Below are 72,089 nucleotides of genomic sequence, written 5' to 3'. Positions count from 1 at the left end.
CTTTATATATGATGTCCAGGTTTTAAAGTTATTTTCTGCAAGAATGGTCATAATACCCAGAATGGTCCATAATATCCAGAGATAGAAGCCTGTATATTGTTCTTATGAGATGGTAATGCTCAGTTTTATCACCCACCTTACTCATCACAGTTGTCCTGAGTGACCCCAGTTTCAAAAATCAAATCCACCTCCACAGGATGAAGACTCATCTAGAATACTGAGAATAATTTGGTATGTGCCCTGAAGACAATTTTAAGGGCATTGAGCAATGGAAGCATAATTGCACTAAGTCTGTAATATCTTAAGGTGATAGACTAATATTCCATAATATCTGTTTTTCTTTTCTCTCTTAGTAAAACAAACAAACAAAAAAACCCAATCCTGACTTTTAGCTATTATGAATAATAGCTACATTTCCCAGTCTCCATTGCACATAGGTATGGCCATGTAACTAAGTTTTGGTCAATGGGATAAAAATAAAAGTGCCAAGTTCAACTTATATGAAGTATCATTAATGTGAGGTACTATGGGCTGAATGTTTGTGTCTCCCTCAAATTCATGTGTTGAATAATCCCTAAGAGTGATGGTATTAGGGGATGGAACATTTAGGGAGTGCTTAAATCATGAGGGTGGCATGAGATGGGTGCCCTTATAAAAGAGGCTCCAGAGAGATTCCTTGCCCCTTCCATCATTTGAGGACAACAGCTAGAAAGCACTGGCTATGAATCTGGAAGAGAGCCCTCACCTTTGCTGGCACACTGATCTTGGACTTTCAGCCTCCAAAACTGTGAGAAATAAATGTATAAGCTACACATTCTGTGGTATTTTGTTATAGCAGCCCCAAAAGACTAAGATAGGTGGTGAGCCCTTTTGGGCTCTTTCTTTCCCCTGCTGGCTGGAATGTAGCTGGGATAGCTCAGTTCATGCGGCCATACTTCTTGAGGTTGAAGGAGCCTGGATCCATGACACCATGGAGCCCCTAAATCTGCCCTACAGAACTTTTATGTGAAAGAAGAAATAAACTTACATATTGTTTAACCACTATTATTTTGGATTTCTGAAAAACTCAGCAAAGCAAATCCTAATTATATTATGGTCATTAAATTACGGAGAAAAAAAGTCCTATTACCTTGTAGTCGAACCATCTGTACTGGAAGAATGGTATTACTGAGTGGCCCTGCCAGCAATCATTCCACCTACTCTTTAGATAAAGAGCGTGTGTAAGTTAGGGGCGCCTGTGTGGCTCAGTCAGTTAAGCGTCCAATTCTTGGTGTCAGCTCAAGTCATCATCTCAGGGTCATGAGATCGAGCCCCGAGAAGGGCTCTGCACTCGGTGCAGTTTCTGCTTGTCCTCCCTCACTCCTCCCCTCATCTCTTGCTCTCTCTCTCAAATAAATAAAATCTTAAAAAAAAAAAACCCTAGGGGCGCCTGGGTGGCTCAGTCGTTGAGCGTCTGCCTTCGGCTCAGGTCATGATCCCAGGGTCTTGGGATCGAGCCCCGCATCGGGCTCCCTGCTCTGCGGGAAGCCTGCTTCGCTTCTCCCTCTCCCACTCCTCCTGCTTGTGTTCCCTCTCTCACTGTGTCTCTCTCTGCCAAATAAATAAATAAAATCTTTAAAAAAACAAAACAAAACAAAAAAACAAAAAACCCTAATCCTAATACATCCCAGGGCTGAAGTATAGTTCCTGCTGAATGTGTCCATAAAATCTACCCCCAGCCATCATTCCACCCATGCAAATCTATGCTCTATTCCAAATAAACTTCCTCCAATTGAATGTTTCCATTCTCTTCTCCCTCAGTCCTGCCCTGAGTGATTCATTCATTTATGCATTCATTCAGTCATTCACTTATTCATTCAGCAGATACACCCAGACACCTACCTTGATGTCTATCTTACTCTGAATTCATCTAGCAAAAATGTTGCAGAAGGTGAGTGTTGCCTGAGACCAGCCGTCAGCCTCACAATGACCCTGTTGACCATAATTCCACCTCACATTATTGTCATGTCAATGCCTAAATTCAACAAAAAGTCAAAACTAAGAGCTGATTTCTAGAAAAGAGCTGGAAAGGACCTAAGAGGTCATCTAGTTCCAGCTTCTTCTATTTTATTTTAAAGATTTTATTTATTTATTTGACAGAGAGAGACACAGTGAGAGAGGGAACACAAGCAGGGGGAGTAGGAGAGGGAGAAGCAGGGTCCCGCCGAGCAGGGAGCCCGATGCGGGGCTCGATCCCAGGACTCTGGGATCATGACCTAAGCTGAAGGCAGACGCTTAACGACTGAGCCACCCAGGTGCCCCTCCAGCTTCTTTTATTAATATGAGTGAACTGAGGCCTTGACACACTTGAGACTTGCCCAAGGTTACAGAGACAGTGCCAAAGCTGCAACCAGGACTCAGACTTCCCCACCCCGCCCAGCCCTCTGTTCTTTCCTCCCTTCTTACTTCCTTCATTCACACTTAATCCAAATACAAAGATTACATATCTATTACTTTGATTAGAAAATATGAACATTTTACTTTAAAAACCATCCCAGTTATACTCAATGTCAAAGAAAGAAATTACCTTTGGTGATTTGTCTTTGAATTTATTCTCAGTTTACCCTGAAGAGTGAACATGCCAGCAACCCAGACCAGGACCTTTGCTCTGACTGGAGCCCTTAGGACTGAAAAAAATTAAGTCAGGTGAAAGTCACATGCTTATTTACAAGGTAGGTTTTCAGTGCAAGTTTCCAGCCAAATGCCTTCTGCCTAAGGCTAATTCTCAGAAATTCCTCTACAGTTCCACCACTCTGTGTATGACTGTTGTCTTACACTTTGTGCTAGTGAAGCTGACTTCTGGTCCACGCACGTGCACACACACACACACACACACACAGTGTTTGTTCCCCTGATTTAAGGTGATACAACCGTCATCCATAATAAGTGGGCAGTTTCCAGAAGAAAGCTTGTGCTTCCGGACCTGTGATTCTGCCCTCCTACTGTGGGAACGGCTGCCAAGTCCACAGTTTCAATCTGTATTCTCCAGAAGACCAATGAAAACATTTAAAACAACAACAACAACAAAACTTCTTTTGTTTTTTATTTCATTTACTTGTCATTTCTATTCCTACATAATGGTTCCGGGACTATACCCTTCGTGTGCTTTCTATTGATTGATTGATTTCTTTCTTTTTTTAAAAAAATATTTTATTTATTTATTTGAGAGAGAGAGAATGAGAGATAGCACGAGAGGGAAGAGGGTCAGAGGGAGATGCGGGACTCGATCCCGGGACTCCAGGATCATGACCTGAGCTGAAGGCAGTCGCTTAACCAACTGAGCCACCCAGGCACCCTGATTGATTGATGTCTATTGATTTTGTTTTTAAAGCAGGATATTTTTTGTGCCCTGGCCTTGTCTTCAGAAATAGAACCTGCCTGCCTATAATTCAAACATCCTCAGTAACCTCAAGTGTCTTCTTGGAACATTAACTCTTGGTACTTTTTTGGGTCTCATCTAACTCAGGGGTAGAGACCTGGAGCAACCTTTGGGTATTTATTTTTAAGTCATCTCTACATCTAACATGGGGCTCAAGCTCACAACCCTGAGGTCAAGAGTTGCATGCTCTACCGACAGAACCAGCCAGGCGCCCCAACCTTTGCGTGCTTAAACATGGATTCCAACCCACTGCCTGGTGCTGAAGGTTGGAGAATAGGGAGAGTATACTGTATTTCTACTCTCTGACCCAGCAGGCTCCAACGTTAGTCATTGCACCAAGAAATGAAAAAGCGGGTAGAAAAAACAGTTGGCAAGAGTCCTGAAGGCCTGGGTTCAAGGAAGTGCTTAAACTTGTGAGCATTAAATTTGGAATTAAAAAATCAGTATGATGGTTCATTGAATCAAAATAGCAGCATAAATACAAAAAAAAAAAAAAACACTACCGTTTTCTGGCTGGGCAAACCAGCAGGCTGTATGGAGCCTAAGAATGTTGCAAAGAAGATGCAAACATTCAAAGGAAATCTCTAAAGACAGACAAAGTAAATATAAAATGTTTTTTGGCTTAGAGGATAAGACTGTCCTTAGAGGGAAAGTCGGGACCTTAATTATTTATCTTAGGACATTTGTGAGCCAGCTAGAGCTGCCAAGTTACAAGACTAAAACGGGCTTTTCACCATAAGCAAGATAAATACAAAGAAGATTAAGAGCAGGCAGAACCGAACCTCAGAGCCACTCTTGCCTCAAGCAGTCTCAAAGTCTTCCACATTCCAACAGAGAAACGCCAGAATTGCACTGCAATGATTCCGAACCTGCAGGTGAAAATCCAGGGCTACCCATGGGAGTTAGGATGGAAGAAAATAAAAATATGACACCTTACCAGATGTAGTGTGTGCACTGATCAGCAGGGAGTGCTCCTATTTACTTTTTCCGTGCTCCGGGGGGGTGAGGGGATGGTATCAGACCAGGATTTGCTTTGGGTAGCCTTAGTTTTGAATTTTTCAACTTTCTTGCCTGGGCTCACAAGTTATTTTTTATCTGTATTCAACTCCATGATCCACATGGCTATTGATACTATAACCATTTTCTTGAGCATCTGGGATCCAAAAGGTATGGGCGGCATAAGTGGAAGCTATAGACTCCATCGTTTGGCTCCTCTGCCCCTCCATGAATAGTCCCTGGGAGGAAGGGACTGATCCTACCGCAAGGACTGAACAGGGCATGAGACGGTCATTGCAAGAAGGGAAACAGAGGCTTGAGCAAAGTGGAATGAATGTGAGAAACAATACCTGGATTGCCTGGTCAAAGCATACTGAAGGACAGTCCTAGGGCCAAAGAGCTAAAAGGGGCCAATGGGATCATCTGATTCCAAATCCCGCCTGATTCGGAATTCCTCCGATTGAGAATTGTGACCAATGATCAGCCAACCTCTGCTTGCAATATTCAGAGATATTTTTGGTAAGCGAAGAATTGCAGCACTCAGATCCCTTTCCAAGAAAGGACTTAGCAGCCCAGCTTCAAGGAATGTGGTTAACTGATAACCTCCAGCTGTTAGTGCCTTCAGGGTCCGCCTCAGCTTTTCAATCTTCTCTGGGAGTCCCCAGCCAAAGGCTGAGCAAAGTGGTGGCATAAAGACCTGACCATTTCTGCCCAACATGGCACTCCTCTTAGTGGATAACGTTTGCTTTGGAGCTCTTCATTGGCCTTGCTGAGACTTAGTCAGAACTACAGTCTGAAGGCTCTCCTGCCCAATCTTGCTTTCTCTCCTGTCCAAGTGTTACACCTCAATAAGCCTTAATACATGAAGCACAGGGGATTTTTTTAGAGCATGAGCTATTCCTTTATATACATATATTTTTTTTTAATTAAGTAAACTGTACCCCCAATGTGGGGCTTAAACTCATGACCCTGAAACTAAGAGTTTCATGCTCTACTGACTGAGTCAGCCAGGTGCCCTGAGCATAAGCTATTCTTTATGATACTGTAATGGTGGAAACATGACACTACACGTTTGTCAAAACCCATAGAATCTTACAGCACAAAAAGTGAACCTTAATGTATATGCATTAAAGAATCACTTAGGAGGTGAGGGGATTCCAGGATTGAATGCAGACTAACAAAACAATCTAACTGTATGACAAATATACGAAACACCTGTACTTGAAGGGGTTGGGGGGGAGGTGCTGACCTAAGTAACTCTGGAGACAAGCGGAGTCTGTAAGACTAATGGCCAATAAACTACACATAAGCACTGTATTCTGGCTGATAAAGTTGTTTCCCACAGGAGCACACGATCACAATGCTAAGAACACTATACATGTATATTGCAATTGAACAATGAAGTAAATGGATGGCAGATGGTGGGAGCCAGCTTTCTTGGCTGAAGTGAGAAGTTATAGGTAAGCAAAGGGAGGTCTAGAAAGAGCCATGTGATAATAAATCAGAGTTGGAGACATCAATATGAACCCATGTTTTGTTCCATATAGATTCAGATGGTTACATATAGAAATATTTATAAATGTGTGTATATACCCAGGTTAGTATACACACATATATCTTGCACTATCAGCTGAGAGGGCATAAAATCAACAGCCCCTCAGTAGCAACAAGCATATATAGCACCCAGAGCTTGGTTTTCAATTCCTTTCCCCAATAAAAGGAACCAGGACTACTTGGAGAAATGGGTGATTCTAGGACTAGAGCAAGAAATATACAAGGTGATCCTGGAGCTTCATATAGTGCCAGAAAGTAAAAAAGTGCTCAAGAAAGAAACACAACACCAAAACCCACATTGATAGAAGTGTAACATAGGGACACAGCAGCCAAGTGAAAGAGTTCCCAATGGCCAAAGTTGGAACAAGTTGAGAAATGAAATTAACAAATTAGTGTTGGATTATAACCTGAAGTATGAAATAATTACACATAAGTTTCTACAATATAAGTAAATGATTTAACAAATAAATAAATGAAGAGACAAATGTTCCATGAACAAAAATTCCAAATAACTTGTGTAGATACTCCAGTCTCAATGAGGCAATGCTTAACTCTTCATTCCTTAAGCATGGGTGGCGCATAGTGGCTTCCTTCCAAAGAGTACCATATAGAAAGAGGAACAAAGAGTCACTTTACAGTGGAGAAATCCGACAAACACTGCTTCAGCCATGTGATCAAGGTAAACACCAGTAGTGATAAGTCATGTTGACAGTATGTATCCTTTTTTTTTTAAAGATTTTATTTATTTATTTATTTGCCAGAGAGAGAGAGTGAGCACACAAGCAGGGGGAGCAGCAGGCAGAGGGAGAAGCAGGCTTCCCGCTGAGCAAGGAGCTGATGCAGGACTCGATCCCAGGACCCTGGGATTATGACCTGAGCTGAAGGCAGACGCTTAACCGACTGAGCCACCCAGGCATCCCAGACAGTATGTATCCTTGATATGATGCAAGGAAACAGTACTTTACTTCTGTGGTCTTCCTTCTAAGAACCCATAACCACAGTATAATTGTGAGAACAACATAAAACAAATTCCAATTGAGACATTTTACAAAATATGGGATCAACGGTCCTCAAAACTTTCCGGGTTGTCAAAAACAAGGAAATCTGAGAGACTGTCAAAGTAAAAGTAACCAGAGGAGTTATAACTACTAAATGCAATAAGGCACCCAGGATGGGATCTGGAACAGAAAGAGGACATTAGGTAAAAACTAAAGAAATTAAATAAAGTATGGACTTTAGTTAATAATAATGTATCAATACTGGTTCATTAATTCTGATATATGTACCACACAAATATTAAATGTTAATTACAGGGGATTCTGTATGTGGGTTATATTGGAACACTCTATACTATCTTCATAATTTTTCTGTAAATCTAAAACTGTTGTAAAATGAAAAGGTTCTTTTTAAACGCTCCCTTATATTGTTAAAACTAACTTTCTTATATTTAGCTAACATCTGCCTGCCAAGAGTCTTTACCACCTTGAGTGTTGTTTGATGATCCTCTGCCTGGATCCCTCCTACCCTAGATCTTCATGTGGCTGCCTTTATTGTCATTCAGGACTCAACTCAAACATCACCACCTCAGTGAGGGTGCTTCCAACTACTCAGTCTGAAGAGGCATCTCCTAATCCCCAACCCTATTGTCTTATCTTGTCTTGGTTTCTTCTGAAATTATTTTTATTTTTATGTATCATCTTATAACCACCCCCACACATGAGGCCCAGAATCTCATTATCCTTGCCCACAGCAATCTTCGCAAGTACCTAGAAAACAGTCTGGAAATACAGAGAACACTCAAAGAGATTTATTAGTTGAATGAACCAATTAAAAAATTGGTCTGCTTTCTTTGACATGATAGTTCTTTGAACATATGGACTTGCATCCCTCCAAGTTTTCTTTACTTCAAGTTGGAAACCTCTAGATTCTTCACATGTTCCTCACTTAACATAGGCCCCTGGTACCGGATGATGATAACAGTAGTAATAAAATTATTTATTTATTTATTTAGTGCTTTATCATATACTGTGCGCTGTGGTAAGTAAGCACTTTTAAAACAGCTTCTCTTGTATCCGCACAAAATTTATGCTCTGTAAGTCAGGCATTGTTGGATAATTTCTGGAATGTCATTATCCCCCTTAAAAATGGCCCCAGATCTGGACTCTACCGATGAAATACATTCTGGACAAAAGAACTGTTGCCTTCTCTGATGTCTTTGTCCATCAACATGACCTATTTGGGGGATAGGTTTGCTTAAGGAGCAGTGAAGCCATGCTTTTACTGCTGTCCTCTGCCAGTGGTCATCACACTGATCTGTGATGAGATAAGGAGCTTGTAGCAGAGTGTAAACCACCCACATCACTAAGGACACTGTTTAGTTCAGCTGGTTTGTTTTTCACAGCAAGACCTTCTCAATGAAGGAAGCTGTGTGTTGGTTTCTAGACTGACACCAGCTCTTCATCTTGTTGTGACTGCCTCTCTGAATAGCACTGATCTCAGCCACAATTCTCAGCATTGTTTTCTTATTCTGTGTCGTAACAGACTCAATATTTAGTTCATTCCTGCTGCCAACCAACTTTGAGCAAATGACTCAGGGTAGAAATCCTACAAAGAATACTCAAAGATTGCCCAGAAGGAGGGCAGTTGGTGAGGAAGGTGTGAGAAGAAGGTGAGAGGGTGGCATAGTGGAGAAGTCCTTAGACTGAGTCCTATGACCTCTAGTTTAGTCCTGGATCTGTCGTTCACCAGCTGTGGGTAGGGAAATTCTCTCCAGGTCTCATTTTCCTCATCTGTGAAAGAAGGTGATGGAGGTAGGTAAATTCTTTCAGTTTTTGTGCTCTAGGTTTTAACTCCTTGAGTCAAGTGACTTCCACATATTAAATGTCCCTAGGCTGAGCCTTTCCACAACTTGCGTGTCCCCATCACATCTGCCACCATTTTGTTTCCCACAAAGTTTTGTCTGGTGACGACACAACTGGCTTCAGAACGGGAATGTCACAGTGATATCCAGCAGCCAGGCCCAAAGATAAGGGAATTAGAGTCTAGGGGCTGAAAGGCATCTTCAGCAATGTGTCTCCCAATGATTGAGCAATGCTTTTGTCAAACATAGAGGTATCAATAAATGCGTGCCATCAGATTTTTTCTGGAGGTTTCTGGTACTGCATATAAAGAGCTTGAAAGTTACTACTCTGTCCTAACAGCAAGTAAAAAGCTGAACAGACTGAAAAATCAACAACTCTTCTTGGATCCGTAGAAGAGGGAAGGACATCAGACAAACCACTCCACCCAAGATTGGAGAGACCGACAGGTGAGTACGGAAAGTCATTGCTTACCAGAACAGAGATTCATAAGCAGAACCACCATGGAAATAATTTGGGTATTGAGAAATTGATTCTAAAGTTTAAATGGAGAGGCAAAAGACCCAGAATGGCCAACACAATTTTGAAGGACGGGAACTAAATTGTAGGAGTGACACTACCCAACTTCAAGACTTACTATAAAGCTACAGTACTCAAGACAGTGTGGTACTGGTGAAAGAATGGACAAATAAATCAATGGAACAGAACAGAGAGCACAGAAATGGACCCACCTACAAATAGACCCATATACATTCAGTCAAAGGAGCAAAGGCAAGACAATGGAGCAAAGATAGTCTTTTCCAACAAAAAGAAATACAAGACATCTGAATTGGCAAAGAAGAAGTCAAACTCTCACTCTTTTCAAATGATGTGATACTTTATGTGGAAAACCCAAAAGACTCCATCCCAAAACTGCTAGAACTCATACAGGAATTCAGTAAAGTGGCAGGATATAAAATCAATGCACAGAAATCAGTGGCATTCCTATACACCAACAACAAGACAGAAGAAAGAGAAATTAAGGAGTCGATCCCATTTACACCTGCACCCAAAACCATAAGATACCCAGGAATAAATCTAACCAAAGAGGCAAAGGATCTGTACTCAGAAAACTATAGAATACGCATGAAAGAAATTGAGGAAGACGCAAAGAAATGGAAAAATGTTCCACGCTCATGCATTGGAAGAACAAATATTGTGAAAATGTCTTTGCTATGTAGAGCAATCTACACATTTAATGCAATCCCTATCAAAATACCATCCACTTTTTCAAAGAAATGGAACAAATCATCCTAAAATTTGTATGGAACCAGAAAAGACCTCGAATAGCCAGAGGAAAGTTGAAAAAGAAAAGCAGAGCTGGTGGCATCACAATTCCAGACTTCAAGCTCTATTACAAAGCTGTAATCATCAAGACAGTGTGGTACTGGCACAAAAACAGATACATAAATCAATGGAACAGAATAGAGAGCCCAGAAATGGACCCTCAACATTATGGTCAACTAATCTTCGACAAAGCAGGAAAGAATGTCCAATGGAAAAGACAGTCTCTTCAACAAATGGTGTTGGGAAAATTGGACAGCCACTTGCAGAAGAATGAAACTGGACCATTTCCTTACACCACACACAAAAATACACTCAAAATGGATGAAAGACCTCAATGTGAGACAGGAATCCATCAAAATCCTTGAGGAGGACACAGGCAGCAACCTCTTCGACCTCAGCCGCAGCAACTTCTTCCTAGAAACATCGTCAAAGGCAAGGGAAGCAAGGGCAAAAATGAACTATCGGGACTTCATCAAGATAAAAGTCTTTTGCACGGCAAAGTCAACAAAACCAAAAGACAACCGACAGAATGGGAGAAGATATTTGCAAATGACATATCAGATAAAGGGGTAGTATCCAAATCTATAAAGAACTTATCAAACTCAACACCCAAAGAACAACTAATCCAATCAAGAAATGGGCAGAAGACATGAACAGACATTTCTGCAAAGAAGACATCCAAATGGCCAACAGACACATGAAAAAGTGCTCAACATCACTAACCATCAGGGAAATACAAATCAAAACCACAATGAGATACGACCTCACACCAGTCATGATGACTAAAATTAACAAGTCAGGAAATGACAGATGTTGGCGAGGAAGCAGAGAAAGGGGAACCCTCCTACAGTGTTGGTGGGAATGCAAGCTGGTGCAGCCACTCTGGAAAACAGTATGGAGGTTCCTCAAATAGTTGAAAATAGAGCTACCCTATGACCCAGCAATTGCTCTACTGGGTGTTTACCCCAAAGATACAAATGTAGTGATCCAGAGGGGCATGTGCACCCCAATGTTTGTAGCAGCAATGCCCACAATAGCCAAACTATGGAAAGAGCCAAGATGTCCATCAACAGATGAATGGATAAAGAAGATGTGGTATATACATAAAATGGAATATTATGCAGCCCTCAAAAAAACGAAATCTTGCCATTTGCAATGACATGGATGGAACTAGAGGGTGTTATGCTAAGCAAAGTAAGTCAATCAGATAAAGATAAGTATCACATAATCTCACTGATATGAGGATTTTGAGAAACAAGACAGAGGATCATAGGGGAAAGGACGGAAAAATGAAACAAGATGAAACCAGAGAGGGAGACAAGCCATTAAGAGACTCTAAATCTTAGGAAACAAACTGAGGGTTGCTGGAGTGGAGGGGGTGGGAAGGATGGGGTGGCTGGGTGATGGACACTGGGGAGGGTATGTACTATGGTGAGCACTGTGAATTGTGTAAGACTGATGAATCACAGACCTATACCCCTGAAACAAATAATACATTATATGTTAATAAAAAATTAAAAAATAAAATACGTTAACCCAATAAAATAGTTAAAATCTAAAAAAAACCAAACACACACACAAAACAAACAAACAAACAAAAAAGATAGTGTTTTCCACATATGGTGCTGGAATAACTGGACCTTATACCCTTCACAGAATTAATTCAAAATGGATCACGGACCTAAATGTGAAATGCAAAACTAGGGGCTCCTGGATGGCTCAGTCGGTTAAGCATCTGACTTCAGCTCAGGTCATAATCCCAGGGTCCTGGGATCGAGCCCCATGTCAGGCTCCCTGCTCAGTGGGGAGTCTGCTTCTCCCTCTGCCCCTCCCCCCTGCTTGTTCTCTCTCTCTTGCTTGCTCACTCTCTCTCTCAAATAAATAAATAAATAAATAAATAAAATCTTAAAATAAAATTGTTCTGAAGGCATTCATCAGTGCCTCTGTCACTCTCTGTAGTAAGCTGAACAATGACCCCAAAGATATCAGGTCCCACTCCCTGGAACCTGTAAATGTGGGCTTATTTAGAAAAATGTTATTTTATTGGCAAATGGAATTAAGGATCTTGAAACAGACAGATTATCTTGGATTATCTGGGTGGACCCTGAATGCAATCACAAGAGTCCTTATCAAAGGGACACACAGGAAGATTTCACACACAGAAGAGGAACAGGCAATGCGACTACCACGGAGGCAGATACTGAAGTGATGCGCCCACAAGCCGTGGAATAGTGGCAGCCACCAGAAGCTGAAGAAGTCGAGGTGCAGATTCTCTCCTATGGCCTTTGGGGGAGCATGGCCCTGTTGAGACCTCGATTTCTGCCCAGTGACACTGATTCTGGACTTCTGGTCTCCAGACCGGTGAAAGAATACATTTCTGCTGTTTGAAGCCACTGAATATGTGGTCATTTGTTGTAGCAGCCACAAGAAACTCATACACCATCTTCCTAAATTTCACCTTCCTTTCATATAGATTTTTCTTTCCGTAATGAATAAAGCCACCCACATGTATCAGTCAGGACCCTCTCCAATTTGAGTGTTTAATCAAGGGACTGTAGACGAAGGTCTGAGTAGAGTTTGAGAGACCTCAAGAGAGTGTCCGTTTCACAGAGCTCAACGGTGGGGGAGACTCTAGCACCACCCCAGGCCTCAAGGGTTAGGGAGATAAAAGCTGTGTGGAGAGAGGCGGCCGTCTGACAGGAGCTGTGGCCTGCAGTCAGGGGACACAGTTGGCCCACCGCAGAGGAGCAGGGAGAATAAGCACCTCATATCACTCTCTTCCGTGGCTCTGATTTCCTGCTAGTGGCCTCTGGTCACAAATGCAAGCAAGCCATCCAGGTCAGCCTCCTGGACACAGAGAAGAGTGGCAAAGAGTGGAGAGTGGATTTATAAGGGCAAATGGAAATATCTGGCACCCATTTAACTTCAATCCCTTCTCAAGACCGTCCACATAACAGATGGGCTTTGTGAGACAAGAGGGCCCCCTGGATCCTAGCTCTGTGGCCTTGGGCAAGTCCCTACTTCCCTAGGCTTCCTTCTCCTCATCTGTAAAATGAAGGAATTAGACTAGAAAGTCTTTAAGATCCCTTTTAGCTCTAATGCTCGGGATTTGAGAAGCAGACTAAATGCCTTCCCAGGCTGAGGCTGACCTGTGTCTAGAGTCCTGACAGCTGTGCACTTACGAAAACATAAGCAGGCCTCTCTTTTCCATGACGTACCTCTGCACCCGTGCAGGGTGTGCAGCGTACGCTGGTTGTGGAGCTACTCCAAGGAAAGGAGCAGGCTGTGCTCCCTCACAACGTGGACATATCACAGGCATGCTCGAAAAGGGAACGGGGGCCTAGAAAACCAGACCGGGCCCTGAACAGCCAACGGTGTGATGTGAGGAGCAAGCCACTCACCCAACGGCCAGGACGCTGGTCAGTGGGCACGTCTGCTCGTTCCTCAAGAAAACTCCGGGGGACCTCAGCAGCTGGGCAGCAGCTGGTGCGGCCCTCGGCCCTCGGGCTGGCCGGGCAACTCCACTGGCAGGCCCAGCAGAGGGGTGGCTGCCAGCAACCACACAGATGGTAATAATTAACCAGAGAGTCAAACTATGGAAAGTTCCAAGGGTCCAGGAGAGCCCCACACTGAACAATGAATATACACCAAGCCTTCCCCTGCTGCCTTGAGACATTTTGTTCTGTATTATGCCTGCCTTTTCAACTTCTCCTGTCTGCTCCTGTCTCTTTGGAACCTCTTTTTCAAAATGGAGGATGAGGCAAAGGAAGAGAATATCTTCAGGAGCCCTCCAGGCCTCCAGAAGATGTGAAATCCCCGCCCCTCCCCCCCACCCCCATATACCTTGGGCGGCCTGGGATAAACAACAGGTTTCCTCCCCGCCCCTAGCCCCACCCGTCATCATTAACTAGGACCCTCCATAACTCCTGACGGGCCCCACATGAGCACTCATTTATAAGTATGTGATTTGGCGGTGGGGGGCCTGACAAGGACCTCTATCCCTAAATCCTTAGAAACCCTTCCCAAACTGCTGATTCCTAAATTCCATTGTCATCTTGTTCTCAGCAAAACAATTTGAATCTCTTTGTACACACAACCCCACTTGGGAAATGTGTGCTTTAAGGGTGCTCAGTGAGTTAAGGGCCCCAAGGTCCTATTGGAGATGAGGAGAGAAGAGGAGTCCGCATGTAAGAAACAGAAGGTGGGTGGAAGCGGGGGGGGGGGGCGGCGGGAAGGACAGAGAGAGAGGGCCCTGGGCACTGAGGGATGGCATCACCCACTTCACACCACTGCCCACAGCGGTCCCGGTGGAGTCGGTGCTATAAATGTTTTCTGAGAATTCAGATAAGCCGCTTCTCTTATCAAGAAAACAAGAGATAAGAAACAGGGCAGAGGACCATAGGGGAAGGGAGGGAAAACCGAATGGGAAGTCATCAGAGAGGGAAACAAACCATGGGAGACTCTTAACTCTAGGAAACAAACTGAGGGCTGCTGGAGGGGAGGTGGGTGGGGGATGGGGTGACTGGGGGATGGGCATAAAGGAGGGCACGTGATATGATGAGCACCGGGTGTTACACGCAACTGAGAAATTATTGAACACTACATCTGAAACCCATGATGTACTTATATGCTGGCTAATTGAATTAAAAAAAACACACACACACAAGGGAAGCTTGCACTGTGGACCTCAGACCCTCAGAAAGGAGCTTGCCTTTCCAGCGATGGGGTAGATTACAACCGTGGAATGTGGTTAGGGGGTGCCTGGGGGGGTCTCCCTCTTCCAAAATGCTTCCCCTGTTCATTGCCACCGCGAAATCTAAGTCTCCCACTAGAGTCAAACCTGCATATCAATTCATTTATTAATCACTTCCCAGTGGCTGGCTAACAGTCAAGCACTGGCCAAAAGGAATTCTGACGGACAAGAACTAGGATTAATTTTAGGTACAGGGTACTGACAGTATTAGGTGCAGAGCAGGGCTCAGTGGGAGGCTGCAGCTGGGACCTTCTCTGTCTTGTCCGAAAGCGACAGAGATCATTGCAGAAGAGGAGGGAGGAATCCCTGGATACCAGGACTCTGGGAGAACCTGGAGACAGGTTAAGATGGCAATCCACTCCACAGGTCTACCCACACCGGGCCCTGCCTGACAATATGCTTGCTTAGATGCAGGTGCACTTGGCCCTCCCGCCCCCCCGTCCCCCATATCAGGCACCCTTTGTATCATCTGCCCCCTGTTCTCCAAAATGCCTGAGCACTCAGACCTCAGACAGTGGGTGTTCGGCTCCCTCGATCCTCTTCTAAACATGGCACATTTCAAACAGACAGAAATGGACTAAGTCAGGGAGGATTAGATCTACTATAACCATACTGTAAGCTTTAAGCACCCACAGGCAAACCGGACAGTCCTGAGTTAGTGCCGACCCTAGCTCTTACCAGCTGTGTGTGTTTGTGCATATTGTTTCCTCCTCTAGACCTCGGGTTCCTCATTTGTAAACTGGGGATAATAAGAGCTGTCACTCGATATGCAGTTTTGAGGATTAAACAAATGAGAAAATGCGTATGAAGCACTTAGCAAAAGGCCTGGCTCCTAGTAAGTGCTCAATAAATGTCAATTATTAATGTATTTCTTGCCTACTTTTACTTCCAGTAAAGTCTGGCAAACTGATGTGCATAACTTTCAGAATCATAGCAAATTTAATCTAGACTTAAGCTAGACTCACAGATTTGTTCTTTGAAAAAGCCACAAAATTCTTTTGTAATTCATGATCTCCTTACTGGTTTTTTTATCTGCTATATTTAGCTCTTAAATTTTATATCTCAGAAGTCATCCTCCCAAAAATACAAGTGGTTCAGCCAATGGCATTTACTCACTGAAAAAACAAGCAAATTTGTTTTTGAGATAGGTTGGAGGTGAGACTAATTTCCATAACTTCAAAGATAAATAGATTATACCTCATTTCATTGAAGGGTCCAATTTGACAAAGCGACCCTAAAGACTAGTTGTTTCAGTTCTACCTCTTTAATCTCTGGGAGAACCTCTCAGCTCTTTCTCATAGGTCCCTAAGCTGTCTCTCAGGGACCCTGGTCCTTTCTCGCTGGGGTCCAGGAATAACCCTCTCCCCCGAGCTCACAGCTGAAATTGCTAGTGTCCATTTTATAGTCTCGAACAGCAGTTACTTATTTCCAGACGGCCGCCGAACTACCTAAGGTTTATCCAACAACCTCTTTTACACATAAAAACATAATTCACTGAGTGTTTACTATGTGCCAGATACAGTTCTAACTGCTTTCTGTGGACTAACTCATTTTATCGTAATAATATCTCTGTGACAAAGATACTGTCATTATCATCCCTCTACTTGGATAATTTGCCTGTGATGATGTAGCTAATACGTGGCAGAACTGGGATTGGAACCCAAGGGGTCTGGCTACAGAGCTGCTCTTTCCCACTAAACTATACCACCTCTGAGAGAAGAGGCGAAGTTTATCGGGGATACTGCTTGAACAAAACTCCTGACTCCACTCTTTCACAGAAGCACCCTTCCTTCCATGGAACATTCTGTCCTGACCCTGTCACTCTGTTCCTTCCAGCCTTTTCTCTGGGGCATCCTTTGCCAAAACTATGAACAAAATACACTCACCACAACATCCCTCTTATCTCTGTCAAATAGGGCTGCAAAAATATTTGAGGCACTGGGGCTCAGACTCAGAGGATGGGGCTCCAAACCCACTATGAGTAGTAACTGGCTGGGTGCCCTTGAGCAAGTCAATTCATGTCTCTACCTTTAGATGCCCTATCCGCAGAGTGGGGAAAATGCCTTTGTGGGGATTACATGAGCTAATCCTTGTAATGTGCTCAGCAGAGTGCCTGGCTCAATCAGTAAGCTGTTATCATTACAGAAGATCAATAACAGCTATTATGATTACTGATCACACAGTCCGTAACTGTGAGCAGAGTTGAGAAGGGCACATTCAGAAAAGACTCAGAGAGCAGCCAGCTTGTAAGGCAGGCTCTCCGGGGCTCTGCCCCTTGCCTGTCCCTGCACGTGAGGACAGGCTGCCTGAGATGGAAGGGCTCATCCCCACACCTGGCTGGCACACAGCTCCACTGGGTGTCCTGGGGCAGGAGGTGACCACGAAGTAGGAGGGAGTAGGGGGGCCAAGTGAGCGCTTAGACAGGGGAGCTAGAAATCCCATTGTGAATCAACTCCATTCCAGAAGCAGTCACTTTCAGCCCAGACACGTTACTCTTTCCAGCTTAGCAGTTCTGAGACTGTTTTCTAAACTCTCTTTCAACTGGGCACCCCAACATATAAGTCAGTAAAGAGCTGCTTTGTTGGGAGTGGGAAGAGGAGGCTCCTGGAGCACTCGCAGGCTCCTGGTTGAACTCCTCCCCCAAAAGGACCCTGTGTCCCTTCTAAACAGCAATGATGTCCTCAGGCCACAGTTTGAGGAGCGTTTTTTAAGAGAAACAAATACATATACTACATGAACCCTGCCCTTAGGGAGCTTGGAGTCCAGTGAGCTGGCAGCTACAGTCCTGCACTGGCTGGCAAGGTAACTCCGACGTCCCTCGTGGAAGGTCAAATCCCAACAGGGCATTCTTGCTGGCTCCTACAGAACCTTCAGGCTTTTCAGTTGCATGAGATCCTTCTACATTTATACCACACACTAAAGGGATGGGGAAGAGCTTGCTCGCCTTGTTCACTTGCTTCAGTAAAATAATCTTTTAAAACTAACTTACCTCTCACAACACCTCAGTGGGATGGGGTTATAACTATCCCATTTTACAGATGAGGAGACTGAGGCCGAGGACATTTAACTCGTCCAGAGCCACCCAGCCAGGCAATGCTGGAACCATTGCTGACTGTTTTCAGAGCAAGACAGCCGGCACTTAAGACCGAGGCTACCTCAGTGCAGGCCCCATCTCTGCCAAGGACCAGTTGTTTCTCCGGCATCAGCGTCCTCATCTGTAAATAAGGATGACGGCAATGACGTCTACCGCCCTTAGAATGGTGGCTGGCACACAGCCAGTGCCCAACAAGAGTTCGTTGCTATCTTGGGATCGCCAACTAATAGGTTATGATGAGTTTGTTCAATTCACCATCTCATTGATCTGGCCCGTGAAGAGAACAGCGCAAGGCAGTATGCGTGTAGCTAAGGAGCTGTGTGTGTGGTACAGGTAAGTAAAAGCCATAGGAGTTCAAATGAAGGACATTTGAAATGCCTCATTTAGGACTGCTTCATAAGTTTTTGAGTACTCCTTGTGCAGAAGCCATGCTGAGTTTTCAGTGTCGGTCCAACGTCAGCCCGTGCGGTGCCAAGGCTAGCCTTCCAACCACTGACTGACGGGAGCGCGTCCCTAACAAAGCCAAGGGCCCCATGCAGCCTCCCGGCTGGACGGGTTACCTCTGCCACGGGCACCTGGGTCTCGAACTGCACCTGGGCTCTGCCCAGAATCGCCCAGCACTGGCGTTCCAGGGCGCTTGGGCCACACCCCCACGCCTGGAGGGGCAACTCCAGAGTGTGCCCAGGGGTGGGAGGGGGAGGGAAGGAGAAAGCCCCGGGAGCCAGCAGGACACATGGTCCTGGCACTTCACTCATTTCTTTGTCAGTCTCCCCAGCGCCGAAGGTATTCACGAGAGCTCCTTGACATTGCGGGGACTCAAAAACAAAAAACAAAAAACCACCCCAGAATTCGGGGAACTCTCAGAATTCTGCCACAACACCTTCCATACCAGAACTCAAACCAAACGTGTGCTTCCAGGAGCCCAGGAGTTAAAGTTCAGTTTGGAAAGAGAGGGAAAAGAAATGTCTGACCTTATGCCTGACAGTCCGCCTACCCACTACACACACCCGTGGGCAAGAGAACGCCCTCAGCCCAAGGCTTAAAGGACAAGTCTTCCTTTTGCGCAATAAATGTCAAACGATCGCAAGAATGTCCAGTCCTCCGTGCCTACCTCTTGGGCTGGGGTCCACAGAGTCGTTTCTCGCCGCCGTTTGCACCACCTGCTACCACGGATCCATCATCCCTCCTTGGGAAGCCGGCGCTTGCCGCGGCTCAGGGAGGGGTTCCGCGGAAGGAAGGGGAGGGCAGGCACTGAGATCACCGACGTGGGAAGGGGATGGTCTCCGAACCAAGCACTTGGTCAGAGGGAAAAGGATGTTTTGTAATTTTTGGCTTGAATTTCCAGAGGCAGAACAGGAAATGTCCACTGGGGCTGGGAGCTCCAGGGAGAAATGGGCTGCAGTCTCCCTTCGGAGGGGAACTTCCCTGGGGCTCTCAACGGTGCCCTGTCTGGAATTTACAGCGCCGTCTGAATTCTGGTGCCCCTTTCCCCCTTACTCTTTTCCTTAGTACATTTTTTTTTTCTTAATGGAACGTCAGCTTCGTTCCTGACATGCTGGAAAATTTTCCTCTGCCTAAACTTGGCTCAGGAACACTCTCTCCTTGTGAGAGAATTTCTCCTGTTACAAAGTTCAGTTTTAAAAAAACAAAACAAAAACAAAAACAAAAAAAGAAGGCTATTTGTTTAGGGAACTTTTGTACTAGGGACATTTTTGATGGACTGTTTTTTTTTTTCATCTGAACCTCTGGGTTTCAAGAAATATACACACCCATATTCCTCTTGACTGTTTTCCCCTCCCTTCGAATGGAAAAACAACAACAATATAACTGGTAAAAGATTATAGTGAAAATGTCCTTAAACTGTGGGTCTAGGTCAGCCTCATCTCTGCTCACATCTCTGCCCACAGTGCAGGGGGTGAGGAGTATGGTAAGAGGGGGAATGCTAGTCTCCAAGACCCTCTCTTAGTTCTAGGTCTTTCTGTGCTGGGGACACAGGAACTGGCTACCTTTCCCAAATGGGGTCCAGTTCCACATAACCACATCCTCAGCCCCTCAGGGATGGGGCTGCAACATTGCTGGTTGTGATTCTTGGAGGCGGTGGGTGGGGGTGCATGGGGTAAAAAGCCATCGTAAGATTTAGCTGTTGGTAATCGCCTGGAGGGTGGCATGTCTGTGCATTGTCAAATGCCACCACAAATTGGGAAACTTTAGGGTACTTGTTGACCCTTGCAATAAAACTCAGTAGTTCTCATGGTGCTAATTGGGGATTAGTTCACAAACAGGAAATGAGGACATCCCCTCTGCTCTGCTTATTAAAAGAAGGTGAGTAATAAACAAATTAATAGTATAAGCAAGATAAGAACAAATTTTTTTGCCAATTCATGAGGTTAGAAAATTTCAAATGTTTTAGAAGTCTCCTTCGTTTACAAAAATTATACTGCATACATAATAGGCTGAGGCTAGCAATTTTTAGATTTTTTATTTAATGTATCGATAACATTTTTTAAAGGATAGTTTACTTTTTACTTTTTATTTTATTTTAATTTTTTTAAATATGTGGGTTTTTTTTAAAAGATTTTATTTATTTATTTAACAGAGAGAGAGCACAAGCAGGGGGAGCGGCAGGCAGAGGGAGAAGCAGGCCCACTGAGCAGGGAGCCCGATGCAGGGCTCGATCCCAGAACCCCGGGACCATGACCTGAGCCAAAGGCAGATGCCCAATGACTGAGCCACCCAGGCGCCCCAATAACATTTTTATCTAGTCAGTAAAGCAAGACTGACTTAGGTGAAAAAAATTTTTTTTTCTAGCTTGAGTTTTGTACCTAAATTTGAAAGTACTTGAAATGCATTCATATTCTGAAATTTAGAGATTCTGTCATTTCAGTTTTGGTTTAGTGTGGAAATAATCCTAATCAACAAAATTTAACCCATCATTAAAGTATTTAACTAGATGCCCATTTTGTTTTTTTTTAACATATCTTAACATAATACTATATGTAATATACTATACTCCCTCACTTGGTTTTTGTCCCCAGACGATCTCAAGAATCACACTCTGAAAAGACGTAGACAAATTGAGTCTATTTTATATCTAAACAACAGACAAACTGTGTTCTAAAAAGATTGATCATGCCCCCAAATGAAGGCAAAAGTCTAATTCCCAGATATGGAATGTGCAGCTTGGTGGGCACAACTTGCCACAGGGATGGGGGGATGTTGCCAAGCAGAATTGGTGGGGTGTTTTTTTTTTTAATAAAATATTTATTTATTTATTTGAGAGAGAAAGAGAGAGAGGATGCGGGGCCCAGGGGCAGAGGGAGGGAGAAACTCAAGCAGATTCCGCATTGAGCCTGGACCCACATGTGGGGCTTGATCTCATGACCCTAGACCGAGATCAGACCCAAGCCTAAACCAAGAGTTGGATATTTAACCAACTGCACTCCCAAAGGCACCCTAGTGGGGTGGTGTTTCTAATTCTTATCCTGAGAGCAAGAGTCAATAGCTTAGTCAGTCATCTTTTTCCACTTGCTAAACTAACTGATTTGATATGAATGTAGACAGAGGCATAACAATTTTATGGGCAGCAAAAGACAGAGCTGAGGGTGAAATGAAAACCCAGTCTTTTTAAGGTTAAAGGGTTTCAAAGCTAGACAAGTTTTCACAGAAGGCCAAAGTTTGGATTGGTTTGTAGGTGAGGGACCATACTGAATTTTACCAGCTACATAGTGTTGGTGGAGTGCCTAGTGTGTGTGCCGCTCTATTTGAGGCCTCCTCAGAAGGAAAATGATTTTAACACAACAATTCCATAAGGTATTGTTGCTCTCATTTTACAGAAGGGATGCTAGGGTTCTGAGCAGTATCTTTTGCAATTTTACTTGGCAGTGTCAAGATTGTTCATGATTTAAAAAAAAAAGATTATTCATGATTTGAGTTTTTTGAAAAGATTGATTTTATTCATGTTGCCTGTCTAGTCCCCCAGCTCCCTACCATGTTCCATGTTAGAATTGCAAATATCATCCATTTCTTCATTCCAATCAATGAACATTTTTAAAAATATATTTTTATTTATTTATTTGAGAGAGCGAGAATGAGAGAGAGCAAGAGAGAGCGAGCACATGAGATGGGGGAGGGTCAGAGGGAGAAGCAGACTCCCTGATGAGCAGGGAGCGCGATGCAGGACTCGATTCTGGAACTCCAGGACCATGACCTGAGCCGGAGGCAGCCGCTCAACCAACTGAACCACCCAGGTGCCCCAGATTTTACTTATTTATTTGACAGAGAGAGAGACAGCAAGAGAGGGAACACAAGCAGAGGGAGTGGGAGAGGGAGAAGCAGCCTTCCCGCTGAGCAGGGAGCCCGATGCGGGGCTTGATCCCAGGACCCTGGGATCAGGCCCTGAGCTGAAGGCAGACGCTTAACAACTGAGTCACCCAGGCGCCCCGCAGTCAATGAACATTTAATGAACATCTGTGTACATAGGACTGGGCCAGGAGATGAAGTCCTTAAACTCTGCCCTGGGGATGTTTGTAATCTAGTAGGGGGAGGAAAGAAACATCTCTGTATCACTGGATGCAACAATTCTACTCCTAGGTATATACCCGAGAGAACTGAAAACGTATGTCCACACAAAGACCTATACACAAATATTTATAGTAGTACTATGCATTATAGCTGCTGATGGAAACAACCCGAATGTTCATTAACCGAAGAGTCGGTAAACAAAATTGATATAGTCATAACAATACAATATTACTCAGTCATAAAAAGAAATAAGTACCCACACATGCTACAACATGGATGAACTTTGAATATGCCATGCTAAGGGGAAGCAAGCGGACATAAAACACCGCCTATTATATGATTTCATTTATGTGAAATATCCAGAATGAGCAAATCTGTAGAGACAGAGAGTAAGTAACTGGTTGCCGAGGGCTGGGGTGGTGGTGAAGCTGGGGTTGATAGTTAAAACCACAGGGGTTCTTTGGGGACTGATGAAAATGTTCTAAAACTGATGGTGGCAATGGGTGCACAACTTTGTGAATATACTAAAAACCACTGACTCGTACATTCTAAACAAGTGAATTTACAGTACGTGAATGATATCTAAATAAAGCTATTGCAAAAACAATACACGTGCCTGAAAAAAAGTAACTACATCTGTTTAGTGTGTAGCCCACTTCAACTTGCGAAGTGCTGTATTCCTTGTTTCCTTGGCTAATTCATTTTGAGGTTTAAGAGACTCAAGGAAAGAATCATTTCTTACAGGAGCAAATTATTCTGCATATTGTGATTCTTTGATGACCTGCTTTCTTAGGGAGACCGATAATCCCCAGGCTCTTTCCATTCTGTCCTCTACCAGAACTCATATTCAGGCAAGGATTTTAAAAGTGTAATTACCCTGAGATTTAGGAACCGATTACTGTATGATTACTGTGTGTGCATTTAATTAATAAGCAAATGTTTGATTGTTTTTAGTTACTGAAATAAATTCACTCTGATTTTTCATCTCTCAAAAACTCCTACTTATTCTGGGTTCCCTGAAAGGTGCAGAAACTGAAAGTCTGGCAGAGGAAGCAAGCAAACCAATGTAGTTGGCAGTTCCAGACGCTGTAATGGGAAATGCAGGTACTATAAGGACCCCATGGGGGCAAAGAGTGTATGGTGTGGGGAATGGCTGGAGTGGCAGGTGTGGTAATAAGGAGGCCTGCGGAATCACTTCTGTAACCGATGGGAGCCACCAAAAAGTCTGAAGCAAGAGAATGTCATATTTTAGAAGAGATCTTCTGGAGGTACTGAGAATGGACACTGGTACTTTCACTCTAGAATTCCTGGCAAATGGGTGAAAGAGGTCTCATTATTTTTGTTGTCCTTTTGTTTTACTTTTAGAATTTTTTTCTTAAGTAGGCTCCAGGCCCAGCATTGAGCCCAAGGCAGGGCTTGAACTCATGACCCTGAGATCAAGACCTGAGTCAGATCAAGAGTCGGATACTTCACTGACTGAGCCACCCAGGTGTCCCTGTTGTTATTTCATTTTGTTTTATTTTTAAAGATTTTATTTATTTATTTGACAGAGAGAGAGAGAGAGAGAGCACAAGCAGGGGGAGTGGCAGGCAAAGGCAGAGGGAGAAGCAGGCTCCCCACAGAGCAGGGGGAGCCTGATGCGGGACTCCATCCCGGAACCCCGGGATCATGACCTGAGCCGAAGGCAGTCCTTAACCAACTGAGCCACCCTGGCACCCTGTTGTTTTATTTTAAAGGCTGGATTACGTAGGGGTAATGTAGTAGTGGTTTTTTGGTCTCTGAAAAATGATTTACACTGACACAGAAGAGAAAAACAATTCAGCAGCTCTTCGTAGCATCCACGATCAGCACAAGAAACTCCGTGTGGGTCAGATGTCATTTTTGCATCTGTCCAGTAGATGGAGGCATTGCTGTTCCAGAAAGAAAACTCTTTCCAAACTCGATATTAGAGCTAAGCCCCAAAGTGGCTGCCCTTTACTGCTTTCCATTGGGCGGCAGACAGGACAAACAGCCCAGAATTATGCCGTAGAAAGAGCAGCCGTATCTTAATCTGGACTTCTTGCCTTAGTACAGTGACCTTGGGCATGCTGCTTTGTCTCTCTGGACCTCAGTTGCCTCATCCAAAAAGTGAGGGTTTCCTAGGTCCAGAATCTCTTGTCCACATTTCCAAACTACCACACTCAGAAAACCAGAAGCGTTTCATAACTCACTTGGCAGCAGGACCTGACCTAAACTGACCCGAGGTTATGTATTTTCCTATTTAGTGTGAATGTTCTTACATTTCACTACAAAGGGGTTTATATATTTGATTACAAGTTGCCCCCCTCCCCCCCGCCCACTGGGAGTTTGCTATAATAAAAGGTATAATATGCAGAATCAGCTCCCTCAAATCTGAAAACAATCAGAATCCTGCAGCACACCTGTCTTTTGGGTAAGAGCTCATAGACCTGTGATGCTGATTGCAGGGTGGGGATGAAAGGAGGTGTCTAAAGCAGTAAAGCACAACATTGCAAAGAGTCCTCCGGGCCTCTCCTCCTTCACGCCCAAATCAATCAGATTTGGGGTCTGGCAAATAAGAGAAAACTCAGGGAGAAAAACAAGGTAAAGAATCCCTATTGATGCATTCATATCACTCACTCATATGACAAAGTTACATTTCAGCACCTCCTACGCGCTCGTTCTGAAAACAGGACACAGATAAATACGTGCCCCCGAGTATGTACAGAGACATGGAGGGTGGGTAAGGATGGCAGTAAGGTGGGGTGGTGGCCAACTGGATCACTGCCATGCCAACATTTCTACCATTACAGATTGATTTCTCTTCCATCTTAAAAAAGTCTTCCTTTAAAATTCAAAGACTTCTGAGTCCCACCTTAAAACAGAGAATTTCTCGAGGCCAGAAAGGGATTTAGGGGTAACACCTCAGCTATCTCGTCAAAACCTTGCGGGGGTGGTTGATGGGCAACTAGAATGGGACAGCTCTGATGGCAGTAGGCCAATAAGCCCCCATGAGACCTGTTGACATGGTGTAAGAAGGGATGCTAGTAAATTTCTCCGACTTGGTTAATTTCTCCTCCAGCCTTTATCAGTCAGTAATACAAGCACTTCAACAAAAGCAGAAGTTCTGTTCCAAATACAAGGTATTCTCCACCGCCTCATGCCTCTCTCTAGGAGTCCTGCCACCATGCACCAGTTGCTCACACCAAAAGACCTGGAGATCATTCTCTCCTTCCCCCGTCTCTAAAACTCAATCCATTTGTAAATCCTGTCATCCCTGGTCTGACCACTTCTCACTAGGAGAACTCAGGTCAAAGTCATTGTTGTCTTGCTGGAACTAAAGCTTCAGCTTTCTAATTGGGTGCCGGCCTTTATTCCTGTGCCCCTAACTTCATTCTTTTTTTATGGCAGCCAGAACCAGCTTCTCCAGCTTAAACCCTCCAATGACTTCCCACGGCCACTAGAGGAGGATCCGAACTCCTTACCACATTGCAAGGCCCTGCCCACCTCTCCAACTTTACCTTCCAGGCTGCATCCACGCTGGCCTTTCTGTCCCTCCAACATGCCAAACATTCTGCTGTTTCAGGGCCTTTGAACGTGCTCCTGCCTCTTCCCCCAGATCTTCATACACAGGCCCAGCCCTAGCATTAGTGGGGCCCAGGGCAAGGGTACAAATAAATGGGGACCCATCCACCACTAAGAACTGTTATATAAGATATGTTCTCTCCGCTTACCATAACAAATGCCTTCATAATGACAAAATTGAAAAATATGTGTAAACGTATGGTTTTCCTGACTGTAAATTAGCAAACTATAAAAGACAACTGAATTTAATTATTATACTCATATTTGAGTGTTCTGTTGGCTGGTTGGTGATATTTAAATGAGTAACAAAATAGAGACATACATTATTCATTCTTGTTATATATTTATTCCACAGAATTCACTCTTTGCTTTCATTTAAGTGAAATCACTAATGTAATTATTTCCAAATAATTTCTGTTCTATTGAGATAAATGATATAAAAGATTTTTAAAATGTTATTGTTCTCAAAGTGTACAAAAATTGAGTGTATTATCATTAAAAACACAGCTAAGTGTTGCCTGGGATCAAGCCCTGTGTAGAGCTCCCTGCTCAAGGAGGAGTCTGCTTCTCCCTTTCCCTCTGCACTCCTCCCCCCGCCCCTGCCCTGCTTATGTTTTCTCTCTTTCCCTCACTTTCTCTCAAATAAATTAATTAAATCTTTTTAATAATGATAAAAAAAACACAGCTGAAGGTATATACTAAAACTTAAAATGGTTTTCTTTTCTTTTTTTATTTCTTGATGTTTTTATTTATTTATTTATTTTTAAGATTTTATTTGTTTCACAGAGAGAGACAGCGAGAGAGGGAATGCAAGCAGGGGAGTGGGAGAGGGAGAAGCAGGCTTCCCACTGAGCAGGGAGCCCGATGCGGGGCTCGATCCCAGGACCCTGGGATCATGACCTGAGCCGAAGGCAGACGCTTAATGACTGATCCACCCAGGCGCCCCTAAAATGGTTTTCACATATGCTTTCAAAAAGCTCCCTTTTTCAAAGATTCAAAATTATTTAAAAGTAAACAAATGCCATATTATAATTAGTGAGTGTGAAATTTTAAAATTAGAATTATTTAAATAGAACTGGAGAAGTTTTTTTTGAAAATTTAGCCAAATTACATTAAATATTCTTATTAAAAATGTGATTCTCATTATTAGTGTTCAATGTCCATGTGGTTGTTAGGGTAAAGAATTGGTATGCTTCAAGCATCTTGCATCTAGATGAACATATATAGGAATTTAAGAGAAATATGAGTTACTTAAAATTGTAAAATGTTCTCCCAAACCACGTGCAAATGTTGCAAATACTGCCGTAAGCCATGAGCATCTCCCAAACACAAAGAGAGAAAAAAAAGAAAGATGCTCAGAAACTCTGGGAAACAATTTTTTTTAAGAGTTTTAAAATTTATTTGAGAGAGAGAGAGACTGCATGAGCGGGAGGGGCAGAGGGAGAGGAAGAAAGAGAATCTCAAGCAGACTATGCTGAGTGCAGAGCCCCGTGTGGGGCTCAATCCCAGGATCCCGAAATCATGAACTGAAGCCAAGAGTCAGTCATTCAACTTACTGTGCCACCCAGGTGCCCCTGGGAAACAATTCTTTATGCAACAATCTATTGCACTGATGCTATCTGAGAAGCAGGGCTTAACAAATTAATTAATTTGTCCTTTCTCTCACCTAAGTATTTCTGCATGCTTACTGTCTCTGTACTAGTTTGCATGTGGGGGCAGAGCTGGAAAACCATGTCCCTAGCGTCCTGCGTTAAATAAGGAGAGTGATCATCATCCTGGTGGCAGGAGGCCCAGAGCAGGGGCCCCCACTGCCTTACTCCAAAGGAGGTACTGTTCATAAGGTCACTTCCTTCTAGATCTCAGCCATAGAAAGGCCTTCCCTGACCACCCTGGCTGACTGCAGTGGTGTCCACTTCCCCACCACAGCCACCCTCTAACCTGTTGTCTTGGATGCTTTTCTTCATAGCTACGAACACTGAGATTACATCCTATCTTATATACTGATTGTTTATTATCTTACTTCCCCCACCTTGGACTTTGTGGTGTCTACCTTATATACTCAGCAATTACAAGAGAGCATAAGGGAAGAAGGGGCCTTGAGGGCTCAACACACCGCCTGGAAACAGAAACCCACACGGAGCAGCCCTGCGCATTTCTTCCCCTAGGGGGCAGTGGCTGCACACGCATGGACGCCTGACCCAGCTGGTCAGACACTGGAAGGTGGTGATGAGTGCCCACATCTTCATCTTCACATAGATTTCAGAAGCCCCACAAGACATTCCGATCGCACGGAGGCTGCAATACCAGTTCTGTAGATGTCAGCTCTGTGTGCTTCCAGAGAGGATGGATTCCCTGCCTGTACCCCATCTTTGTCCAAGTCGAAAGTTAGAATTGAAAGCCAACGCATCTCTGTGCCTTTTTGCTTTTCAGATGCCTTAAGGCCAGGGGTTCTCAATCTCCACGATACTCACATGTTGGACTGGGAATGTTTTGTTGGGGAGGGATGTGCAGGATGTTTAACAGCATCCTGGACGTCTGCACACTGGTCGCCAGCAGTACTCACAACCGTCTCCCCACCCCACCCCCCACGGTTGTGACAACCGAAAATGTCTACGGACCTCACCAAATGTCCCCAGGGAAGAGAGGGGTGAAATCACCCTATCGCCCTGGTTTGAGAACCACTGGGTCATTGTAAAACCCAAACCCCAAACTGCCCTTGGAATAGATATCACGGGGTACCGTTGTGAGTTGTGCTTCGGAGACTGCTGAGCCGGAATTCACAAACGTTCTCAACACAGGATCTCGCGATTTCCGTGGAAACTTTTCTTCCAGTGACATTTAATTTTTTTTATCATCTCCAAATGGCAATCATTTGCAAATTAAGTGGTGTTTATCCTCCTGGCTATGAACTCTCAAGGGAGTGCCGGGGATTTGGGTGGTGGTGGTTGTTGCTGTTTTGTCTGCACGGTTCTTAGTCCCTGAGAGTCGTTTATCTCCCTGTTACTGTTGCTGCTCCTCGCTTGGCCTCCCCTCCACCAGACAGGCTTAATCACTGGCAATCAGCACGTCGCAGGGCAAAGCGCTCGGCAGCCACCCCCGCACGGGGGGAATCAGACGCTCCGCCGAGCTTGTGCTCTGCCGAGCCATTGCTTTTGTTTTGTCAGGCCGACTGCAGTTTTGTCTCTTGGCTCTCCCTGAATGAAGAGAATCTTAAAACATCGTGCGGCTGCAAATGGCTCTGTCTAAGCTGGAAGGAGCAGTAAACAGGAAGTCAATAGCAAAGGAGAAATAAAAGCGATCAATTAGGCGGTTAGAAGGACTTAAATCCCCCCCTCTCCACCTCCTCCCCATCCCGCGCATCTTGGGGCAGGGCCGGGCTGCACTAATCAGGCTTGGGTACACAGGCCCCCAGAGCAGACCGGCAGGGAGGCCTGCAGGGAGCCAGCGAGGGCTGCGGGTGCCAAACCACTGTGAGAGCCCAAGATCGGCCAGGAGAGGCAGCACAATGCGGCCCACATGCGTGCGTGGAAATCGTCACAGCCAAGTTGTAGAACTTACATGACAATTTTCTTTATCCTTTCCTGGCCTCGGATGAAAGGCGGCTCTGTGAGTGGGGAGCACCATTGCCCTGGCATCCCGTCCCACGTCTGGCCGCTCTTGTTGCACTCCAGAGTTGCACGTTCAGAAAGAGGTGCCCCACTGTGTTCTTGAGACACGAGGACACTGAGGCTCTGACTGTGCCTCGGAGTCTGCTTCTGGGGACACTGGCTGCCGTTCTCAGCTGCCACCCAGCCCCTTTGGCTTCCGTGCCGGGTATCCCGACCCAGCGGTGCCCCTGCGGAACCGTATCGCTGCCACACGGGTGTAGACCCTGATCCGCCCTCCCCAGGACTCTTCCCTGAAAGCAGCATCCCAGAGAATTTGGGGGATGATACAGAGACTTCTTTGACGTCAGTCTTAAAGGGAAGGGATGCCTCCCAAAACTAAGAGAAAAAATAGTGATGGAGAGATACCACGGGGTTGGTGTCTTATTTCACAAGGAAGGTCAGATTGTGCAGACAGGGAGTTTAAAGGGGGGGGATATAGGAGGTGGCAAACTAGTTTGAAGTAAAAGGTTAAGAAACATTTTAAAGCCAGTTTCTAAGGCTTCCTGGGGGAAGCAGAGTATGCAACATGTAGACCACTCTGATTAAAAAGTAACTCTCTCTTCAATCGCTACCCACCCCAGGTCCCCTTACTCTGTCACAGGCTGTCCTGCAAATGCAAGCATGGAAGTGGCTGGGGTTGTCTCCCTACCAGCGGTCCCACTGTGGAGAGTGGGGACATTTTGAAGGAGGCCCCCAAGAAGACTCGAGTTCTGCATGAGGTAAAACAACAGGATAATGGCGGAGCTCTGCCCTCAGTGTCCCTGAACTAGAGTCGTAATAAGCGAGTTGTTTTCCAAAGGTGACACCCTTGTGACGAGACGAGAATAGAGATCCCAAACAGGTGTGGGAAGGTGGTTGGTCTCCAGCTTCTGCTTCAGCAAAGGCCCCCTTCCTGGAGACGCCCCTGCCTTCTAGATTCCGGGCTGGTGTACAATACCACTTTCGGGAAGCTCCCACTGCTGCTCTCCCCACTCACTGCCCACGGACAGGCCCCAAGGAGGAGCTCGTGAAACCCCCTGCCCAGCCTCACACTTCTCAGTTTGATCAGCTTCTGCATCAATGTCTATCTTCTCCTTACGCAGACCCAACAGGAATCAAGCAATCACAAATACAAAACTTTGCCATAACTTGGACTTGCGGTAGCAGGACACACATTCTGCTGGGGTGGGGAAAGCCTCTCAGTAAAGCCTCCATCTCCCAGATAAACTAGGTGCCACGACTCGACCCAGCCAGTCATCATGGATGACAGATGAATCAGTGGACAAGAGCCTCTGCCATGTGCCCGGGCTGTGTCGGGTACTGTGGGTCATATTAAAGAGGCCAAAACGGTCCTGACTTCTGTGAGGCTGTATTCTAGTTCAACACACAAGACTAACGTGCAAGGCTGAGACCCTAATAGAAGGCCACATGGTCATTCTGGCCCTCAGTGAGCTCAAGCCTGAACATTTAGGTAGAGCTTGGGACTTCATTAAAGAATATCTCACATTGTTATTTAATTTGTCTTGTATCACCCTGGGACTTATAAACCCCTCCAGTGTAGGAACACAACTGACTTTTCTTAGTGCCTCATCACATACACATGCACATACACACACACAGCTTCTTATTATACTGTTACCAAATGCTCCAGTAAGTATGATTGTGTAGAACAGAATATGATCGCAGCGGGGGTTTGTGTGAGGGAGCAATCTGGGTGGGCAAGAGGAGCTGGAGGAGGGAGACTTCACTGGAGATGCAAGAGGCAGCTGACAGTAAACCTGCTCTGGTTCGTTTTCGTTTTCGTTTTCGTTTTTTTTTTTTTTCCTTTTGAAAGTAGTGATTAAAGATAGCATTTAAAAAATTATAAAAGTGTACGTATTCATTATGGAAAATTTATAAAAATGAAGAAAAATATAAAGAAGAAAATTTAAACCACAGATAATTTGACTCCCAGACATGTGTAAACATACAGAATATGTAATTATAAACTGCAACAAGCGCTAGGAAGGCATGGATGCATAAGAGAATAATTGAAGACCCGATCTAGAGTAGGGAGATCTCTCTGCAGCTGTGACATTTATGCAGGGACTGAGGGTGGGCAGGGGTTGGACAGGTGAAGAGACAGAGAGAGCATAAGAGGCAGGTGTGTGTTAGGGAATATAATTTTTTTTTTTGGGAATATAATTTTTAAAAAGGTAAATCAGGAGCACCTGGGTGGCTCAGTCGGTTAAGCGTCTGCCTTCGGCTTAGATCATGATCTCGGGGTCCTGGGATCGAGCCCCGAGTCGGGATTCCTACAGGGAGCCTGCTTCTCCCTCTCCCTCTGCCCCCTTTCTCCAACTCAGGCACGCAATTCTCTCTCTCAAATAAATAAATAAAATATTTTTAAAAAATAAAATAAAAAAATACATTAAAAGATAAATCACACAAATATAAAATGAACATGTGCCAAAGAGGTTTTTTTTTTTAACTCATTAATTAATGAAGAAACCATTAAGATGTTACAACCGTTTCACAGAAGAATTCCAAGTATATATACATAGACGGGCCAAATTGGGTGGAGGAAAATCAGCTGCCCTTCCCCCGGACGGAATTTACTGGCACATGGGAATAATCATTCACACTGCCCTCAGTTATCTACAGCTTCCAGACTTGTAAACTAGCTCCCAGAAAATGAAAGAGGAAGATAGCCAGGACGAGTAAGCTAATCAGGACACCCCACGAAATTTTTTCTCTCCTTTCAAAGTCTTTCACGGTGTTTCCTGACATGTGCAAATGCCCTGGGGAAGGAAAGAGCTTACTAGAACTAAAAAAGAAGAGGCATGTTGCTGGGATGTAATGGGCAAGGAGGAGAGTGGGTTGAGATGGGGGTCATGGCATACCTTCCAGTTTGTAACCTGCTTTTTTCATTTAACAATATAGGGTGAACGTTTCTCCATATCATCCAATATCCATTTGAAGCATGATTCTTTTTTTCTTTTAGGTTTATCTATTTATTTAAGTAATCTTTACAACCCAGCATAGGGCTTGAACTCATGACCCTGAGATCAAGAGTAGCATGGTCCTCTTGCTGAGTCAGCCAGATGCCCTCGAAGCACGATTCTTAATGGCAGCACCATGTTCCCCTGCAGTGGACTCATGATGTATTTACCAACCATCCCTCCCCCACCTTGGCCAATTAAGTTGTTCTCACTTGATATTCCTGTGTGTGAATCTTTGTTCTCACGTATCTCTGATTACTTCTTAGGACAGATTTTTTTCTTTTTCTTTTTTTTTTTTTTTTTAGCTCATGTGGCTTTAAGATTTATTTATTTATTTTAGAGAAAGAGACAGAGAGAGACTACGGGCAAGTGCAGTGTGGGGCAGAGGGAGAGGGAGAAGAGAAGCAGACTCCCCGCTAAGTGGGGAGCCCACCCTGGGGCTTGATCCCAGGGTCTGAGCTGAAATCAAGAGTTGGATGCTTAACTGACTGAGCCACCCAGGTGCCCCCCCCACCACTTTTTAAAAAGATTTATTTATTTGAGAGAGAGAGAGAATGGGGGAGGGGCAGAGAGGGAATCTCCAGCCGACTCTCCCACGACCCCATCTAAAATCAAGAGTTGGACACCCAACCAACTGAGCCACCCAGGCGCCCCATCCTTAGCATAGATTTCCGTAAGTAGAATCTCTAGATCAAAGATTATTTTAAAGGTGTTGATTAACAAAAACTGCTTTTAAAAAACATAATCTCTATACTTAACATGGGAGATGGAGTTTCATGCTCTACTGACTGAGCCAAGTGCCACAACAAAAACTGCTTTTAAATGAAATGGTTTTTTTAAAAGATTTTATTTATTTATTTTGAGAGAGAGAGAAGGAGTGGAGGGAGGGGCAGAGGGAGAGGGAGAAGCAGACTCCCTGCTGAGTGGGGAGCCCAATACGGGGCTGATCCCAGGACCCTGGGATCATGACCTGAGCCTACGAAGATGCTTAACCTTAACTGACTAAGCCATCCAGGTGCCCCTCAATGAAATGTTTTAGGAAAATAATGGGGGAGGAGAGGTAGAAACTCTGAGATGAGCTAGAAGGCCCAGGTAACAAGGGGGTGTGGGGTGGGAGGAGTCTGAGCTAGGGGAAGAGGAAGGAGGGGGAGACAGGGTCAGAGTGAGAGGGGTTCAGAGTGAGAACTGGTCTGGGGGTGCAGAATGGAAATGGGGGAGGAGTAGGCTTTGGGCTTGCATTTGCCCTAGACACCCTTTGGAAATGGGCATGGTTGGAAGAGAAACTGATTTGAGGGACGTGGACGGTGGGCGATAACCCTAGGAGCATTCGGGAGCACAGGGGCAGGGTTTGGGCTGGGGAGGTAAATTCTGGAGTCCCACAGAGATCTGCTAGTTGGAAGCAGGAGCTGGGGGATGCCCAAGTGAAAGGAGCCCTGGCAGAACCCCCACAATCAGGGGTGGGCTTGGGGACCCAGCAAGTAAGGAAGCAGGAAAGAAGAAGGTAGGGAAGACTGTGCGGGAGGCAGGTAACTAACAACGTTAAATTTTGCCACAAGGTCACAAAGGATGAGGGCTAAGGAGGAAAACCATTGTGTTTGGCCAGAAGAAAGTCATCGTGACCTTGACAAGAGAAGTTTCAATAGAATTGTGGGGGCGGAAGTCAGCGGTTAAGGGAATAGGAGATGGAGGCATTGAGTGCCGGCCGCAATGTGGAAGATTTTGGCAGCAAAAGGGATCCGAAAGTCTGGAAATTAGCTAGAAAGGGGGAGAGTCCAGCATTATTGTGTGTGAGTATGTATCTTGTTCGTAAGCCAACCCAGAAGCTTCCGTCTGCTTTCCCACACCCCCCACCACAGTTTCCTCTGCTTATTTTTCAATCCTAAGTATTTTTTCAACCTCAGAGGATATTATGTGGCTTCATGTGACAAGCACTTAACATAGAGCCGGCACATAGTAAGTACTCAATAAGGGTTAGCTATTATTATTTTATTAAGATCCTTAGGAACAAAATACGCAAACAAAAAGGGAGCCTGTCCAGCCAGGGAGGGACAGAGTGAGTGCAGATGAGGTTAAGGAGGGGCCACTGTCCTTAGCAGCACATCCTTAGAAACATAATAGGCCCTTTTTCTTTTTGGGGCCTTAATTCTAGATCTCTTGTTGGCTTAATTCTAGACACTGCTTCTATACAAGATGTCCTGAAGGAGCCTGCCTTTTGTCAGTCTGCGACTCTTCTCAAGGATTTCTTTCTGCATTCGCATTCATTGCTGTGGGGTCAGTCTGAGCCATAGGTCTGGCCCTGCCCTTTGGAACAGTGGAAAAGAACACAGGAGAACTCCCCAAGGGACAAGATTTGGGAAGAGGACGTGCAGAAGGGAACTAAGCAAACACCAAATGTGTCAGCAAGTCGCAGGGAGTGCAAGTGAGGGACAGATGAGCCCAAGAGCCTGCGCCTTCAGCTGTGGACTGAGCCATATCATAGCCAGTCATCCACAGGGAGGACCTGGGCCAGAGCAGAAGCCCAGAGGATTCTGTTTCCAGGTGAAGGTGTAGGAACAGTGTGGGCTGAGGGACAGAGGGGCCGGTCCCGCTTTTCCTTGTCTCAGACTGACAGAATCAATCCACACTGCCTCAGGGCTGTGGGGAGAAGCTACTTTACCTTGTCTGTAACTTCGCTGGCCTTCCTTCTCAGTCCTCCTCAGCCACTGGTTAGAAGGCAGAAAAAGTAACTAACTGTCCAACTTAGTTTAAAGCTTCCATAATAAACAGTCCCCTTTGAGTAGAGTCCAGTCCTTCAGGGATAAAAATACTCCTCCTCCTCCATCTTACCCTAAGATAGCATCTGAGTCACGGAGGAAGAGCCCAGTGTGGCTTACAAGGAGGGCCTCCGAGGTGCCCCCAGCATCCTGGGAGGTCCCGCGAACTTTCCTGCGCCTTCCTGGTCGCTACTTGCTCCGATGGCCTTCTCAGGTGAAGTGGGGGCTGTTTAATACATGATCTGGCCTCTCTTGGCTTGACCAGAGCTCAGTGCACTCCCAAATACGTTGACTTGGCTTTCCTGGTGCCACAAGCCCCTCAGAGGACCGTCTGACTGCCCTTAGTTCCCAGTGCCAAGATTCAACTCTGCTGGCCTGGCTCCTGGGACACCCGTGCCAGTGATAATTCTAGTCTTTCTCTCAGCAACTTTGCTGGTTGCATTCCTTTTCGCTAGCAGAGGCCCTACTGTTACAAAGCTGACCGTCGCACTGCTTGATTTTAGAACTGGGCTAAATGTCAGCCTGGGGGTGGGGGTGGGGGTGGGGGCATCTGCTCTTAAGGCTACCCACGGGATGAGACATGAGCCCCCAGAATTCCCCTGCACGGAACGATGCTTCGGACCCAATCATTTGAACGGACCGGTTACACTAGCATTTGGTGGACACGGCTGTTCTGGGCCAGGCCTGCAAACCTGAGAGTCTTTTATTTCAAACCGTCTAAACTCGGTGCTCAATGAGTATGGAAAGTGTTGCATGTGGAAATTGCTTGGGCGACTGGGGGAAACGTTGCCAAAAGAGAAACTTTCCAGTTCTTAGCTTTCAAAGTGTGCACTGTGCCACACGTCATGAGGTAATACGGATTCTCTGAATGGGGGCGCCACAGCCAAGGAAAGCCGTGACGGGACAGTCAGCAAATGCAGTTCTAGTCACTAATCAGAGGCAAAGGAATTGCCAAGAAAGAGCAAAAGAACAGGCCACGAAGAATTGAAGGAGCACAGGATGGAGGGAAGCTGCCCTTGGGCCCAAACTTCATTTTGTTTAGGAGGAGAAAATAAGCTCGAAAATGTCCCTGAGGCAGCAGTGTTAATGTTAACAGATACCATCTGGAAATCAACAAAACTCAGATTTTGTTTTTACAGATTTGCACCAAAAACCAGTTCCAGCCAGGGACTCTCAAACCTCAGAAGTCTCCAACGGGGCACTAAGATATAAACAACCATTTAGCAAAATCTGCTGTCACAACGACAGAGGAAGGCTGCTGTCTTGTCCTCTTTACTGAAATCAAGACATGAGGTCAGACGTGACCAAGTGTGTGGAGATGTGATAGTCTGAGGTAGTGCATTTTAAATCATTTTTAATACATAGAGCCCAGCCTCAGAGACAGGCAAAATTTATCTTCGAGACTTCATTCCACGCCCCCGTCAAATATCTAGTGCCCTCGTTCTGGCCCTCACAGGTCTCTGTTCTTAAAAGATAATGACTTAATGGATTCATTGGTCTTTTTCCTCAACTACCCTACTGTCTCCCTATATTGACATTTAATGGGGCTTTTTGAAGATATAGGTATCCCCTGCTTTTAGAAAGTTCGCCTTACGCCACTTCGCTTTTACGAAAAAGACCTGTTTTCACTAAGTGAAAGAAATTCAGAGTATCTTTGCTGTTATGAATGAAGGTGGAAAGTGGAATAAAAAATAGCATTCAGCGCCTGTTTTGCATGCCCTGAACAGGAGAGCCGCCCCGCAGAGCTCCCTCCCCAGGAGCCACACCGAACATCTCAGCATCAAGCTGCCAGAGCTTGAAACATGTCTATGAACATCTGTGCTTATCTTGATTTATGTTGTGCATTCATTAGTTAGATGTGCCCTAAGGTATCAGAAAAGCCTAAGATAGGTTATTTTCAGGGTCTGGAAATGTTCAAAATTACCTATGGTAATTGGATTTTTGGGGGGTTTTTTGTTTTTTTATTTTTTTGGTTTTTGCTTTACACTCTTTCAGCTTACAAAAAGTTTCATAGGAACACTCTACTTTCAGATAGTGGGGGGAATACCTGTAATACCTCTAAAAGAATTGTCTGAATTGTGGGAATTTCAGACAGCAACCTAGTGGGCTAGAAGGGGCGAGAGTTGCATTTTGGGAGTTGGTACATCTCTCAGTCACCATTCTGCACAGTTGCCTGCACATGCGCATTCCCTGGTTGAGGCTCCTGTAACTTCTTTTGGCTGGGCCTCCCATGTCCTTCCATATTCTGGCTGGTGTGAGCAGGGATATCTGTGACAGTCTTGCACGAATTACTCTATGTTGTTGGTGGATAATAATGAGTGCAGTTTTCTCTGGGTAACTGGGCCAAAAACAGGCTTCATGTATAATTCCCTGCCTGCGTGTGGCTACTTCCAAACAAATGTTCCGAGCAGAAGACCTCAGCTTCTCAGAGAGCCTCCATGCCTGGCTTCTCTCTCTGGCCCTGCCCTGAACCGGGATTCAGCAAGACTGCAATTCCATGGCTGCGCAGATGCACTTTGGTGCTTCCTGCTGCTTCACATTGGGCTATGGGTCATTCCTGTGCTAGGGAAGGTCACAGGCTTGTTAATTAGAAGGAAAGCAAAGACAGACAGGATACAAATTTTCCTAGAAGGACACCAGCATGTGTGATGTCAGTACCATTTTCAACTTTTAGCGGTGATTATGGCCACCACCCTTTCCTGCTTCCTGAGGACAACGGTTCAATAGGGCTTCCAGCACAATTAAAGTGGACAGCTTAGACTGAGCCAAAGTTGAGCGGGGTGGAGGCCTCACACCCACAACACACTGATTTTTTTCGTTTGACGACTCAAGGAGGTGCTCAGGCAAAAGCACAACTGGGAACACACACGATTTCCTAGTTTTATTTTTATTTGTATGCAAGGTGTATTTGCATGACATTTTATTTTTGGCAAGCACTTCTACATTCACAATCTCATTTGAGCCTTACCAGAATTATGTGAATTAGGTAAGGTGGGCATTGCTCTTCCCCTTTGATAAATAAGGTATCTGAAGTTCAGAGAGCTTCCGCAGGTAGTCGTGAAAAGGTAGGACTAATTCCAGACCTTCTGGCTCCTTGACTCTATTTCTATCATATCAAATCATCATGCATTACAACCCAGAGAGAGCTGTAGGTTGGCCAAATCCCATCAAATCTGCTCAAATGGGCCTGGGCTTTTTTTTTTTTTTCTGCCTGTCTTCCCTTCCTTTGGGAATCCCCCAGCCCCCAGTTCTGTAGTATCCATCCACTCTGGCTGTGGTATATGCCTAACTGAAGACAGGGAACTATAAAGCCTGGCCAATCAGAGAAGCTATTATCCTGGCCACATGATTGGCTCAGGCATGAGCACATGATCTAAGCTGGCCAATCACAGTCTTTTCTGAGCTTTTTGTTAAAGCTCTTGGGAAAGACATACTCTTTTTCTCTGGGTTATTGCTGATATGAGGCAAGAGTGTGACAGGGAATGAAGGCAAGCAGAGGCTACCACAGCTGAGAGATGAAGAGGGTCCTGATGTTATTATTGGAAACACTGAGTCCAGCTGTGCCTGAAACTCCAGTTAGCCAACAGATTCCTTTTTTACTTAAGCCAATTGAAGTTGTATTTATGACACTTGCAAATACAAAGAAGTTATTGACTAATAAGACTGTCATTTCTGTCTCTCCCAGAATTAGGAAATTACTTCTTTAAAATTGTTTATGTGCTGGGCGCCTGGGTGGCTCAGTTGGTTAGGCGACTGCCTTCGGCTCAGGTCATGATCCTGGAGTCCTGGGATCGAGTCCCACATTGGGCTCCCCGCTCAGTGGGGAGTCTGCCTCTCCCTCTGACCCTCCCCCCTCCCATGCTCTCTCTCTCATTCTCTCTCTCAAATAAATAAATAAATAAAATCTTTAAAAAAATAAAAAAAAATAAAATTGTTTATGTGCCTGGGTGGCTCAGTCGGTTGAGTGACAGACTTGATTTTGGCTCAGTTCATGATCTTGGGGTCATGGGATTGATCCACCCTCCCCATTTCCTGTCGAGCCCTGCTTCAGGCTCCGCACTCAGCAGGGAGTCTGCTCTAGATTCTCTCTTGCCCTCTGCCCCTCCCCCTACTCACACAGGCTCTCTCTCTCTCTCTCTAAAATAAATAAATCTTTTTTCAAAAAAACCTGTTTAGGGGCGCCTAGGTGGCTCATTTAGTTAGGTGGCTGACTTAGGCTCAGGTCATGATCCCAGGGTCCTGTGATCAAGCCCCACTTTGGGCTCCTTGCTCCAAGGGGAGCCTGCTTCTCCTTCTACCTGCTACTCCACCTGCTTGTGCTCTCTCTCTCTCTGTCAAATAAATAAATAACATCTTAAAAAAAAAAACCTGTTTATTTGTAGTATGCTTTATTCCCTTCAACAAAAAAATTCTGAGGCATCTTATAAAAATAAATAGGCAAAATAGGCAAAAAGCCAAAATCAAATGGTAAGTTTAAATAAAAAAAAAACATTTTTTTTTTAGACACAGAGAGCCTGCCTGAGCACAGGGGAGGGGGGAGGGGCAGAGGGAGAGAGAATCTTAAGCAGGCTCCACCCCAAGGGCAGAGCCCAACCCGGGCTTGATCTCAGGACTCTGAGATCCTGACCTGAACCAAAATCAAGAGTCCAATGCTTAACCGACTGAGCCACACAGCCACCCCTCAAAGGTAAGTTTAATATATAAAATACATATCATACATGAGGCGCCTGGGTGGCTCAGTCAGTTAAGCATCTGCCTTCAGCTTGGGTCATGATCCCAGGGTGCTGGGATTCAGCCCTGCATTGGGCTCCCTGATCAGTGGAGAACCTGCTTCTCCCTGTCCCTCTGCCTACCACTCTGCCTACTTGTCTTCTCTATCTCTGTTAAATAAATAAATAAAATCTTTAAAAAAAAATACATATCATACGTATATGTACAGCACAATCTTTATATTCAATTGACAAAGGTATTTTTAAAATTATAATTAATTATAATTATATTGAAGATGCTAGGAAATGGACACTGTTGGAGAAATTATAAATTGGTGCAAACTTTTTGGAGAGAAATTTGACAACAACAATTCTACTTTTAGGAATGCATCTGAAGGAAATAATTAAATAAAAAAGGATTATGCAAAGATTTAGCTATAGGAATGATTACAATCACTGAAAACTGGAAAACAGCTTGGATATCCAGTGACAAGTTATGGGTCAAAAATAGTATGTCTACCCATTGGAATATCATGTATTTATTAAAATAATGATGTGGATTTTTATTTACTGACCTGGAATAATATTCACATGTTGTGGAATGGCTTTGGACCAGCACATCTAAATTCTCCCTAGGCCACAGCAGATCCATATAAATTGTTCACTCTTAATCCCATGCTTTTTAAGAAAACAAAAAAAACCTATTCATTGGTTATGGTAATTAAAATAGGAAAAATATAGAAGTGGCAAAAATTGCCCTTCTATTTTTGCAGTTTGGGTATTCTTGTTTGGGTCAAATTTGGTTCTGCATAGATGTGTGGTTAGTTATTCCCTCTTGGACCATGTGCTATCAATACACTCTCCATTTTCAAACACTTCACTAGTATTGGAGGACTATTTATTGGCAGTGAGTTGAGTCTCAAGCATCATCTATTCTAGGCCACTGATCACCAAAATGTGTATATGCTCAAAACAAAACCCTGGGTTGTAAGAAAAAAATTTTAGTATTTCTATTTATGGATAACTCTTTTTTGTTTTTTATTTTTGTTATGTTTTATAATGCATATAATATAACTGGATACAATATAACAAATAAGTATACAAAGGTTGCTAAATGGTTTTGATGATAAAGTTGTGTTCTGGTTATCTATTGCTGTGTAACAAACAAACTGGAAACTAAGGGGCTTAAAACACCATTTTATTTTGTTCACAATCTTGTGGATTAGTAATTTGTGAAGGACTCACCTGGGCCGTCTATCTTTGCAAGAAGCAGAATTAGTTGGAACAGCTCAATTGGATCCATAAGATCCACTTCCAAGATGCCTTCCAATCTTGGAGCTCAGCCAGGGTGATTGGTTAGGGGAGGGGCTGTTTCTCAGTTATTTTCCATATGGCATCTGAACTGGGCTGCTTGTGCTTCCTCACAGAATGGTAGCTGGCAGAGGGACAAAGGGAGAAGCAGACGCCCCACTGAGCAGGGAGCCCGACACAAGGCTTGGTCCCAGGACCACGGAACCATGGCCTGAGCACAGACACTTAACTGACTGAGCCACCCAGACGCCCCCTGAGGGAATATTTTAAAAAACAGGAGGTAAAAGGTAGAAGCTGCCAGTCTCTTAAGGCCTGGAGCAAGAAAATACCAACGTGTCATTTCCATCATATTCTACTAGTAAAAGCTATTCAGGAGTCCATTCAGGATTCAAGGGGAAGAGGCATAGAAACTACCTCTCAGTGAATGGTCTGTCAAGGAGTTTGTGGCCATCTTAACTTACATTTCTCTCTCTCTCTCTCTTTTTTTGTGATTGGCTTTATAAATAAGTATTCTGTCACCCAAGAATGGAAAATTTAACATGTTCAATTTCACAGCAAGAAAATATGTTTTTAAAATTAGATGCCGGGGTGACTGGGTGGGTCAGTCATTAAGCGTCTGCCTTCGGCTCAGGTCATGATCCCAGGGTCCTGGGATGGAGCCCCGCATCTGGCTCCCTGCTCTGCGGGGAGCCTGCTTCTCCCTCTGCAGCTCCCCCTTCCTGTGTTCCCTCTCTTGCTGTCTCTCTGTTGAAAAATAAATAAAATCATTAAAATAAAATAAAATAAAATAAAATTATATGCCATTTTAAAATGAAGTATCAGTTTAGCCTACTTTTTAAAACTTCTTATTGAAGTATTATTGACATGAAATATTACATTAGTTTCAGGCATACGACATAATGATTTCACAATTACATACATACATTATAAATTGCTTATAAGTTTAGTTACCATCTGTTACCTTATAAAATTATTACAATAGTGTTGGCTATATTTCCTACGCAGCATTTTTCATCCCCATGACTTATTTATTTTATAATTGGCTATTTAGTATCTTTTGTGGTTCCATACAAATTAAGGATTATTTGTTCTAGTTCTGGGAAAAATACTATTAATATTTTCATAGAGATTTCACTGAATCTGTAGTTTGCTTTGGGTAGAATGGACATTTTGACAGTGTTAATTCTTCCAATCCAAGCACAGTGGATCTTTCTATTTATTTGTGTTGTCTTCAATTTCTTTCATTAATGGCTTACAGTTTTCAGAGTACAAGTCTTTCATCTCCTTGGTTTAAATTTATCCTTCAGTATTTGTGTGGCCATCTTTAATTCACCACATGGTATGTGATCAAAAATGTCTGAAGACCACTAATTTAGATAAAAAGAATGTGTCCCAGCAGCTCTGCCCCCAGACTGGGACTCAGCTCTCTTACATAAGGAATTCCTGGCCATCAGAACCTGGTCTGCTCCCACTGGTGCATGTCCTCAAAGCTGGTTCATCAGGAATGAGGCTCAGGCTTCCCTCTTCATGGCTTTTTTGATCCAAAAGCACAGACAGAAGAATATATGCAGGACAATGTGGGGAAAAATAGAGTTTAACTCTTATTGGTACCACTGCTGTGTCTTGTTCAATAAAATGGTTTGACTAGGGATGCCTGGGTGACTCAGTGGGTTAAGCGTCTGCCTTCGGCTCAGGTTGTGATCCTAGGGTCCTTGCTCAGCGGGGAGCCTGCTTCTCCCTCTGCCTACTGCTCCCCCTGCTTGTGCTGTCTCTGATAAATAAATAAATAAATAAATAAATAAATAAATAAATAAATAAATAAATATTTTAAAAAATGAAATGGTTTGACTAATAGAGAAATAAAACGTTTATCTGGTCTGGTTTTGATGACCTTTTAAAAAACGTCTCCTTTACAACAGTATACTCTAAACCAAAATATATTGAAAATTAACTTAAATATAGGCAGAATGAATTTTATGATTCAAAGGATATGATTGTAACAGTATTCCACCAGAAATTTCCCAGTGCACAGGCTGATACCTGTTTTGCCTTTCACATTGATCAAGTAAAATAATCACAAACAGAATTTTAAGATTTCTCCCATAATACACACTCTTAAAGAAAACAAAGTGGGTTACTAAACAATATAAACCCATCTTTGTAAGAAAATATGTGTGAGAGAGACAAGAGTAAAATTTTTCACTATTGATGATCTTAACCTTTACTGTTATAAAGAAAGGATCCTGAGAAGAACAGTTGTTTTCCTGAGCAGTGTGATGGGTGAGGGAGCAAATTAGAAAAAGTGAGATAATACTCTTGAAAACAGTATGGCGTTTCCTCAAACAGTTGAAAATAGAGCTACCATACAATCCAGCAATTGCACTACTGTGTATTTACCCCAAAGATACAAATGTAGGGATCCGAAGGGGTATGTGCACCCCAATGTTTATAGCAGCAATGGCCACAATAGCCAAACTGCAGAAAGAGCCAAGATGTCCATCAGCAGATGAATGGAGAAAGAAGATGTGGTATATATACACAATGGAATATTATGCAGCCATCAAAAGGAATGAGATCTTGCCATTTGCAACGACATGGTTGGAACTGGAGGGTGTTATGCCGAGTGAAATAAGTCAATCAGAGAAAGACAGGTATCATATGACCTCACTGATATGAGGAATTCTTAATCTCAGGAAACAAACTGAGGGTTGCTGGAATGCTGGGGGGTGGGCGGGATGGGGTGGCTGGGTGATAGACAGTGGGGAGGGTATGTGCTATGGTGAGCGCTGTGAATTGTGTAATACTGTTGAATTACAGACCTGTACCTCTGAAATAAATAATGCAATATATGTTAAGAAAAAAAAAGAAGAAGATAGCGGGAGGGGAAGAATGAAGGGGGGTACATCGGAGGGGGAGACGAACCATGAGAGATGATGGACTCTGAAAAACAAACTGAGGGTTCTAGAGGGGAGGGGGGTGGGGGGACGGGTTAGCCTGGTGATGGGTATTAAGGAGGGCATGTTCTGCGTGGAGCACTGGGTGTTATGCACAAACAATGAATCATGGAACACTACATCCAAAACTAATGATGTAATGTATGGTGATTAACATAACAGTAAAAAATTTAAAAAAAAAGAAAAAGTGAGATAATGAAAATTTGTTTCTCAGGAGAAAAGGAGGAGCTGTTTGAAAGAGGCAGAAGCAGAGAGGATGAGTAGTTTAAAAGTGTGAGTCTGGGATAATTTTGCTATGTGGGCTGAGGGGACTTTCCTCCAGGTTGTCACAAACCCTCCAGTAAAATCGCACTGATTGACAATTCTTTTTTGGTGTCGAATTGTGTTCTTTGGGGAATGATTCCAGGTAATGTTGGTATAAATGTGTTGGAGGTAGATGCAGGCCAAGAACAAGGGTATGGCCTAAGCAAGTTCAAGTCACTTGTAAGTTACATCTGAATAAGAAAAGTCCAAGATATACATTCATACCCCAAATTGTGACAGTGAATACCTTTGGGTAGTGGATTACAAAGGATATTTCTTTCGTTCCCTGTTCATTTTTGCATTTTTTAAAAAGATTTTATTTATTTATTTGACAGAGAGAAAAAGAGCACAAGCAGGGGGCACGGCAGGCAGAGGGAGAAGCAGGCTCCCTGATGAGCAGGAAGCCCGATGCGGGACTTGAGCCCAGGACCCTGAGATCCTGACCTGAGTCGAAGGCAGACGCTTAACTGACTGAGCCACTCAGGTGCCCCATCATTTTTGTATTTTTAAATTTTGCTATTAGTTGCGTTAAAAGGAAATTATTTTGAAACATACATGTTAAGAGGAAATTATTTTGGAAACATACATGGACTTTGTGATCTGACAGATCTATGTTAGACCCCAGCTCCACTTCTTAAATTTGTGATTTTGGACAAGTTCCTTGATTTTTTAAACCTCAGTCTCCTCATTTGTATGAAAAGGATAATAATAAATTGCATCTTACACGTGAGTAGTTGAGATCATGTATGAAATTATGTGTGTAAAGTTCTTCAGACAGTGCGTTAGAACTGAGCAGGCATACAATGGATGGTATAAATTATTGTTTTGCTGATAACTAACACCTGATGGTGGTTCTCAGCTCCTGAAAATGACCAGCTTTTCCTGCTCACAGCCCAGAAGTTGAGGCAGCACCTTATGGTACTATGTGTCTATATCCTTGAGAGAAGCAGCAGAGTAAATTCAACCAAGTTTTATCCCTACCACACAACATAATACCATCACGAAGAAAAGCCCTTCTGAGTACCTATTGTCTGCAGGTCATTTAAGTTCTCTAGAAGACACATGAAGTGTAGCCTTCATCCCAGAGCCAAGTCAGTTTTGGCCACTCACGCCCAAGTGTCTCAATTCCTAATTAAAAACACTTCAAGGGTAGGCTACGCTTAGGACCGGGCCCACATGTTCTTAATTCCCAGTGAAGAACACACATTACATTTCAGGACTTCTACACTCACCAAAGCGTTCGGATGTGGGGTTTGGGTTCCTTGGTGCTGTCATGTGACTGGCTTTTTGATGTGGTTTCTGTTCCAGTAAGTTAAACTCTGGCATCTCCGAACTGGTACAGCCTGCCATGCTCAAGATGAATTCTGAGTGCAGACGAAGGCTGAATCCGCAAGCCTGAAGCTCTGTGGGACCACAAACCACCACAGCATTGATTAGCCGGAGGCTTTTTGGTGCGGCGTGGCCCCACTCTTCAGAGTTTTCTCGTTGCTGCCCTGGAGCCTGGTGATCTAAAACGGCACCCCTCAACATATTTTTGGTCTTTGACCTCATCAATGGGAGAAAAAAAACTCTGAACTTGGCATATTCCTGCTTGAAGCTACAGAAGCCAACTGATGGGGATTTATGAAACATCTCATTGTTCTGGGTGAGATCTCCCCTGGGGTGTCTGGCGTTTGTTTAGTCATTACATCAATAAATCAATCAATCATGGCTGAACAAAGTATAAACATTGTGGTAAATATTACTAGTGTGCACTCCAATATCTGATCGGCTCTCCCCTCTAGGCGCATAGAAGGCTGGACTGCCCACCCCTCTGTGGTTAGACAGTTACGTGACGGGTTTAGGTCAATAGGACGTTAGCTGCAATGATATCTCTCACTTCTTGGCCGAAGCGTGGAAGCATTGGGCGTAGGTGAGAGGTCCAGCCTCTTTCTCCCTGCTGAGGAGACCAAAGGAGTAGTGTGGGCTAGATGTTCCAGTTACAGATGGTAGAGTCTCCATCAGCCTGGGTCCTTGGGTGACTGCCGGAGCTCAATTTTCCCAGCACACATACCCCCACCCTTGACTTGCAAGGAACATATGCAAGAAATGAATCTTGTTTGTCTCCAACGTTGGGATCTGGAGGTTAATTTGTTATCACAGCACAATCTAGCCTATTCTGACTAATGCAATTATCTAGTGAACATTAATAATACAGAGAGTGGTGTGCCATTCACCTGTCGGGCCTGTCACTGGGAGGAGGCCAAGGCTGTCTAGAGTGTAAGATAGAGGACAAAAGGAATGCAGCAGTTCAAATGACCAAGTTCAAAGGGCCTGGACTACACTGCAGTCTATTGTGGGATGCCTGTAGGCAGGGCAGAACTTCCAGGAGATGCTCAGTCTCTGGAGGTACTTATCCCACGCACACCAGACTCCAGACCCAGGTCATGGAGCATGGCTGCCCAAGCGTTCCCAGCTGACCGTGTACCTTGGCCTTATTGGTTCAGAGCCTCTGTCAGTTGGTGGCGTGTCCGTTGTTTCCTAGAAGGTGAAAGATGCTTCATGGCTCACTCCAGATTCACAGGATATTAGACTATGATGAGAACTGATCACTTGGTCTGTATTGTTTTTTGTTTTTGTTTGTTTGTTTGTTTTTTGCATAGACCCTGAGTGTTTCTTGGTTCTATGCAAAATTACCCAAATGGGAGTTAAGACATGCATCACCACCACGTAAGGCTCACTGAAATGCACCATAAACAATAAATTAACAACCATGGTGTGAGGGGAGTCAATGCTGCACTTTCCATTCCTAAACCTGAAATTGTAGCTGCCCCAATCCAAAGCCATGCACGGTTGAGTAAACTGGACAGAGAAGAACCTGGAAAGGGAATGAGGAGAAGTTTTCTTTCTTGTCATCACTGATCACATGGCTTATAGTGACCAGAAGTCAAATTTACCATCTCTCCTCTGCCCGACCAGCCTGAAGCGAGCTGGCTTTCAGTTGATAGCAATAGAATGATGTGCATTACCTAATTCCTCATGGTGCCCAACTGCCTTCTTAATAGAACGGGAAGAAAGAAGGAATGACGTTGGATTAATCTTCTCATGACTCCCTGGGCTGGAATTGCTAAGTGTTTATACTTCTGTGTAAAGCTGTCTTCCTAGAAATCTACCTCTGAATTCATTGAGAATGCAGAGCCAGGAGTCTGGCAACAATGAGATCAAAGTGTTCCCTGGAACCCATTTTTTTCTTTTTGCTACTTTGCTACTTAGCAGAACTTTTATGCTAAAGTCTCTCAGGGTTTCTAATTTTTATAAGGTAATTATTTTCAAAGTCAAAAAGGTGCAGTTTCCCTTACTGAAAACCTCCTGATGCAAGAGAAATGGGATCTTGTTACAAATTACTTAAGTCACTCTGCTTCCTCTTTCTAAATCCACTCTGCTGGGAAGGCTAGCTGGAAGACTGAAAACCACAGCTTCATTCCCAGGTATATTGCAGTAAAATAATTACATCAGATGTTATTGTGGTGAATCCATTTAAATGGATATAAGTTCCAAATGCAAATACATTTTTACTTTGAATATAATGCACTCAAAAAAAGAAAATGCCTGGACAGCTACATGCAGAAGAATGAAACTGGACCATTTTCTCACACCACACACAAAAATAAACTCAAAATGGGTGAAGGACTTAAATGTGAAACCTAAAACCATAAAAATTCTACAAGAGAGCACAGGCAGTACTTTCTCTGACATTGGTCATAGCAACATTTTTCTAGATATGTCTCCTGAGGCAAGGGAAACAAAAGCAAAAATAAAACACTGGGATTAGATCAAAATGAAAAGTTTCTGACAGCAAAGGAAACAATCAACAAAACTAAAGACAACCTATGGAATGGGAGGAAATATTTGCAAATGACATATCTGATAAAGGGTTAGTATCCAAACCATATAAGAACTTATACCGCCCAACACCAAAATACCTAAATAATTCAACTTAAAAATGAGAAGAAGACATGAACAGATACTTCTTCAAAGAAGACATCCAGATGGCCAACAGGCACATGAAAAATACCCTCCATCACTGATCATCAGGGAAATGCAAATCAAAACCACAATGAAATAATCACCTCGTACCTGTCAGAATGGCTAAAATCAAAAACACAAGAAACCACAAATGTTGGAGAGGATGTGAAGAAAAAGGAACCTTCGTGCATTGTTGGTGGGAACGCAAACTGGTGCAGCCACTGTGGAAAACAGTATGGAGGTTGCTCAAAAACTTAAAAATAGAACTACCATATGATCTGGTAATTCTACCACTGGGCACTTACCCAAAGAATCTGAAAACACTGACTTGAGAAGATATAATCACCCCTATGTTTATCACAGCATTATTTACAATAACCAAACTATGGAAGTGGCCCAGTTCTGTCGTTAGATGAATGGATAAAGAAGAGGTGGTCCACACACACACACACACACACACACACACACACACACACACACACACACACAGGAATATTACTCAGCCATGAAAAGGGATGAAATCTTGCCATTTGCAATGACGTGGATAGAGCTAGAGAGTATAATGCTAAGCGAAATATGTCAGAGAAGGACAAATACCATATGATTTCAGTCATGTGTGGAATTTAAGAAACAAGACACATGAACAAAGAAAAAGAGATAAACCAAAATAACAGACTCTGAACTATAGAGAACACACTGCTGGTTACCAGAGGGGCAGTGGGTGGGGGATGGGTGAAATAGGTGATGGGGATTAAGAGCACACTTATCATGATGAACACTGGTAATATATAGTGGTTGAATCACTATATTGTATACCTGAAACTAATATAATACTGTATGTTAACTATACTGGATTTTTTTTTAAAAAGCTGGATCAGAAACATATGATTATATGTGAACCACGAGAATGAACAGATTGTTTGCTTATAATTATATACAGATAATATACATAAAATTCACTTTGAAAAAAAAAAAAAGAAAGTGCCTGTGCTTTTAAAATAGAAGCCAGGTTTCTGAGCCCCTGCCCTGACTAAATAAAGGATTTGGAGAGTGTGAATAGTGTCAGTTGAAAAATATTGGCAAGAACCTATGCAGTGGTTCCCTACCTTTTAAAATCCATATCCACAGTACTAAAGTGTATTTCAGTTATGATTTCCAAATCTCACCTCGATACTCTGTGAAGTGAAAGAAAAAGTCCCAGATCCTGGGATGTATCACACTTATTTTTCAGGCGCCCTGAGAGTGCTTTATTCCCAGATGCTGCTTCTACAAAGATTCCTGGGAGCTGGGGGGCAGGCAAAGCCCCTTGCTCAGAACCCCAAGGCCTGAGCCAGACCTGGAGCCAGTTCCGTCTACTATTATTGCCACATGCCAGGAGGAACGAGGCCTTGGATGGGCCTCTGTTGATGCAGCTCTAAGTTGTACCTCGTGCATAGAAAACATACCTTTATTTCACATTGGTCCGTGACTGAGGTAGAGCACCATGACTCTACCAAACGGAGATTCACCGCAGAAGTTAGGAGGCCTGTGCCATTTTTGCAATCAACAATTAGAATTTTCCATGTCTAAATAGGACTTATAAGTAAATGAATGATCTCCAAACAATTAAAACTGAACAAACAAGGAAAGGAAAGGAGAGAGGTGGTAGTGTTTCTCATACGCCACAGGAAGGTGATGTCGACTTCAAATCTCTGCTTCGTTCTGGTCCAAGGCCATTAGAACTAAGTTCTGGGAAGGAACACAAAGAGACTAAAGAAACAGACTCTTAACGAGCTCATATAATGAATGGCTGTTCTTGCTGCCTGAAGCATCACACCTGATTGAAGGGCCCTCGAACTCTGCTCCCACCCCGCCAGCCGGGGGAGCTGAGATTGATGTGCAGAAAACACGAACCCTGGGCTTCACAAGCAGTTTGAGGTCGAGTCAGAATTTGTTTCTGTCCTGCCTTTCAAAGCTTTGTTTTTATATGAACCATCCATATTAATCACGCAGCATTGCTGGGCTGGGGAAGTGGGGGGCTGGAGCCTTTGAAGAGATGCAATTCAGAATGGACATTCATTAGAAACGAGGGAGGCTGGGGCTTTTCCTGAAAGGATTGATTAGAACTGGAATTCTGTTTAACCGGCTACTCCACCCCATCAAATCCCACCCCCAGGCTGTTGGTTGCCTTAACCAGAATAAATAATAAATGTGTAAAGCTCAACAGGGATTCTATTCAGAGTTACGGCCACCCATTTCCAAAGCCCAGGCCAATGTAAAGTAACCCAAGACTTCACTTCTCTCCGGGAGGCTACCGAACATCCTCTGAGGCAACTGAATCATGGAACCTGTGCAAATAAGATTTGAATGGAATGCTATTTTCAGACATGGTGAAAGCACTTGCAATGAATTGAGTATTTATTCTGTACATGTACATGAAGCATAGTTCTTGGACATACTAATGATGGTAACAGCTAATTAATGGCTTTCCTTTGTAAAACATTTAGAGCTCACAAAATAGTTTCACAGGAAGCATCTCTTTTATCTTCAGAATGGTATGGCAGGTAGGATGTGCATCATTATTTACATTAAGTGAATAAGAAAGCTGAGAGTTGGAGGTTAAGAGGCTTATCTGGAGTAACAGAGCTAATTGATGTTTTGGATGTAGGATTAGAACAAAGATTCCAGGCCCAGATCTTCTTCCAATCCATCCCACTGTCTCTACTAAACAAACAAACAAATAAATAAAATTTTCCTCTTTCTTGAAAGCTTAGAAAATTACAAATTTAGTATTTATTATTTTGTTTGATAGAAATGAAAAAATAGCTAATATTTGTTGATTCATTACTCAGTTGAGTCATTGTGTTGACTATCAAGTGCTCAACATAATTTTTCTCATTTATGAGGTAGGTATTGATGTCCCCATTGCTATAGATGAGGAAACTGAGCACAGAGAGGTTTCTGTAATTTGTTCAAATCACACAACTAGTAAGTAGTGGAGCAAGGATTTGGAAACAGTCAGCATGACTCCCGTGCCTTAACTACAGTGCTGTTCAGGCTCCTATCCTCACATCTAGCCGGTGAGGGAGGCAGGTTTGTGACTTCTTTAACTGATGATCGAAGAACCATAGGTCCAGTTGCTAGTACAAAGAACTACCCACTTTGCCAAGATGTTTGGCATCGTTTGAGTCCTTGTTGATTGTTACAGCTGAGGGACCAAGCTGGAACCAATAGACATAACTAAAAACCAATAGATATGAAACAAATAACCAATTGAAACCAATTGTTCTACTCCTAGATTCAGTTCTTCACCTGTCACTCTCCCACCCCATGAGAGCCCTCCTTTCCCATCAGCTATGTTTTTTTCACAATGGCACCACTTTTCCTCTTATTTCCGATCCTAAAAACCATAAAGTCCCTTCTCCCTCTGTTCCCATATCCAGTCAATTATCAGGGATTCCTATTTCCTGGCTGTGTACGCAGCTAGACCTTGTTTTTCCCTCTTCCGTCCTACTGCCACTACCACAGTCCAGTTGAATGACCAGACGATGACCTCTCCAGTTTCAGGCACTTTTCACAGTAGAGTCCAAACTGTCCCCAACCATCCTAAAAGCACAGCTGTCCTTATCACATTGCATGCTATGAAACCATAATGGCACCCTGTTGTCTATACAGTCTGGTTTACTTTTCCAACCAACCCATTCTCTCTCCTTTTTTCTATTGTCAAGAAGTTCTCCTCAAAGTCCCCGACACGTGTATATCTCCTCATCGCTGTGCCTTGTTTATTTTCCCTGTTGTGTTGTTTCTCTTCTCTCATGCTTGTTCCAATCCAGGTGTCCCTCCAGTCTCCTAGGAAATGTTTTCAGAGTACTCTTCTTCTTGGACTCCTATTGTTCCTATAGAAGGTGCCCCTGAATTTAGTGTTTGATAATGTTTTCTAATTGTCTCAGTACTAATTTCATCTTTTACAGTAGACCGTCAGTTTCCAAGGTCAAGGAACTCCTCCGCTTTTTTCATGATCCCTTGTTGGGGGTAACAGAGTACTGAACTCAGAGATGGAACTTCTTAGGTTGGCTGATTTCATTTGGTGACGGTCATTGGCATCAGACCAGAAGGCAAACTAACACAGGTTGATTCAGTAGTTCTGATGAACAATCCAGCGGCCTCGCTCTAAGATGGTTACTTCTCCAACACTTGATGCCAACCTCAAATTCATCTGAAGGTCAGGAAATTACAAGAAGGCCAATTCACTTTCTGTATTGGAGTTGTCTGTTTGCCCACCTTCTTGAACAGCTGAGGAACCCACCTTTTCTGATTCCCAGGTCACAGTAACTGTTCTCTAAGGCAGTATGATAATGGAGGGGTGGGGGTGAGGGGAAAATGAGTTATCTGAGTGAAAGACCACAGCAAGTGGAAGCTGATTTATAATCTCCAAAGTAATACATTAGAGAGTGGAAAGTAGCTCAAGGCAGATGTTTTAAAATAATTCATGAAACAGAAGAGAAGTTGCTGGATACAGCTAAGCACTGTTCAGAATCAGCATGTTAAATGGCCATTCATCAAAGTCAAAGTCGCCCCAGGCAGATTTCTGAGAGACTAGTACTTTGGAAATATAATAATGATAATAATAACGTTAGTATATATGTACACATTTGAAAAGTGTGTCATACTTTCCGAACTATGTTCTCCAGCACCATTAGGAATTAAATCCTTTTGAGTTGGAAGGAGTTCTGAAGGTTATCTGGTTGAAATAGGGCTCACATTTTTTTTGAATACAGTTTATATACTTTTCTCTTATTTTGTCAAAGACATAAATCTATCTTTAGATTTCTAGAGCATGAATGCAAAAAAGAAAAAAAAAGTGAATTTTCAGGTTCTCACAACCCAAAGTGGGATTTTTTGTAGGAATAATAGTTGTAAAAACCAGGCTTTGTTGAGAGTGTAATGGGATTCTCTGAGTTTCTTTAGCTCCCATTTAGCATAGCAAGAACCAAGTCTAGAGATGGGACTCAGATCACAGAACTGTTTCCATGTATACAAATACTGATTCTGTCTATGACGGGTAAGCGGGGAGGGGAGGTGGTTTAGGGTAAGAGGAGAATGATGAATTGTAGAGGTAGGAAGCTTGTCCATGTCTGCTCTCAAAGGACCATGAGAAGGAAAAGGGAGACAGATGCTGGAGAGACACATTGGTCTTGACTTTCTGTCTCTGGGCTGCCCAGAGGGAAGGTGTGTTAGTTAAAATCAACACAAGGCCTTTCCCCCATTTAAGACTGCATGGAAACACAGGCTCCCCACACCCATCTGGGAGTGGCTACCTCAGAGTAAACTCAGCTTGGTTAGACAGTGCAAGGGCTAGAATTTAGCTTTCCCGAGCTACCCTCAGTTCCTGTGTGGTGTGGAAGGAACTCAGCATCTCCTGTGTGCCCCCTGGGGGGTGGTGAGGCCCAGATGCTGGTTGGAATCTGGCTAGAAAACATACCAGAGAGATGACCGCGGTGTGGGCAAGATGGCACTGTGGCCAAGGGATGTGGAATAAACTGCCTAGACCCCGACCTCACAACCAGACCCAGGGGCCCAAAGCCTGAGGGAGTGCCAAAGGGGGCCAGTCAGAAAAAAAGGAGGCTGGGCTCTGACTCAGCTAAGAGAGAAGAGGAACAACAAGCTACCTGGCCCATAGCCTTGCACAGTAAACACTGGCCAAATGCCAAGAGTTAGGACAAGCTGGACATCAGTGGTCAGCAGTCCACGGAGCAGCCCAGACAAGCCACCCTACAGCAGACATGGGGAGGATCCAGAGAACACCATGTGGCCTCAGGCCTCTCCCCCTTCCACCCACGAGACTACAGCAAGCTCCCTTATGCACCCAGGCACCTTCTCGGTGAGAGAAGGGAAAGGAGAGAGACATGTGGGACTCTGGGCATTTTGCCAAAACCAAGACAAAATAAAAACTGTGTTATCTAAAGAGGACTGCTCCAGAGCCTGGGATTGGACTGAGATTGGAGGGTTTGGAGTAACTTAGTTTCCCACACCGCAGAGGGATCAGGACTCAGTGAACAAATGAGAACATTTCTACAGTCTTCTGCACTCGACTCTGAGAGTAGGGTGAGTGCTTTAGTGACTCTTCTCCCTCACGTGAACTTCTCCTTTCTGAGCAGGAAAAGGCTCATGTGGACCAGCGGACCAGGGGAGGCAGACGTTACTATATTCATTTTGCACATGTAGAAACCAAGGTCCAGCGATGACATGTCTCATCCATGGTCAAAAGGCAAGTGGGCAGCAAATCCACAGCAGGAGTCAGACCTCCTGATCCCAGCCCCAGGCTCCTCGTGCAGAGCTCCCGACGCTGCAGGAGACGCCCAAGTAAAGGGGCCAGTGGAACACTGATGAAAGGGGTTTATGCTCAGAAGCACGCCTTCAGTTCCTGTGTTCAGGCCCCGATCCTACCTTCTCGTCTTCGTTCAGGAGAATCCTATGGCTGCCGATGTTTCTGGGGCGTATTTACATATGGGGGCGGCATGATTCTATGTCCCTTTCATTATGCCAGAATGGAAGAGAGCTAAGAGGACATTGATTGAACAGAGTGTTTCTTTTTCTTTCTCTCTTGTTTTTTCTCCCAAGTATCACCTAAAATTGAAACCTTTACTGGCTGCAGTTTTTATCCATCTGCAAAAACATATTAGAAAGAGAAAGAGGTTGGCAACTGACTTCAGGCTTTCCCCCCAGAGTGTTACTTACCTGACTTTAACCAGATGCTGTGTATCAGCCTTTCTCTCTCCTCCATGCTCAGCGGGTAAAAGACAAAAATATGAGGAATGCTTGTTATGCTATGGACTCTCTCCCCTCTTTCTCTTTCTTTCTTTCTTTCCTTTTTTTTTTTTTTATCCCAGGACCGGATATACAAGTTCCAGAAGAGGAATATACATCCCCAGAGTCTGAAATCAAATCTGGAATTCATATCCTCTGTAAATGTACTTTATTAAAAGCAGGAATCAAGAAAGGTTTTGGAATTATTATATTGGAGAGGTTGATTGTGTAGAGAGGACTTGGAATTAGGGATAATTTTAGACATGTTTTGCAGGCAGCCAGCTCCATGGGCGAATGGAAAAACTGGGCACTTTGGCATCAGTCCTATCCCCAAGACTTTAAAACCAGCCCTCGGACTGCATTACCAAGGTCAGAACAGAAAGCAGGAGATTGCACTAGAGCCCAGTCATCTATCTTTATTGTAATCAGGTGAACCGGAATTTCTGCAGGAGCGTTGGGCATCACGCTGTCAGCTTGGGGTTAATCTCCATAAAATCTGTTTGCTGCCACGTAAGTGTGTTTCGTGCAACCCCAGACAGGCTTCCAGGGCTGGAAGGCATGAGAGTGTGTGTGTGCATGTGCGTGATTGTGCCTGCGTGTACAAGTGTGTGAAGCAGCTGAAAGTATTGGTTGAGCTCCAGAATGAGAACCGGTTGAAGCTGCACGGGGACGAAGCGGGGCGAGTTGTTGGAGCTACACGGGAACACGCCGGCAGCCTCTACTGTGGGAGAGAGAACCACGAACTTGTCCGTTGTCCCCATAAGGCCCAGATGGTTTTCCATCAGTGAACTGTCTCTGAACAATTTTCTCCCCTTGGTTTTGGCAGCACATCCTTCTGAATACCAAGGCAGCTCACGGTATTTCTCTGATGCAAACCACCACATCACAGGGGTCAGCCAACTCAACAGCGAGAGCAAAGTGATTATGGGATTCACATTCCAGTAATAAAGGAGGAGCTAAGCCCTCTAACCAGTCACAGAAAGGCGGGAGCCCTTTGTGAACCAGAAGAGGCCCCTAGAGTCTGAGAGGTCCTGGACAGACACTCGCGAATCCACCCCGATCCCCCACCCTGATCCCCCACCCCGCCCGCGGCTCTGCATTCGCATCCAGTATCTCTCTGGTTGCTTTATTTGAAAAGTTTCCTTTTTCAGAACACATGGGGAGGTGCTGTGAACATTTAGATGGCTAAGGTCCTTGACTTTTCACGTTGGCTGCCTTTGTAAAACTTTTGAGTTATTGTCTTAATTATAGCAGCCATAAAGGAGAATTTGAAATTACCCCTACAGTGGCTCCCAGGAGAAACAGCAGTGGGATCATTTTCCCCGTGTTCCTGTCTTCTGGAGAGAGCTGGATTCCTCCCTGAACCGCCCCCGCCCCTTTCTTTCTCCCTCCGCAGGGTTCTGGCCTCTGGAGATGAGCGTGGGCCTGGAGTCTCTGTCCCCAGGGTTCTCTGCAGGAAGGGTGGCTGCTCGGATTCCAAGCTTCCTGCCTGGACCAGTGACGATTCTAACACCCCCTCAGGGAGGCGGTTTGTAATGTTTGTCCTGTAAACTCTTAGGTAACTGTTCTGTTCCACCAGAGGAGGTCATGTGGCTTCGAGAGAAAAGATGTGTTTTTCTGTGGGTAGCTAAGGACGCTGAGACATGGCCAGGCAACCTCGTCGACAGAACCCCCACTCTGAATAGAGAGCACTGTTCCGGGAGCCAATGGGAAATGATGTTCGTTGTCAAGTGCGAATCAGGGTGCTATAAACAGCCCGGGGGAATGGGCTGGTGGCACTTACACATCCGTCTTCAGAAACCTCACTGTAGAAACATCTCCTTTCGGAAGGCACGAATCAGTGAACCGATACACGTTTCATGAGCGACTTTCCAGAATTCTAGGCCCCTCTGCCAGAATGTTCCAGGGCATTTGTTCTTCCACTGGTTAACTTTGTGGCTGTGTTTTTCATTATTACTTCAGCTGTAGTTCTGAGTCTCCCCCTCCTTTCAGTTCAGGTCATCCTGCTTGTCTCTAAAAGCCAAAAACTTTCCCAAAATGCATTGAGAGCAGCAGGTTCTAAGTGACTAGAAATGACTGAAGGATGGGAGAAGGGGGCTCTGGCCCCGACCTTCAGTGGGCCTCAGGCTTTTCCCTGTGGCCTCACCTGCTGTCACGCCTCAGGTGCAAACAGAGCCAACCATTCTCAGCTGGGATGTTTTTGTCTTCTTGGGTTTTTTTGTTTTGTTTTGTTTTTTAATGGAGGTATAATTTACATACGATGAAATGTGCAAATCCTAAGCATTTGTTTATATTTATATTTATCAAACTACTACTACCCAAATCAAGAATATAGACCTTTTCCAAGGCCCTAGGGAATCTCCTTGTGGCCATCCTGTTACTGCATGTGTAAAGTCCCTCTATAAATATCTTGTGTTATCGGGCTCTCTCCTCACTTGGGAGTGTCTTGACTCATTGCCTCCCTGGCTCCCCACCAGCTCCTTCTCCAATCTTTCCCTCCTCCAGACACCCTCTCCACAACAGGACAGCCGACAGCCAAGACAGCTGGGTGAGGGAGCTGGGGCAGATTCCATTGTCTTCTTTTGAAAACTTATCAGCTGGAAGCTCAGAGAAGTCAAGCAATTTGCTTCTGGCCATACAGCCCTAAGGAATGGTGCGATGGCTGGAACCCAGCTCCTGCAGGTTTGCTCTTGGCTCTCTTTCCTCTGCCTGGGCTTTACTCACCGCACAAATGTGGCCATTTTCAGAAGAGCACAAAGCTATGCTCCGCTGGAGTGAGAACTCATCACAATGCAGACCACACACGAGCCACAGGAGTGGGTGCATGGAGCCCAGCTTTGTCCAGGTTAGATGAAGTCCCAGCTGCCCCTCGACTGACCGTCAGCCCCGCCTGGCAAGCTGGTGATGTGCGTTTTCTCCTCACACCCTCTCCCTCCTCTTCAGAGCCCCAACGCCAACGAGGAACACACTGGTCCTCAAGCTTTAGCATGCCTAAGAATCATCTGCAAAGTGGGATGCACATGCCAATTCTCTGGCTTGGGGCAGGGCTCAGGGGTCTGCATTTTTGCCAGGCTTGCTCTCCCTGTCCCCCACTCACCCCAGGGCATCTGTGGGACCGAATAAACACCGTGTGAGAGCTGCTCTATCTCTTCCGCCTCTGCAGCATTCAGCAGTTCCCATGTTCTACCCTCTTCCACTTGTCCCTCCCTTCCTGGAAGATTTCCCCCATCCTTAATTTCTTCCTACCCAATCTTTGCCATCTGCCCAGCCCCTAGATTATCGGGTTCCTTTTGATCATGAGTCTATTATTCAGCCTGTTCACCTAATTTCTAGTTCTTCCCCCGAATTGTCCCTTAAACTCCAGAGAGCCTTAATGTTTATGATGATTTAATCCAGTCCACACACACCGCATACACATGCAAACACACCCTCTGCTGAAAACCCTCTTGCAGCTCTACTAAGTCAAGCCCAGACTCCTTCAAGTAGCACATCAGACCTCTAGGTTCATCATCTGTTCTGCTTCCTTCAGAAATACCCTCTCCATGATTTTCCTGCATGCCTAGGCAAGCTCTCCTCCCTTTGCCTGGAAAAACCCTCCCTTGGGCCCATCTGCTGCACAAACACCTACTTTCCTTTCAGGACTGAGATTGAAGGAGGGTTTCTTCCTTCAGGAAACATCTCAGGCTCTCCCAATACCACCCCCTCACCCCCAGAACAGATTTTTCCTTCTTTTTAGGCAATGTCTTCTCTAACCAAATCAGGAGCCATGTATCCTCAGAACCTGCATGGGGTCTGAGGGCAGAGTCACCCAACATGTTCCTGGACAAAGGACTGTGGCCAGTTTTATGTCAGGGTCGTGTGCTAAAATAATATGCCAGTGATAATGTTGATTGAGTGTTTCCTATAAGCTAGGCACTGTTTTAAGTGCCTCCCCCCCCAATTAGGCTTGTTTGTATAAGCTGTTTTTCTCAGATGTTGATTATTTAAAATGATCTCATGTCTGTAGAGTATAATGTCTCAGGTTTCAGAGGATGCAATGTACCTTTTAATTGTAACATCTAGGAGTCAATAAAAGCAATTGTCTCCGGTTGATCTGAGGGTTCCACCCCTATGGGAGGCAAGCTATAAGCTGGGTATCTATGATTCATTCATCTGAGTGGGATATTTTTCTTTTTTCTTTTTTTTCTTGTAGGTTTTAAAAACGCTAATTGAATAATTTGAAGGGTGATTTTCTTATGTCAGCCCCATCCCCAAAATATCTGAAAATCTGAATAGAAGTCAAGTAGGGGGGAAATGATTCAAAATACACAAAAGATTCGATACAAAGAAATTTATTTTAAAACCCACTCTCTGGACATTTAAAATGCCACAAGGAAGAGTGCCATTTCTCTAGACAGAGGCTTCGCACTCCCCTAGATTTATGATGCAGGATATTGTTGAGGTGTCTCAGTACAGAAGGGGGAGAGCTGCGACCGAAGCCTAGTGATCACTAGAATGTGCTGGCATTTCCCAGCAGACCAGCAGTTTAAAGCCACCAAAAGGTACTTCTTGATTCATTAATCTCTTCGTTAAGGTGGGAGTGGAGACAGGGAAATCTGTTCAAGATAAGCATGAAGTACAATACGATTTTGCCTTCTTATAAAGAGCCATCATTCACATAAATTGCATCCTTCAACCTTTCAAGGGATTAAATGCTACAAGACAGACAGCATCTGGTTCAAACAGCCTCAAATCAAAGCGGGTAACAATACACTGCATGGTGAATAACAGGCAGGCTCCTGTGTCCGTACGAGGCCAAGAGCAGAGGGAAAAAGAAACCTGTGAGGGGCACCCTCAGAAAGTGTACACTTGTAGATGTGTCAGGGAAGATAGTGATGACTGTGGGGATAATAAGGCCATTCTTCTAAGGTGACCCTCAGCGGCAGGCGGCCACCCTCCTCCAGGGGATGGAACACAGCTCTCCTTGACCCAAGGACTAGAAAAGAGAATAGAGGATAGAGATCGTCCCTTCTGAAAGCCACCAGCCAGGGCCATTAATTAATGTGCAGGCTCAAATTGGCTTCTTAAAGGGTTTCTTAAGAGAGCAGAAGGAGAGGCTGCCTAGAATTAGAGAAAAAGTTGTGCAAGTTTGACTGCTTTGTCTCGGTCCCTTCTTTCTTCCCCTTCCCCCCTCAAGTCTCCTCCCCTTCATCTCCATCTCAGGCTCTCATCACTCTTGTGACCTCTGCCCTTTGACCCTTCCGAGGAAGGATCAGATGCATGCCATTCACACCTCCATGTAAAGTTAATCCTCTCGGCATCTCCCAGGTATTCTGCTTTAGCCATACCCCCCAATGAAAGGCTCTCCTCTGCAGAAGAATTTCAGATTGAAAATGCCATGTGCTTTTCTGACCGGTAAGAAATTCAAATGCTGAAGGTTTTGAGCGAGGCCTGCCGTGAGCATTTCAGGCCACCATTTTCTGGAGCTTTTCCTGAGTCTTATTGGGAGTATTAATATTTAAGGATAGTGTGCCCAGAACTATCCTAGCTTTATTTGTATATTAATCTCTTTTACAGTTAGTTTTAATTTCTATCAAAGTTATACATGTACTTTCTTAAACATGCCTGATGTTTAGACCCATCTGGAAAAAAATGTTTTAAAATCTTCAAGCCTAGACTTCACTCCAGACCAGCTAAGTAAAAATGTGTTGGAGGTATGGCCTAAGTAGGGGGCTTCTGAAGAAGCCAGGTGACCCAGTGTGAGCCCACCGACAGAGGTCTGAGGGGGATCATCCTACAAGGCATATTTAAAACCACCCCAAACCAAACAGCAGCCCTCTCCCCAAGCCTCACCTGTCTTATTTCTCACTTCCCAGAAATAATAAATTCAACTATCTGAGCTGATTCATCTGATATTTACCCTCGTATTTCTAAATTACATGATTATGTTGCTGCTACTTCATTTTCCAATGCTGATCATTTCTCGACTTCCCACCATGGAAAATGGGATTTAGCTCTTTCATACTACCACCACCCACACCTCGAAAGCTCACACTGCCCAGCCCCCAGCATCATCCCAACGTGGTTATAATTTGGTTATAACAATATTCACATTCTGATTCTCTTCTCTGCTTAGTTTTTCTATGTACTTATCTATATAATTGAACCCCACACTCTCCCCAAATTGTTCTCTTCCCAGTTGGTGAAATGTTTTGAGGAAATAAATCACTCCCGCTGCCTTGGGACCTTCAATCTAGACTGCCACTTGGTCAGGCTGCTTCAGGGTGATCCCCCTCACCATCAGCCTGGGGATTCCCACCTTCTTTTGTGTTGGATCCGTTGCCTTCATTGTCTTCTTTTTGGTTTTCTTCCTTATTTTTGTGGAGTCTATCCACCAGGAGCTTCTGGGGAAAGAGTACATAGGAGCAAAGTTTTTGAGACCTTGACTGTCTGAAAATTCATTATTCTCTCCTGGAGTTTGGCTGGAGATTGACTCTTAGGCTGGAAATAATTTTCCCTCAGAATTTGGAAGGCATTGCTCCATTGTCTTCTAACATTCTGGTTACTATTGAGAAATCCAATGCCATTTTGATACTTGACAATTTGCATGAAATTTTTTCTCTCTCTTAGAAAGCTTATTGGGTCTTCTCCTTGATCCCAACATGCTGAAATTTCATGACAATATACTTGGTGTAGCTTTATTTTCATCCACTCTGCCAGGTACTCAGTGAGCCCTTTTAATCACGAAAGGCAAGCCCTAGAGTCTGAGAAATGGAATTATTTCATTAACAATTTCCTCTTCCACTATTCTGTTCACTCTTTTAAAATTTTTTGTTATAGGGGGTTCTGGGTGGCTCAGTCGTTAAGCGTCTGCCTTCGGCTCAGGTCATGATCCCAGGGTCCTGGGATGGAGCCCCGCATCGGGCTCCCTGCTCCGCGGGAAGCCTGCTTCTCCCTCTCCCACTCCCCTTGCTTGTGTTCCCTCTCTCGCTGTGTCTCTCTCTGTCAAATAAATAAAATCTTTAAAAAAAAAAATTTTTTTTTTGTTATAGTCACTATGCTATACATTACATCCCCAGAACTTGTTTATCTTATAACTGGAAGTCTCTACCTTCTGACTACCTTCAGCCATTTTGCCCATCCCCCACCTCCCACCTCTGGTAACCATCTATCTCTTTAGATTCCACACATAAGTGAGATCATACAGTATTTGTCTTTTCCTGACTGACTTATCTCATTTAGCATAATGCCCTCAGGGTCCATCCATGTTGTCACAAATGGTGGGATTTCCTTCTTTCCCATGGCTGAAAAATATTCCATTGTATGTGTATACCGCATCTTTATCCATTTGCCCATCTATGGACACTTAGTTGTTTCCATGTCTTGGCTGTTGTACATAATGTTGCAATGAACATGGGAGTGCAGATATCTTTTTGAGATAGTGATTTCATTTCTTTTAGATAAATACCCAGAAGTGGAATTGCTGCATCATATGGTATTTCTATGTTTAATTTTTGAGGAATCTCCATACTGTTTTTCATAGTGGCTGCCTCAGTTGACATTCCCAATGATAGCAAACACGGTTTCCCTTTTTTCCACATCCTCACCAACGCTTGTCATTTCTTGTCTTTTTTTTTTTTTTTTTTTAAGTAGGCTCCCATGCCCAGCTTGGAGCCTAATGCAGCACTTGAACTCACAACCATGAGATCGAGACCTGAGCTAAGATGGAGACCTGAGCTGAGATCAAGATTTGGCTGGTTAACCAACTGAGCCACCCAGGCACCCCCATTTCTTGTCTTTCTGATACTAGCCATTCTGACAAGGGTGAGGTGATGTCTCATCGTGGTTTTGATTTGCATTTCCTGTTCTCTCTTTTTGGACCCTTTGTTTAGACATTGAATCCCAAGGATTTGTCCTATAACTTTCTTATTTTTTTTTCTCTTCTATTTTCCAATTCTTTGTCCTTTGGTTTTACTTTCTGGATGAGTTCATCTTTAACTTCCAACTCTTTCATCAAATCTTTCATCTCTGTTATCTTACTTTTAATTTCTAAGGTCTTCTCCTGTTTTCAGGACATCCCGTGTGTAGAGCCTTCTCTTGTTTTAAGAGTGCAATATCCCATGTTGTCAAGGATTTTGGAAATCCACAGTCAGCAGGGCAATGTGTGGCTCCACTTCTACATGTAAAACCATTTTTGGGACTCACAGTTACACACCTGGGCAAAGTGAATAGTGGACTATCTTTAAGAGATGGACAAGAGGTGTTACCAGCATAGTATATGTACAAAAATAGTGCACAAACCCAGAAAGGCACTGTCTCCTAACTATGCAGGAAGTTTCTCATCCATGTCCTTGAGGATTAGAGAATAAAGGATAAGTTCTCTTTAGATTGCTTTCAAATGCTATGGAAACATTTGTTCTAATTTATAATCCATTGGTTAAAGATGAAAGCTGTAGTGAACTAAATGTTTAGAATAATCCCTTTTTTCTATAAGCAACTTCTCATTTTACCAAGAGTGTTCACAAACATTGCCCCATTCGGTCCTCATAAAGACTGAGCAGACAAGCAGGTAATTCTTCGATTTCACAAATGAGGAGAGTGCTCTTTCCTCCACATGACCCCATGTGGCTGGGTGATCATACTTTGCCACGGACAAGGATATAGCAAAATGGGAAAAACAGTGAAGTGGAAATCTAGAGACCTAGATTTTAATCTAGACTCTACCACTAATCAATTAAGTGAACTTGGGCAATTTATTTCTTTTTCACTAACATTTTGGGGGCCCTTCCTATGTACTAGGTATTATGCTAGGTGCTGGAGGTACTAAGTTGGATAAGACACGATTCCGGTTTTTAAACTGCTTACAGTTTGAGAAGACGGATATAAACAATAATAAAAAAGCAGTTTTCTAGAACATTTATAAAAGTAATATACAAATATATGTCTTGAAAGACAATCAGAGGGCATAATTAATTCTATCCGGAAGGGAAAGACAGTGAAGTTTTCAAAGAGAAGGTGAAAAAAATCATCTTTAAAAAAATTGTTTCAAGAAAATTCAGGGTGCCTGGGTGGCTCAGTTGTTAAGCATCTGCCTTTGGCTCAGGTCATGATCCCAGGGTCCTGGGATCGAGTCCCGCATCAGGCTCCCTGCTCCACGGGAAGCTTGCTTCTCCCTCTCCCACTCCCCCTGCTTGTGTTCCTGCTCTCGCTATCTCTCTCTCTGTCAAATAAATAAATAAAATCTTAAAAAAAAAAAAGAAAATTCAAACAAAATATGTGACATAAAAGGTGAGAAAGCACTATAACTTCCTTCCCACCAAAAGATGAATGATACTAGCTTGATGTTGATTAGGAGATGACATTTGATTGATTTTAAAAAAAAAACATTCTTTTTAAAAAAGATTATTTATTTATTTATTTATTTGACAGAGAGAGAGAGAGAGAGAGAGTGAGAGAGCACAAGCAGGGGGAGTGGCAGAGGGAGAGGAAGAAGCAGATTCCCCACTGAGCCCAGAACTCTGAGATCATGACCTGAGATGAAGGCAGACGCTTAACTGACTGAGCCACCCAGGCACCACTTGATCGATATCTTAAATGAGGAATGGAAGTTTTCCTGACACAAAAGGTGGCTGAGGATGGAAAGAGAACTCAAAGCAAAGGAAATATACAAAAAGAGAAGGTAAACGCGAGTGGCAGGTTTGGGGCACAAGCTGTAGTAAGTTGTATGTGCTCAGGAGGAAATGGTAATAAATAAGGCAGGAGAACAAAGCGGCTATCAGAACATGAATGATCTTCTCTACCATGCTAAGGATTTTGGAGTGTTCTGCAGCGATCAGGGAGTATTTTAAGTTGGGAAGTAGACAGGGTCAAGTCTGATCTTTATATACCATCTGGTGGCATTTTGGAAGGTGCATTAGGATGGGATGAGGCAAGACTGAAGAGACCAGTAAGGAAGTGTAGGTAAAAGTGATGAGTCTGAACTAAGGCAGGAGAGTGAAGAGAGAAAGGGAGGGATAGATATGAGAGACTTTTGGGAGGGAGTGTTAATAAGAAACTGGAAGTGAGGATAAATGAAAAAAGGGGTCTAGGATGGCTCTCTGATTTCTGGCTTGAATAACTGAGTCATTAATGACATAATTAACAAAGAGAAAGAATATAGGTTGGAGAGCAGGCTTTTTGCGGGGAGGAGAATGCCTAGAAGACATCTTGGGGAAGCTATCCAGGAGGCACTGGTTATAGAAGGTTGGCAATGTCCAGATCCCATGGGTCAATACTAGGTGACTCCTGGCAGGGGTACTGGCCAAGGTAGGGTTAGCTGGAGCAGGAAAAAAAAATGATTACTTGGTACAGAAGAAAACACTGAGTATTAATATTAGTACTAGAGGAATAGTATTAAGCTTCTGATCCAAGCAGTGAATATGAAATTTAAAAAGAAAGAAGTCAAGGAATCAGGAAGTTAGGGAATGAGAAATAGCATGGGAGACAGAGTATACATGTATTAAGGCAGAGTATAGGGTGTGGGCCGCAAGAGAGACAAATATGACCGTTCTTTTCTTCATCATTGGTTATGACTGAGGATCTGGGAGCCCACCTTCTGGCTTAAAGTGCCCTCCCGGGGTCCAGGTGTGGCAGGCCAGATCTCTCTCGGATTTGTCCAGTGGAAACTCCAAGCCCATCTGAGAGAGGAGGGTCACCCTCTCTGTGGTTCTTTCCCTTCCTCTGCACCAAGTGCAAGAGCTGGCTTCAGCTCCAGCTTGCAAGATGAAAGGAATAGGGAAGCTGGCAGGAAAAGGGATACGGTTTCTGAGTCAATGAAAAGACCTAAGAATTGAACTGGGATTTGTATCAGGGTTGTACGTCATGATCACAGGGTGCTGGACCCTTCTCAAGACGGTGTCTCTAAGCTTCAAAAGCAATCATTCCTAATTTGAACCCAAGTGGATGGCCTCAATACATACATGCCTTACCAGTCTTCTTTTGGCCAGAGAAATGGTCGTACTTACTGTATGTATACCTGGTGGGGGTGGACCAGGAACAGAGGCAGATATAAAAAGGGATTTAAGCCTGTAAAAGAAAGCTGGAAAAGGCAAAATTTCTCCTCTACAGCCTCCAGAGGGAGGGAAATGTGGCCTTGCCAATACAAAGTGACACTGATTTTGGACTTCCGGCCTCTAGAACTTTGAGAAGATAAATTTCTGTTGTTTCAAACCACCAGATTGGTGCTAATTTGTTATAGCAGCCACAGGAAACCTATACAACTGGTTATGAAGATAGGGTCACATGGTTCCACAGCACAAGAGGAAAGTTGTTTTGGGTGAGAATAAACATCAACTGGTAGCTATGTGATTGCTAAAGGTAGAGTGGAGGTGAAGTGAAATTGAAATAAACTCCATAAGCACTCACATGAGCTAGGAACTGGCGAGGCATCTGAAGTGCACTATCTCATTTAATTCTTACGGCCACCGCTTAAGGTCGGCTTCTTACCCCATCTTTTTTTGCTGGTGAGAAGATTAAAGTGCAGAGTGGTTAAGAACCATGGCGATCAGGGAAATGGAATTTTGAAGTCCCATATCTCCATCTCCAAAGTTGGGTTTCTATCCACACCTGGAGGCTGAGGCTCCCATGGTTACTGGGTGCTTAGTGGACACTGAAGGGGATACAGAAGTTGGAGTGGGGAGAAAGACTAAATGTCTTTATTTATTTATTTTAAAGATTTTATTTATTTGAGAAAGAAAGAGAGAGAGCATGAGCAGGGGAGGGGCAGAAGGACAAGTAGACTCCCCGCTGAATGCAGACCCAATGCAGGGCTCGATCCCAGGATCCTGAGATCATGACCTGAGTGGAAGTCAGGCACGTAACTGACTGAGCCACTCAGGCACCCCAAGACTAAATGTCTTTAATAAATGCTCAACTCTACCCCTGAGTCCAAAAAGCCTGTGTGCTTTGAAAGGGAGGGAGGGGAGTGTTGGGTCCTTCACTTGAGGGGTTTCAGGGACAGTGGTATCATTAGGGCAAAGTCAGGCCAATTAGGACAAGGAAGCAGAGAAGGCACATTTTAGAAAAGGGAGATTTCTTGGCTGTGGAACTGGAAATTGCAGAGGGCACAGTGAAAATCTTCGGAAAGGGAATCTTAGAGACTCCCTGATCCAGCAAAATAGCCATAGGACAGCATAGAAATCTTCCCATATAAACACTTAGAAATGTCTTATAAAATAAAACTCTTTAAATGTATACTGACAACAACACAACAACCTGATTTAAAAATGGGCAGAAGGCTTCAATAGACATTTCTCCAAAGAAGATATGCAGATGGTCAATAAGCCCATGAAAAGATGCTCAACTAATCATTAGAGAAATGCAAACCAAAACCACAATGAGATACCACACCCATTAGGATGTCTGTATAGGAAGACCACATAGGATGGCTGCTATAAAAACAAAAACAAAAACAAAACAACAGAAAATAACAAGTGTTAGCAGGGGTGTGGAAAAATTGGTACAGCCACTGTGGGAAACATATGCCAACTCCTTAAAAAATAGAATTACCATATGATCAGTAATTCCACTTCTGTGTATACACCCAAAAGAATTAAAAGCAGGGTCTTTTTTTTTCTTCTTTAAATTTTTTTATTGTTATGTTAATCACCATACATTACATCATTAGTTTTGGATGTAGTGTTCCATGATTCATTGTTTGTGCATAACATCCAGTTCTCCATGCAGAACGTGCCCTCCTTAATACCCATCACCAGGCTAACCCATCCCCCCACCCCCCTCCCCTCTAGAACCCTCAGTTTGTTTTTCAGAGTCCATCGTCTCTCATGGTTCATCTCCCTCTCCGATTTCCCCCCTTCATTCTTCCCCTCCCGCTATCTTCTTCTTCTTCTTTTTTTTTCTTAACATATATTGCATTATTTATTTCAGAGGTACAGATCTGTGATTCAACAGTCTTGCACAATTCACAGCGCTCACCATAGCACATACCCTCCCCAATGTCTATCACCCAGCCACCCCCTCCCTCCCACCCCGCCCCCACTCCAGCAACCCTCAGTTTGTTTCCTGAGATTAAGAATTCCTCATATCAGTGAGGTCATATGATATCTGTATTTCTCTGATTGACTTATTTCACTCAGCATAACACCCTCCAGTTCCATCCACGTCATTGCAAATGGCAAGATCTCATTCCTTTTGATGTCTGCATAATATTCCATTGTATATATATACCACATCTTCTTTCTCCATTCATCTGTCGATGGACATCTTGGCTCTTTCCACAGTTTGGCTATTGTGGACATTGCTGCTATAAACATTGGGGTGCACATACCCCTTAGGATCCCTACATTTGTATCTTTGGGGTAAATACCCAGTAGTGCAATTGCTGGATTGTATGGCAGCTCTACTTTCAACTTTTTAAGGAAACTCCATACTGTTTTCCAGAGTGCTTGCACCAGTAAAAGCAGGGTCTTGAAGAGATATTTGCACACCCATGTTCCTAGCAGCATTATTCACAATAATCGAAAGGTGGAGGCAACCCAGCTGTCCATTGATGGATGAATGGATAAACAAAATATGCTATATGCATACAACGGAATATTATATCAGTGTTAAAAATGAAAGAAATTCTTAGGGCACCTGGGTGGCTCGTTGGTTAAGCATCTGACTCTTGATTTTGGCTCAGGTCATGATCCTGGGGTTGTGAGATAGAGCCTTGCATTGGGCTCCATATTCAATGTGGAGCCTGTTTAGATTCTCTCCCTTTCTCTCTGCCCCTCCCCACCCCACTCAAGAGCACACTCTCTCACTCTCAAAAAAAAAAAAGAAAGAAAGAAATGAAGGAAATTCGAATGTGTGCTACAAGATGGATAAACTTTGAAGATATGCTAAACAAAATAAGCCAGCCACAAGAGGACAAATATCGTATGATTTCACTGATGTGAGGCAAATTCATAGAGACAGAAGGTAGGATGGTTGTTGCCAGGGATTGGTGGGGGAGGAACAAAGAGCTATCTTATCTAATGGGTACAGAGTTTCAGTTTTGCAAGATGAAAAGAGTTCTGTGGATGGATGGTGGTGACGGTTGAGTGATGTGAATGTACTTAATGCCACTGAACCGTGGTACACTTAAAAATGGTTAAGATGGTAAATTTTATGTTATGTGTATTTTACCACAATTTTTAAAAAAGAAAATGAAAATAAATAGATAAAGCACGAATGAGCTTGACAGGTAGAAAAGGAAATCTCCGGGTGCTGAAGTGAAAAGAAATAGCTCAAACAGCAGGCTCTGGAACCTATGCTGCCATGGCCAAGGGCAGATGATCTGATCTAACAAAAGCTAAGGGCTTGGCTGTTCACATGCATGCAGGACAGGATGATGCCTCAAGCCTGGGTTGAAGTGAGGGTTATACAGTACTCTATGTAAAGCTCAGATGCTCTCAGAAAAGCCATCAGCCCAGAAGGACATCAAGGAAGCTCCTCTCTGCTCTGACTCTAAATGGGAAAAAAAAGCCCCCTATGAAAAATCAAAACCTCAGTCATGTGCCTGGCACAAGTTTAGAACCCAACTATCTACTACCTGCATCAGAAGGAAACCCCAAGCCAAGAAATTAACATAAAATTGGTCTTTAACCAGTGATACTCCTAGGATACCTAGAAGAAGCAAATATAAAACCACTGGAACTGAACTTCAACACTGCACAACACAGAGAATTCCCACAGGAAAAATAAAGCCCTGCCTACAGTAAAAAATTATAAAAGCAGAGAGAAATAATCTACCATGTACAAAAGTCAGCAGCCAAAATAAACAGTAGGGGTTAAACTCCTCAAGACTTTACATTAGTTAAACTATTGGATAGAGACTACAAAACTAGTATTTTTAAATGGTCTTAAAATCAAAGGATATGTTGGGGCTCCTGGGTGGCTCAGTCCTTAAGCATCTGCCTTCGGCTCAGGTCATGATCCCAGGGTCCTGGGATGGAGCCCTGCATCGGGCTTCCTGCTCGGTGGGAAAGCCTGCTTCTCCCTTTTCCACTCCCCCTACTTGTGTTTCCTCTCTCGCTCTTTCAATCTCTGTCAAATAAATAAAATCTTTAAAAAAAAATCAAAGGATGTGCCTTCAAACAGTACAAGACACTATTTTAAAAATAAAAGAAAGATCTCAAATGAGCTGGTGGAAACTTCTAGAAATGAAAAATATGGTTACCGAAACTAAAAGGGCAAGGGGTACGATAAATAGCAGATTGGACACACAGGAGAGAGAATTAGTGAAATGGAGAAGAGATCTGAGGAAATAGTCCAGAATGCTCCAGAGAGAGAAAAAGAGATTAGACAGGTTAAAAGAAAGGATAATAGAAAAGAGCCAACCTATGTCTCATAGGAGTACCAGAGGAAGACAAAAGGAAGAAGAAGAAATAATACTCAAACTCTAATATCAGGGCTCCAAATATGGTCTTGCCAATTACTGTCTTAGCATGGACAAAAAATTTAACCACTTTCTGACCCAGTTTCCCTGATTGTACAATGGCTGGTTATAGGGACCCTGTTGTGAGAATTAAATGAGATGATGTGTAGAGCACAGCACAGAAGAAACATGTAAGATATGTGGCTATTACTGTTAATAATGGGAATTATCCCATGTTGATAGAAGATTCAAACAACTGTTGAAAGAATCACATGGAAGATAAATAAAAATAAATCCATACCTAGACACGCACACTAAACTGCAGAACATCAGAGATTAAAATCTTAAAGCAACAGAATGGAGAGACAAATGGCCTACAAGGGGACAAAATTAGACTTACAGCAAGGACCCTTCTCAATAGCAACAAAAGAGGCCAGAAGAGAAAAGAAAATGCCTTCAAGGTGCTGAGGGAAAATCACTGTCAACTTAAAATTCAATACCCAGATAAATTGCCACTTACTCTTGAAGGTGAAATAAAGGTATTTTTCAAGGTAAAAAAAAAAAAAGAAGAAGAAGAAGGAAACGATTCCAGAAGGAAGACATGGTATACAACAAGCAGCAGTGAGAAAAGGGGTGGGCCTTGTTGGGGTGGGTGGGAGCGAGGAGAAGAGTCGGGCAATCAGTCTGTGGGAGAGGAAAGACAGCCTAGGAGTTTCTGTGGTGGGCTACCATGGTGAACAGCAGAGGAGCTGAGGTAAAGATTATAGAATTGTGGAGGAGAGATGTGAATGGAAAGCTAATTAGAATTTTGGTGAGGGGAGGGGCACCTGGCTGGCTCAGTAGGCTAAGCCTGGGACTCTTGATTTTGGCTCAGGTCATGATCTAAGGGTTGTGAGATCGAGCCCGGAGTGGAGTCTGCTTCAGACTCTCTCCCTCTGCCCCTCCCCGCACTCGTGTGTGTGTGTGTGTGTGTGTGTGTACGCGTGTGCACACGCACATTCGTGCGCACATTCTCTCTCTCAAATAAATAAATCTTTAAAAAAAAAGAATTTTGGTGAGGGGACATGGGGGCCATCCCAGGGGTTTTGAAGGAACTGTGTCACTTTCTGGGCCTCAGTTTCCTCTTCTGCAGCACAGAGTGGGAGCTAATGGTCTCTGATGCTCCTTCTTCTTGGACATTCTA

Source organism: Eumetopias jubatus, unplaced genomic scaffold (genome assembly GCF_037043125.1).
Source record: "Eumetopias jubatus isolate StellerSeaLion01/CBP00866 unplaced genomic scaffold, mEumJub1_p1.0 scaffold_2, whole genome shotgun sequence".
Classification (NCBI taxonomy): Eukaryota; Metazoa; Chordata; class Mammalia; order Carnivora; family Otariidae; genus Eumetopias; species Eumetopias jubatus.
The sequence above is the reverse complement of the archived record's forward strand: the minus strand, read 5'-3'. Positions refer to the sequence as shown.